We start from the raw sequence: 72089 nt of genomic DNA on the forward strand, positions 1-72089 counted from the left end.
CATTGTTGAATCTCCGAGCATGGCATAATTAGTTCATAATTCATTGTTTTCCCATCGCATTCCATATTAAGTTTTCCATTTTTATTTAAATCCTTCCCTTATTCTCAATTTTCATCTCATTTATCATCGAAATTATGTGGACTCAAACCCCTCCGATCATGGCTGCTTTCATTGCCACTTTCGTGTTCCTCCTCGCCCTAACCAACCTCAAAATGCCCCCCATGACTACCTCGTGCTTCACAACTGCGCTCGAGCCCAGGTCGGCGTTGGCCCCATGCAATGGAGCAACACCGTGGCCGCGTACGCTCAAGCCTATGCGGAAAAAAGAAAGGGTGACTGTGCCATGATTCACTCAATCGGGCCGTATGGAGAAAACATAGCCGCGGGCTACTACCTTGAGTTCACCGGGGCGGATGCAGTGAAGCTGTGGGCGAACAAGAAGAAAGAGGCAAGCTATGTAGAGACTTAAGAAGAGATGTTGTTGACGGCTTACGTGAATATGAATAAGGCCAATAGAGAAGATATGTGGTTCCTTGACTCGGGATGTAGCAATCATATGTGTGGGAAGAAGGAACATTTTTTCAGATTTTGATGGAAGTTTTAGAGATTGCTTGAAGTTGGACAACAACTCAAGCATGGTTGTAACAGGAAAGAGTAATGTACGGCTCCAAGTTAATGGAATCATACCTATATACCAGAGCTGAAGAACAATTTGTTGAGTATTGGGAAATTGCAATCAAAGGGGCTTACCATTTTGTTTCAAAATGAAACATGCGAGGTGTTTCATCCTGAGAGGCTTAATCATGGAGACAAAGATGCCTTTGAATCGAATGTTCGTACTGCATGCTATATCTCAGCCTGTAGTATCCATTTGTTTCAATACAATAAAAAAAATATATTGATCAACTTTGACCGTGTAGTTATGGAAGACTCTTGAGCAAAAGAAGATGGTGGATGGTTTACCACTGCTCAATTCTCCTCTCGGTGTAAAAATTGTGTGGTGGATAAACAATCATCAATTTTTTTTGTAAAAAAAAAAAAAAAAAAAGAAAGCATGTTTTGAAATTTAATTGAGAGGGGAGAAGTTCATTAATCCTCTAATTTTAGAAATGAAAACTTTATTTTATTTGAAAAAATTTATTGGGTTGAAATTTACAATACGTTGGAATTTGATTAGCTATAAAACAGTTTTTATAAATAATTTTTATTTTAACTAATTGCTCTAAGGTTATTATTATTATTATTATTTTATAATAATAGTAAAGTGAATATAACTCAATAGTAATTAAAATGTTAAATTAGGTAGGAGGTTCTGTTTCATCCACTGATCTATGTTTTATTTTACGTTTATTTTTTTTAAAAAAAAAAATACAAAAATGCATAACTCAATTAATCATAAATATGTTTAAGAAATTCTGGTTATATAATAAATCCAATCTAACTAGATCATAAAATTTATTGATAAGAATCTTAAGATGGGAGGATTGTTTGTCATTTATAGAATTTGCATAGAATAAGGTTGTTCATAGCACTACTAAATTCACACCTTTTGAAATTGTTTATGGCTTTAATCTTTTAACCCCCATTGACTTGTTACCTATGCCGTCAAAAGTGTTTGTGAATTTTGATGCAAATGTCAAGGTTGAGTTTGTTCATAAAATGCACAAGCAAGTAAAAGAACAAATTGAGAAGCAAAATTCCAAGGTTGCCACCCGAATTAATAAAGGATGCAAGATTGTCATCTTCAAGCCAGGAGATTGGGTTGGGTGCATTTCCGAAAAGAAAGATTTCCTACTCAAAGAAAATTTAAGCTTTTACCACGAGGAGATGGACCATTTCAAGTTCTTGAGCGTATCAACGACAATGCTTATAAAATTGATTTACTAGGTAAGTATGGTATTAGCGCAACTTTTAATGTTGTTGATTTGAGTCCTTTTGATGTAGGTGATGGCTGGGATTCGAGGACGAATCCTTCTCAAGAGGGGAGAATGATATGAACCACGACCAAGGAATTTCCATACCTCAAGGTCCAATTACAAGGACAAGAGCCAAGAAGCTACAACAAACCTTGTACATTTATATTCAAGCTATGGTAGACTCATCAAAAGAAATTCTAGAAGACGTTGGAGACCTCCATTATATGTTGTGCAAAGTTGAGCTTCAAGAAAGAGATGAATTTATGGAACTAGTCCAAAGATGACAAATAAGCACATTTCATTCATTGCACTACTTAATTATAATTTAAATATTTTTTTATATTTAATATAGGAGTTAGAGATTATATGGTAACCTACGTAGGTTACCCTATTCCACCATTAACTAGCCATTTTAATATGGACGTCATGGGTATTTCTAGCAAATTTAATTTTAATTTGGAAGTTATGTGTCATATACGATTTAGGGTTTAGTTTTAATACGGAGGTTATGGGTATTTCTCATTTACCAGCAAATTTAATTTTAATTTGGGAGTGATGTGTCGTATAGGTTAAGATTGTAAAGGCTATATAAACCCTCATTTTTCTTGATTAGAGACATCACATTTTTTAAATTAAAAAGTAATAGAATTTCTATTTTTTTAGGTTTGTTGAGAGTTAAGATCTTCTTTGCAAATTCTTGTGTTTAGAACTTGCATTGTAACGACCCTAAATTTCCACATACTCAGAGTCGCTACTAACGTCTCATGCTCATCTATAATGCGGAAATATAACTCTTACATGAACATAGTTGATAACGTAAACTTCAAAAAAACGTTTAAAACAACTTCTTCTCTGGAAAACACAGCCATGGTCTTACGTGTTTAAATATGAAATACTGAAATTTAGAGAAAACAAAAACAAATAAAAAATAATTTAAAACAATGAAATGCAAAACAACCTATTCTAACTTAAGACTAGAAATTTAAATATGAATCTACCCTATGCACGTGCCATAGTCTCTGCTCGCGATGCCGCCGTCCTCCGTACAAGTGCGCCTTGCCTTTACCTGAAAAATGATGTGGCACACGGCCTGAGTATTTCAAAGAATACTCAGTAAGTGGCCCCGCTATAGGGGCCATGCAAATGCAAACACATGCAATCATGATTTAGGGACCTATCTCTAATCATCTTAGGGGTGGCCTCCAGTCTCGGACAAATTGGATGTGTAGTACTTCCCTACACACGACTCACACGTGCGAGTGTGAGTCCCCAGGGCGCTCGCACACCCCCTGGACCCTCTGGTCAAGCAAATCTGTAGCGACGTCCGGAGGTCAGCGGAACCCCATAGTGTCATGCGCCTCATGAACACCCTCATCTGTGTGCTTTCGCACCTGTGCGCATTCGCGCTCATCATAAGGTGCGCGTCCGCACTCATCATCTCTAGGGGAAGTAGCCCTATGCTTATGAACATACAATATGCATGAGGTCCCTCTAAATCCTTCATAATGTCTCTTCTGACACAACCCTCTAGTCTCATCTCTTTGTTACTCTAGGTAACGCATACTCGTGGATATTTATATTAATATCATTTTCACGCTCTTAGGGTTGTGTCCTATGTTGATCTAACGACATGATGCAATATGGCACTCATCATCATATAGCATGCTCAATATGGAAAACATCATCATATTAACGTAAACGTCACGCAATCATCATACTCATCATATTGCCACAAAGTGCATCAAACATATCAAGTACGACATTCATCAAAATATATATATATATTGAGTACATCATCAGGTATCATAACCCGCACATCATCATAACTCATGTATTGCATCGTACGACATAGTTCATACAACATCGTAACTCATACAATTTTTAGCCTATCATATAGTAAGGCCACTTACCTGGTTAGCTTATACGGGTGTCACCAATTTATCCTTAATGAAAGTTCGATTTTTCCCTTTGCACCTAAGCCAACCTATATGAATCCATGGCATCAATTTCATGTTCAATTCTCTAACTCTTACCATGGTTCATGTGCTAAACTTCATGCGAGCATTAAAGACTTTGCATGGATAAAGTCTTGGAACGTTATAATCGATTCTTACTCCAACTCTTCCCTTCTATTTTTCTCTCTCTGTATTTTTTTTCTTTTGATTTTGTATTTTGGCTTCTCTGTATTTTCTCTGTATTTTCAGAGTATTTTCTCTTTTATTTCAATCCTGCTCTCCTTATTATTTTTTTTTTTCCTCTGTATGTCTTCTCTGTACTTTCTCTTTTAGTTCTGTCTTTGCATTTCTTCCTATCTCTCTTTCCTTTTGATTTTGTTTTTTTTTCTTGGTAGGTCTTCTATTTTCTTGGTAGGTCTTCTATGTACTTCTCTCTTTCCTTTTGATTTTGTTTTTTTTATCTGTAGGTCTTCTCTGTACTCTCTTCTAGTTCTGTCTCTGCATTTCTTCCTGTCTCTCTTTCCTTTTGATTTTGTTTACAGTATTTGGCCTCCTATCTATATATGTAATTTTTTTTTGTCTTTTCTTCCTGATTTTGTTAACAATATTCTCGCCTCTCTCCAGCTATCTGTATTTTTCCTATATTCTAATTAATTTTCTTTTCAAATCTTTCCTTTCTCTGGTTTTTCATTTTTTTTTTCTTCCTTTTAATTCTGTTATCATTCAAATTCACAGATATCACGTATAAATTCTTCTTCCCAATCTTTCCTTTCTTATTTACTTGTTAATTTTTTTTTTAAACCGAATCTTTTCTTTCCTCTCTGTTCTGTATTTACTTCTTATCTTCCATCTTTTTCTTTATTTTTTTTATTCTATTGACAGATATATTATCCTCAGTTATAGTTAATTTTCTAAATAGATGCACACAGAAAAGAGATCTGGTTCTGAATAATTAAACAAAGGAAAAGGAAATCGATAGGATAAATGAAAAAGAGATCTAAAATATGACTTACCAGAAAACAAGATCTCTCTCCAATAATTAAATGTCTGGCTTCCGTTGTAAATCTGGTTGTTGGTATTTTTTCTTTTTTTTTTTTTTTTTTTTTTTCATTTTAGGAACAACCGATGAATCCTGTATTCTGATTTGGGATTTTGACTGATGAGTTGGTTGAAGAGAGATAGTTGGGAGAGGAACGCGGTTAGTGGAGAGTAGTTTAGGGAAAATATTATTTTAATTATTTAATTATTATTATTATTATTATTATTATTATTATTATTATTATTATTATTATTATTATTATTTTATTTGGGTCGTTACATGCATAGTACAGTCATTCAAGTGGTAGTGATTAAACCTCTCGTGGAGTGATTGGAAGGTGTAGGATACTTTCATTTTTAAGTTAATTTGTCTTTTATTTGGAAAGTAGGCCAATTATGATAAGTTACAACTTTTTTCTGTCTTGGATGGAGTCATTAGGATTATTATGTCGATATCATTATTTGTTATATTAACACCTATTTTATATATTTACTATATGGATAACGATGTGAATTCGTTCAATAAAAAAGTTATTTAATAATTTAAAATATTTAATAATAATAATATAATAACTTTTTTTAATTAATAAATATGTTGCATATATTTGTGTTTTACGACTCTAATAGTGAAGTCACTTACTAAGTATTAAGAGTCGTGAAGTCACTTACTAAGTATTTCTTAAAGTACTTAAATCATGTGCTATGTCTATGTTTCAGATAAAAGCAAGACATCCTTCTACGGATAACGGAAGTGACGCATGAAGACCATGGAGCCGGTGTTAGGGTAGTTGGTTTTCATCTTATTTTATACACACTTTTTACTAGCAACCATAATGACAAATTGAATAACAGGAAAGTCACCGACCATTTTATTTAGGAAACGTGTAGACTTTTAGGGCATTACAATATGTGGATTAGTACAAGGAAAAGAAGAGCATCACATCAAAACTCAATTTTCTTCCCAAGGGAAGAAACAATGGCAAGCAAAGTTGGTGGGAAATTCAGGAGTTTCAACACATTGAGATGTTGAATTTGTGTAAACCTCTAGGCACTTTTGGTGACATCCAGTGGTGTCGCATGCATATTCGAACATCTTCACATCACATTGTTTTGCGTGGGTTGCTAGAGGCACCATCCAACCAGCTGCACAAATTTTCGAAGTTATACATGCTTTAATACCCATCGAGGCTTATAGAACAAAACTTAAAGACATTCAAACAACCATACGTCCCTGAGAGAACCAAGACAAGAACAAAGAGGGAGCAAGAGAAGTTTGCCATCTCCTAAAATATCAGTGTTATAATATACTAAATTTATGTGTTTGAATGTAGAGTTGGTTTGCTCCTTTGCCATTGTAGAGTCTGTATTTATATACACATTTTGTTTAACAAATATGGTGACTCTATAACTTTTATATCTTCATTGGAAAGTAGGCCAACTATGGTAGCTTCAAACCCCCGTGAAATTAACTAATCTTTTCATGGAATGACCTTACCTATCTCGACCAGAGTCGTATGTATCATTATATAAATTACAACTATTAAAGATTGTGACATCCGAGTAAATGAGTAAATGAATGAATCGAGTCTATGTCTGGATGAAAATAATCTTGTGGATAGGATGTTAAGAAAAGCTTAAAAAAATTAAAAGTTACTGTCCATTCTACTGGTAAGTGTGCTTTGCTTGTAACAATTCTATGTTGGGTGATCTCTTCAAATTTTTCTTAGAATGCATGTTAGTTGGGATAACACATGTTAGAATGACTCGTGTTATTTGTTTTCTTTGTAGAATTTGTTTCACTTCTTTGTCACTGACCTTTGGAGCTTAGGCTCTATTTCAATCTTTTGTGAGTTATACTTTAGTAGATCTTCCAATTTTGTGGGCATCGTTTTCCCTATGTTTGTTTTGATTTATCAACATATCATCCTTATGGGTCCAAGTTCCAAAGTTGTGCTTTTAACAAGTTTAAACACTTTTTTTCTCTTAATTGGTCAAATGTGTCATCTTTCTCGCTTTCTTTCTCCAAAGGATTTATGAGAATCAGATCAATACAATGTATAAATGATGGATGCACCATATCAATGAGTGTTGGTTTACAATTTATTTGCTGTAAAGCTTTATCCAATGTGTAAATGTTTGCTGAATCCACCTTAGGTGATGAGAGTTCTTTTATTTATAATCATTTATAGAGTACAGAAATATGGTAAATTACAAATAATATGAAAATAACAATAAAAGAAGAGAACAATAAATGAATACAATATATTTGCCTTTAATAAAAGGGCAAATATGGTAAGCCGTAATAGTTATTTATTTTTATTAATACTATGAATGATATTGGTTGCCAAAGATTTGGTTTAGCTATATTCAACTTTTACTTAGAGCAACATATTTCGTGTAACGGTAAGTGTAAGTGCATTATTTCTCATTGAAGTTGTTGTGATACTGTGCTGAGTTGCATGGTCGAACTTGTTTTCATTGGCTTTCTTGTTGTGTTATTATTCCTCAATGTTGGAAGGTAGAGTAGCACGAGGAATGTGAAGACTCCACATGAGATATCATGTTGACATACATCCTTATGATTTTTGCTTGTATTATTTTTTCTTCTCCCTGATATCATATTAGTCATATTAGTTTGATAAGAACATAAATATGTGGAAGATTCTTTTTCTGTTTTGTGGGACAGTGGGAATGGATTTGCAATGTAATACTAGTGAAAGACTTACCTAAGTGCCGACCATGAATAATAGGGGCGCAAAGTTATTCTATTTTTGTTATTTTTAACTAAAAAAATTTCATGTTGTGAGAGTTTGGTATAACTTGCCACTCTTAAGTAGATTTGAGGGTTTGATGTTGTTGTCAAGCTTCTCAAATTTTTCGATGGGTTGACTCTTATTTGAGCAATTTTTTAAAGAATGAGATCGATGGGGCTAAGTCTTCGTATAACATAGTAATAGTGTCTCATATCTTGTTATCTTTCAAATAATATTATGGTAACTTTTGTCTTAAATTTATTTAATTTTTCCTTTGGTTAATTGACTTTTAGCTTGGATGGAGATATCTAGTGAACCGTGTAGGAATTTCAATATATTGTCTTCTCTCTTCAATGATGGTTTATCATCGAGTTAAATATCACAGCAAAGTAGAAACAAAGGAATTATAAAGTATGAGAATACCACAGGGAGCCCATGACCTACACACATGGAGGTACAAATGCTGGGAGCCCATGACCTACACACGTGGAGGTACAAATGCTACACTCTCTTTATTCTCTTTTGTTAAACAAAGCAAATGCAATATAAAATTAAAGATCGTTGGTTATTTATAGGAAATGTAAGGTGATGGAAGATCTACCATTCACCGGAGACAATCCAACATCATTGTAAATAATAATTTTTTTATTCTATGAAATTATTGAATACTAATTTTATAATGTAAATAGATGATGAGGTTTCAATTGTGAATGAAAATTATAGTATTTACTGTGAAATGAAGTAATTCCGGTGTGGATTTAACTAAAAATGAATACTTAGAATAAATGTTTTATCGAAATATAAATATTCAAATGATATTTAATAAAATGATAAAATAATATTTTATAGCATAACATTAAAGTTATGAATACTATATTATAGTGTTAAAAAAATGTTATGACATATTTTAACCATATTAAATATGTTATAGTTTTAATAAAATGCTATCGGTTAGAAAAAAAATGCTATAAAAAGTTTTAGGCTTTTAATAACATGGGCTGTCACGATGTACGAAAAACGCTATAAAAAGTCTTTTATAGCGTTTTTCGTATGCTAATGTATCCATTATTTCTTGTAGTGATTTAAACATGATTTTCGTGTATGTCGACCACATATTATTCAAGATTATTTTAATTACCTCGGATTTTTTTATACCATGGATAACATTGAATTACAAATAAAATAATCAAAATTATTATTAAAAATAAATAATTAATTATGAAACATTTATGACATAAATCTCAACGGTACTATGATGTAAAATTATATGACCTCATGCATGTTGTATGTGTAACGACTCGAAATTTTCTACTTAATTTAAGGTCACCATTATATACATATTATGAACATTGAATGTGAAAATACTTCATTTAAACTTTCATAAAACGTCACATTCATCTTAAAATACAGTCATGAACTTACGTGTTTTGAAAACACTTTTAAAAACGACAATAACAAAAGACTAAATAAAATAAATAAATGTTTAAATTAAAAACATCATATTCTAGCCTAAGTCTAAGAAAATAATACGACTACTCTATGCATGTGTTGTGGTCTGGAGTTGCGATGTCGTCGTCAGCTGTACGGAATGCTTGCCTTAACCTGAAATAGAAGTAGCATGTGGCTTGAGTATTTAAAGAAATACTCAATAAGTGACCCTACTATTAGGAGTTAAGTGCAAGAGCATGTGAATGTAATGACGGGACATATCATATCACTCTCTTTTCCTACGGCACTATCCTAATGGACAGCTTTGATGTGTACCATATACTCTACACACAGTCCATACGTGCGAGTATGGGCTCACCAAACAGTTCGCGGCTGATGGGCTCCTTTTCTTGTCAGGTGAGCTCGCTCTCATAGCTCCTTATGCCGGACACCTATTAAAATTAGTAACCGCCACGACAACATTATATAAAACATAATGATACTTCACCTGCCTAGTGGTGTACGCGTCTGTACCTTCGTGATGGAATAGGGGTATTCCCCAATGCATAAGCACACATACATGAGATCCCAATATTTTTTTTCATTTTCATTATCATTTAATACAATTTCGCTAGCGTTTCGTACATATCAGATCGTTTTTCATATTATTTCACATATCGTCTATCATTCATATCATATCATTTCTCATTTTTCAGTTCTCATATGATACATAATTCTAACGAGGTTAGATTTCATGTCATTTATCATGATATCATGTCATTCATATCATGTTATATACATACAATTTAGGAGACATAACAAAACATTATATGCTTTTAACATAACATTTCATCATATACATATCATACCATAATATATCGCATCACAATATATCATAACATAAACATGTCAATTTATCACATATCTCGTACCATAACATTTCTCGTATCATTTTCATATCATATCACAGCATATATATATATATATATCCGTCATTGACATGTCGTATCATAATCCTATCATATCGTAAACATTTCGTGGTCATATCGTTCCCTAACTTATTATAGTTATAGTGTTCTTACACATATCACAGTCATATCGTTACAGGAACGTACCTTAGTCATACAGTCATAGGAACATTGTAACGACCCAAAATTTTCTACTTAATTTAAGGTCGCTACTGTATACATACAATAAACATTGAATGTGGAAGACTTCATTTAAATTTCATAAAACATAACCTTTATCTTAAAACACAGCCATGGACTTATGTGTTTAGCAAACATCTTTAAAACGACACAACAAAAGACTAAATAGAATGAATAAGAGTTTAAGTTAAAAACATCCTATTCTAGCCTAAGACTAAGAAAATAAATACCACTTTCCTATGCATGTGCCATGGTCTCGAGTTGCGATGCCGTCGTCAGCCGTACAGAAATGCCTTGTCTTAACCTGAAAAATGTAGTTGCACACGGCTTGAGTATTTAAAGAAATACTCAGTAAGTGACCCCACTATTGGGGTTAAATGCAACAATCACATGCAATGAAATGATAGGACCTATCTTTCGTTTCGTTTTCCCTACGGTGCTGTCCTAACGGGTAAACTTTGGACGTGTACCATATACTCTACACACAGCCCATACGTGGGAGTATGGGCTCACCAGCTAGTTCGCACATCGTTGGACCACTTTTCTTATCCGGTGGGCATACTCTGGGAGCCCCTTATGCCGGAACCCGTTAGAACTAGTAACCGTGACGGCAGCGCTATGCAAAGCATAACGATCATTGTGCTACCATTGGATGTACGCGTCCATACCCTCGTGATGGGATAGGGGTATCCTCCCAGATGCATGAACACACACATAATGCATGAGGTCCCGCTACTTCTACATTTATCATTAATGAACCTAACCCTCTTGTCACGTTCCATGTTCATGTCATTCTCATTTTCAATTTACGTTTCATACATATTCCTATCAGGGTTATGATTCCAGGCAGTTTACCGCATTTCATGTCATACAATTCATGCTGTATACACACAATTTAAGAGACCTAACATAACGATCTATGCTTTTAACATAACATTTCATCATATACACATCATACCATGACATATTGCATCACAATGTGTCACGACCCGACTTTCTTTGGCTTCGAAAGACCGAATCGTGACTAAAAAGACGAAATTGAAAACAAACAAAATTGAAAAGAAAGTAAAATAGAAGGTAAAAATCTGGCAAAATTTAAAACGAGAAAAGGAAATCAAGGACACCAAAATTAAATATAAAATCAAAGTCAAATGTTACAAATAGGAATTGCAAATATAAAATGAAATACAAAAGACTCCAAATATGAAAACGAATGAAGGACTCTAAAAGACCGACAAGGGACTGACGCTCCGGAACAACACCCCTCTGTGACAGTGCAGCTCTCGAACACCTCCCTGTATCGACTGGTACCTGAAAAAAAAAAAAAAAAAAAAGGAAGAAAGGGGTGAGTATAAAAATATACTCAGTAAGCAACCTACTTGTAGGCTCTTTTCGCATCCTTAACTTAGTAGGTATCCACGGTCTTATCTCTAGGTTCTAATGAGTACGAATCACGCTACAACTTTCTTTTCTGTATCTTAGGAGGCTTGCCCATCTTAAGCAGTGCAATGATCAATGTCCTGAGGTGAGGCGCGACCTCATAAGTAAATCTGAGGGGATCGTATGGCTGGATCTGAAAACGTGACTCTCTCGAACATCATCCGTAGAGGTTAGCTGACGACCCTCACACGGGACCATACATCCACTAAATTCGGGGTGCGCCCCCCTGTGTGCCGGTCAGCTACTGAGTCATCCTATGTGGCTCCACGTCCCCCGCTCATGGACAGGTTTCTACGACCCAAGAGTCCTGTTCAGAAGACCCCTTAGCTATCACCATTAGGTCGGGGCACTTGTCACACTTCCCTATCCGGATCTGCCAAGCTCAACAATCTCCATACCGGAGCTCTGTCTCGACGGTACGGTATAAGAGGAGAGAGGAAAGTGGAGGTTCTGATGACACTATCTACACTGTTGAACTCTAGTGGGCTACCTACAGTTACCGTGGTAACCTATTATTCTTTCTAGGGTGGAACTTGGTGGCTTAGACTTGGATTCATGTATCTCTAGGATTCTCGTGCCTGGTCTCACAAACCTATCGGGTTTGGAATTTTGGGTTCTGGATCCGCCGATAATCATTTTGCGGGTCTAATTGCACGGTATTCTAGAGGTCTCCCAATCTAGGGTCTCGTCTAGCCTACTTAGTCATAAGCACCCTAATCTAAGCTCATAATTTCTTCCTATTCATCAAGAAAGATAACACAAGCAATCATCATGCATAAGAGTTAACACGTAGCAGTTCATGCAATATTAACAAACATGCTCAACGGGAAGATAACGTCCATCTTTTCCCGGAGCGCAAATTTCACAAGTTTCCCATCCTCCTCATGCATACATACTTTATCAGAATCTTAATCAAACAGATTTAATAAACATTTCATATCTAGCTTTCCTTAATCATTTCATTTTCGCAAATTCCATACTAATATACTAGGTTCGGCTAGCTAAGTTAATGGGTGGTAGCATGCATGCTTGTTCCTAGTGGTTTCTACAAGTACTGCTCGTGGGAATCCAAATGGCTACTTACTTGGTTGATGCGTGCCTTCCCAAGCTCGATTTTATTTGCCGAAAAAGCTTCCAAAAATTATGGAATTTCCTTGATAGGTTCTAAATCACATAAAAATAGGATCAGAGTTGAAATCGGGGCGAAAAACCAAGCAAACGGAGGTCGAACGGAGGGACAAAGTTCACTCACTCGCCTACACGCACGACTAACGCGCTTTGGAGGGTGTACTACGCGTGCATACCCATGCGCTCCATTCTGTACAGTCGCCGGTCGAGACGGGTCGGAGCGGAGCGGTCTCGCGGCGGTTCTGTTCGCGTGCCGAGCGCCGGACCGAACTTGGGTTGACCCGAATCCGCGTCTGACGCGTGTCGCCTAGCCTGTGGGACACGCCTCTCCAATCGCAGTTCACCACATGTCGATCACGGTTCCGCCTCTCTCCTCCGTACGCCGACCGACGTTTTCTCTCTCCTGCGTGTGTTTCAATTTCCAGATTAGTTTTTCGATCTATTTTCTTCGAATTTTCTTATCTTTCAATCCGTAATCCATATCAACAAAGTTTCTTCACGAACATTGGAGGTCTCATATTCTACTTCTACAATATATTTTTCTTTTATTTTTTCCTTGAGCACAAGATGAGTTAAGGCCGTCCAAAGATGCTAAAAACTCACATTTTTTGTTTTCGATTGGTTTACCCAAAGTCCGACTAAACTCCGATTTTCATCCGATTCTCGTCCAGGAACTTCAAGAAACCTTTGTGAATCTTATTTTAGTTACAGACCTCAAGAACTCCAAATCTAACACTGAAGAAACTCCTCAGGTCTAGATAAAATCGAAACAAGAAGTTCGGAACCTTACTTTGTCCGTTCTCGGATTTTCTTGCCGAAATGAGTGAATCCACCACCCAAACTCCTTTCCCAGCACTGAGAGAAGTATTGCTTCGAAGTTTCTTGCCTTGGATTCGATCTTAAACGGCGATTTGTCATCTCTGCTCTTCCTCTCTCCCAAAACCCTAACTTCTTCTCCTTTCTCCTTACTCCTTTCTCCTTTCTCTCTCTCTCTTTCTTTTCTTTTCTTTTCTTTTCTTTTCTCTTTCTTCTTAGAGCCCAAACAACTACACCCCTTGGGTAAGAGTAGGGGCAAAATGACCATTTTGCCCATATGTTGTTATTTTTATTTTTTATTTATTTATCTAAAAATTCGGGTATTACAATTCTCCCCACCTTAGGAACTTTCATCCTCGAAAGTTTATCCTCCCCGGAAGAGTTTGGGATAAGACCTCCTCGTGTCATCCTCACAATCCTAGGTGGCTTCGTTGTCCTGATGGATTTCTCATAAGACCTTGGCTAATTAAATCTCCCTTTTCGTGGTTTTCTTACATCACGTGCCATTATCCATATGGATTGTTCTTCATACGTTAGATTCTCCCGAAGGGGAAGTGTCTCGTGATCGATGATGTGAGTGGGATCCAGAGTGTACTTCCTCAACATCGATACATGGAGTACGTTGTGCAGAGCGTGGGTAGTAATGCTAGTCTGTATGCCACAGGCCCTACCCTTTCTAGTATTTCAAAGGGACCCACGAATCTCAGGCTCAACTTGTCCTTCTTCCCAAACCTTAGCACTCCTCTCATTGGGCTACTTTCGGGAAGACATGATCACCCACTGCAAACTTGAGCTCTTTCCTACGAGAGTCTGCATAACTCTTTTGCTGACTTTGTGCAGAGAGTATCCTCTGTCTTACTACTGCGTTGGTAATCTATACCAACTCCGGCCCCAACAACTGTTTCTCGCCTACCTCCTCCTAGAATATAGGAGTTCTACACCTTCGCCCATATAGAGCTTCGAATGGTGTCATCTGAATATTTGCCTGGTAACTATTGTGGTAGGCAAATTCCATAAAGGGCCAGGTGCTCATCCCAGCAACCTGCAAAGTCTATAACACACAACATATCTTCTAGGGTTTGATTAAGTCTTTCGGCTTGTCTATTTGTCTGAGGATGGAATGCAGTACTGAACTTGAGTTGTATTCCCAACGCCTTCTGTAACCCGTTCCAAGAGTCAGAAGTAATCTCAGCATCCCTATCAGACATAATGGACACCGTACGCCGTGCAGACGGACTATCTCCTTGACGTGAAACTGGGCACATTGGTCTACTCGATAAGTGGCTTTATCTCGGATAGAGTGGGCTGCTTTGGTCAATTTATCTTCAATGGCCCAGATGACGTTGAAGTCTCGTCGGGCCTTCGGTAGGCCCAAGATGAAATCCATACTTATTTTCTCTAATTTCAACGCTGGAATATTCAGCGGTTGCAACAACCCTGCTGGTCATTGTCTCGGGGCCTTTACATGCTGACAGGTCAAACACCGACTCACATACTCAACTACGTCCTTCTTCATTCCTAGCCACCAATAACTACACTTTAAATCCTGATACGTTTTAGTACTACCAGGGTGAAATGTGTAGGACGTGTTGTGTGCCTCAATCATCATTTCCTGTAGAATCTTCTCATCTCGAGGTACGCATAATCGGTCCTATCACGTCAATCCCTCTTCAGAAGAAACTGAGTATCCCTCTAGTCTCTCAGTTTCCTACTGACCCCAGATCTTATTGAGGTGTGTATCAGCTATCTGAGCTTCAATGTTACGTCTCTTGAGGGTGGGTTGGACTGAAAGTTTGCACTAGTTGAGCGGTGACGCCTCTAACCAAGACCACTATTCCAGCCCTCTATATCTCCCTATAGATACCTCTGCCTCATGATCAAGGTGGATGTGTGGGCAGTCTTCCTGCTCAAGGCATCTACCACTACATTGGCTTCTCTTGGGTGGTAAAGTATTTCAATATCAGTCCTTGACTAGTTCTAACCACCTCCGCTATCTCATGTTCAGCCCTTTTGGTGTAAACATATGCTAAGGCTCTTGTGGTCAGCATACACCTGAACTCTCTTGCCAAACAAGTAGTGATGCCAGGTTCTCAATACATACACCACGACTGCTAGCTCCAGATCATGTAGGGTAGTTGCGCTCATACTCTTTCAACTGTCTATAGGCACAAGCTATCACCTTGCCTTTTTGCATGAGTACACAATCGAGCTCCTTTTCCTAAGGCGTCGCTGTAAACTATAAGTCCACCTGATCCATCAGGCACTGTAAGTACAAGTGCTGTGACCAACCTCTTCCTCAGTTCCAGAAAACTTTGTTCACGATCTGGTGCCCACATAAAAGGTTTCCCTTCTTGATTAACTGTGTCACGCTATTAAGGTCTTAGGAAATCTTGTACAAACCTTTTATAAAAGCCTGCTAGACCGAGAGCCCTCCTTACTTCAGTGACAGTGGTTGGTCTAGATCATTTCAAAATTACTTCAATCTTAACGGGATCCACCGTTATCCCCTGCTTGGATACTATGTGGCCAAGAAAGGCCACCTCCTACAGCCAGAATTCGCACTTCGTGAATTTAGCATACAACTGGTGGGTTCTCATTAGAGTTAAAACTTTCCTAAGGTGTTCCTCGTGCTCTACCTCAGACTCAGAACACACCAGAATGTCGTCAATGAATAAATCATGAAGGTTTCTAGGAATTCCTTAAACACTCTCTTCGTCAGTTCCATAAACACTGCATGAGCGTTAATTAGAGCAGAAGGCATGACTATGAACTCACATTCTCATAGTGGCTTCTAAAGGCTGTTCTAGGTATGTCTTCTCTTTGGTTCTAATCTGGTGATATCCCGACCTTGTCGAGACGGTCTTTACTACTTCTCCAAAATAGCCTTGTAATTTCATCTCATTTAGCCAACTTTCTTCTTAGCGAGACGCCCTGTTACGTGACTCACTTAAGTACTAATACTCGTCTGGGCTAAGTACGGGTTCTTTTGGAAGTAAAGATCCTTACATAAGTTCTCTACGTTCACCTAGGTTAACCCCTGTCGTAACTTTTATGACTGAGCTAGACACATTTTCTCTCATAGTGATATCTCATCATTGGCTCTTTTCGAGTACGTGAACCTTTCAAGTTCTTGTACAGGATCCTAGGGAACTCTCTGAAACCTCTTGTATGGTAGCTAGCCTCCTTTGAACTTCGAGGGTGCTACGTCTAGTGTCTTCTCTAAAACATATCATGTCTCTGCTAGTCTTACCTGTTTACAAGTCACCATCTCACTATCCTTCAGGTAATTTCCAAAATCACGTTGTTTGGAGGTTCTACCTCTACCTGAGAATGCTTCACAAGTTTGGCATTACACTCGTGTATGAAACTAGAGTTCTACTCTTTGTAGTCCGGATCACCTACACAAGGGTTGGTTCTTATTAACGTCCATCTGGACTTTCTTCCTTCAGACGGCGAAGGCATGACCATAGCTTGACCTCTTTTCTTGCTGTTCTCAACCCTGAGGTTCGCTGGACTACCTTGACAGTTCCACGTCCTTCACCTTGTGAGCATACATGCCTTGACCAAAGGATAGGTTAGAACACAGTTTCATGGTCTTGATAACCACGTACTGCTTTTGAACTTGGTCCTCTCCACCAAGGTCCAAAGCGACTTGTCATCCATTAGGTGATCCTTTAGTAGGAATATCCTACACCCCATGACTCATTAGTGGCATAAAAGCGCACATCTCACTTATAGAAATCCATAAACCTGAACTTATATCATGAAGACTCTAACCAACCTTGAAGCCATGGCCTCCATAGCTTCACTCTCTCTGTTGGTGAGTCTTATCTCTCGACTTCCAACTTAACCAAACTCACTCGTGAAAATGGTTTGCTTGAGGGGTGCTTAATTCCTACAATGGCCGCCCTTACTTGTAAGAACGATATTGTCTGGGTCTACTATGTGGTTTGCACCAAGGCAACTCTATATTGTCTAGGCCTACTACGTGGTCTCCACGGAGGCATGCTTGACATCTAGAATTATGGTCATGGGAGGCTGGGTCACAGGTATATCATCTCGTGCAGGGCCTTAAAAGTTTCATGTACATTTCTATGGATTGGACGTCACGCACTTTGCGGAGTCACCTTTCTGTCTTCCTAAGGCCAGCAAACTAAAACATGACCCCTCTCGCCTCCTCACAATAACTCTAATCTAACATCAATATATAGAAGGAATGTTCACTTTTAACACCCTAAGGCGTTAACCCAAAACATACATCAAGTTCTTAGTGGCGTTACATCATATCATAACCTACTAAATAAGGTTAGACAGCGTACCTAGTCGCGGCGAGGCATGTCGTCGAGCTGAGTCACAGAGGTGTATGACTCTCTATCCTAGGAAAAAGTCTACAGAATCAAAAACTCGACTGCTCTGATACCAATCTGTCACGACCCGACTTTCGAGGATTCGAAAGACCAAATCATGACTAAAAAGACAAAATCGAAAACAAACAAAATTGAAAAGAAAGTAAAATATAAGGTAAAAATCCAGCAAAATTTAAAACGAGAAAAGGAAATCAAGAACACCAAAATTAAATATAAAATAAAAGTCAAATGTTACAAATAGGAATTGCAAATATAAAATGAAATACAAAAGACTCCAAATATGAAAACGAACGAAGGACTCTAAAAGACCGACAAGGGACTGACGCTCCGGAATGACACCCCTCTTTGATAGTGCAGCTCTCGAACACCTCCCCGTATCGACTGGTACCTGAAAAAAAAAAGGGAGAAAGGGGTGAGTATAAAAATATACTTAGTAAGCAACCTACTTGTAGGCTCTTTTCACATCCTTATCTTAGTAGGTATCCACGGTCTTATCTCTGGGATCTAGTGAGTACGAATCACGCTACAACTCTCTTTTCTATATCTTAGGAGGCTTGCCCATCTTAAGCAGTGAAATGATCAATGTCCTGAGGTGAGTCGCGACCTCATAAGTAAATTTGAGGGGATCATATGGCTGGATTTGAAAACGTGACTCTCTCTGAACATCATCCATAGAGGTTAGCTGACGACCCTCACACGGGACCATACATCCACTAAATTCGGGGTGCGCCCCCCTGTGTGCCGGTCAGCTACTGAGTCGTCCTATGTGGCTCCTGATGGTGTTAATATAACACCTGCGGAAGCAATTTGGATCTTAAGCACTTTTAGAACATCAATTATAGTAAATAACTAGCATGTTCATAAGTATTAAAACTTAATGAGTTTGAATACTAACCTTTTGTAGTTCAAACTTCTTTTTCCTCACGAACCGGTTTCGAACCACCACTAGTGTCTTCTCCACTATCCTCCGGCCTTAGAACGGAATTGTGGAATCCGGTGAGTGACTAAACTTGGGAGAAATTTTGTATATGTGAAGAGAGTGTTTGTGAGAGTTTTTTCTCAAGATTTTTCACCAAGAAGAAGAAGACCTTCCATGTACCATGATCACTCTATTTAAAGAGTTATGTTGGCATGTTCATGCAAATTTGAGATCACTAAATTTTGACACTTAAAATTCCACTCAAATGTTTGGGATTATGTGGCAAGCATGCATGTTTGAGTTAACCAAATTTTGACACTCAAAATTCCACTCAAACTTGTGAGGTTTATTTGGCAAGCATGCAAGTTTGGTTAAATCAAATTTTGACACCTCAAAATTCCACTAACATGGATTTTTCTATTAAATGAAGACTTTCTTCATTTTAATTCAACAATTAATTTGAATAATGAATTTCAGATTAAAGACTTTCTACACAAGGTTGGTTCTTATTAACATTATTTATTTATTTTTATTTATTTTCAAACATTTAATTAATAAAACAATAAATATATACCGGCATGAACACCTAAATGGTGAGTAAGAATGTATCTTAAATTTTAAGATTAACCTCGGTGTGGATTAAGCTTCATTAATCCTAAAAAAAATTCATGCTAAATCTAGAAAATTTTCATTCATTTAAACCTAATAAAACCAAAAATCTAGCCTAACTAAACATGAAGCCGGAATGCATTGTTGAATTTCCGAGCATGGCATAATTAGTTCATAATTCATGGTTTTCCCCATCACATTCCATATTAAGTAAATATTCATGGCCGCTTTCATGGTTTTCCCTAACTAAACATTCATGGCCACTTTCATTTTCCTCCTCGCCCTAACCAATGCCCAAAATGCCCCCGGTGACTACCTCGTGCTTCACAATCGAGCTCGTGCCCAGGTCGGCGTCGGCCCCATGCAATGGAGCAACACCGTGGCCGCGTACGCTCAAGCCTATGCGGAAAAAAGAAAGGGTGACTGCGCCATGATTCACTCAACCGGGTCGTACGGGGAAAACATAGCTGCGGGCTACTACCCTGAGTTCACCGGGGCAGATGCGGTGAAGCTGTGGGCGAACGAGAAGCCACTGTATGATCATGCGTCGAATAAATGCGTGGGTGGCGAATGTGGGCACTACACTCAGATGGTGTGGCGGAGCTCGGTGCGGCTTGGATGTGCTAGAGTGCCCTGCAAGGCTAATTCTCAGTTTGTTGTTTGCAATTATGATCCTCCTGGTAACTATATTGGGGAAAAGCCTTATGGTTCTTCTTTGTAAACAGCTTTGGTTCGAGAATTTTATGAATTGTAATAAAGTTTGTGAGAGAATCATGAATTACTGGAAATCTTCCCCCAATAAAAACTAATGGTGAATTATCAAGTGAATTAGGAATCTCCACAATAATATGATATTGTATACTTTTCCCCCCTAGATGGAGAATGAATGCAATCATGAATTTCTACAATTTTATGATATTGTCTACTTTTCTATTGCAAAAATAAATGGAGAAAATTAATGATTTTTAGAAATCATATCTTCACAATGGTATGATATTGTCGGCTTTTCTATCCAAAATTGCATAAATAAATGGAGAATTACCGAGATTTAGAAATCACTCATCTCCACAATGGTATGATCTTTGTTGGATGAATGTCCCGCCTCGGCTAATTTAGGGAATGATCATGGGTTTATAATCAGAGAATACTATCTCCATTGGGGTGAGGCCTTTTGGGAAGCGCAAAGTAAAGCGATGAGAGCTTATGCTCAAAGTGGACAATATCATACCATTGTGGAGACTCGTGTTCGTCTAACATGGTATCAGAGTCATGCCCTAAACTTAGCCATGTCAATAGAATCCTCAAATGTCGAACAAAGGACTCCAAAAGAAAAAGGAAAAGAAAAGGAGTCGAGGGGAGGTGTTGGATGAAAGTCCCACTCGGCGAATTTAGGGAATGATCATGGGTCCATTGGGGTGAACTCAAAGTAGACTTGGATGAAAGTCCCACTCGTCGAATTTAGGGAACGATCATGGGTCCATTGAGGTAAACTCAAAGTGGACAATATCTTCGTAATGGTATGATATTATGTGCTTTCTTACCAATACTGCAAAAATAAATGGAGAATTACCAAGTTCTAGGAACCATCCATCTCTACACTGATATGATACTGTCTAGTTTGAGATTAAGTACTTTCAGCTTGTTGTCCTGTGAGATTATTCCTTACTTATAAATTCATGATCATTTCTTAAACACTCTCTCTTAACAATTTTACACACCGAGAATAGCTCCCAGAATAGCTGCCAAATGTTGTTTGAAGTCAATGGGAATAAATGCCCACGGCGGAGATGCAAAAAACCAGTCACGATGTTTCGGCCTCCAAATCGGGAGACCCACGACGGCGATTAGCTCATAACTCAATAGTAATTAAAATATACTATTAACTGAGAGGTAAAAGGTTTTATTTCATCCATGAATATATGTTTTAAGTTACGGTTACTTTTAAAAAAAGAAAAAAGAAATACAAAAATTCATAACTCAATTGGTAGTAAATATTTTTAATCTAAAATTCTTTTTATATAATAAACACAATTTAAATAGGTTATAAAAATTTTAGGTTAAATTAGTTCATTTCATTTACTAAAAATTTTAAGAAAATATTAACATTATTTATTTATTTTTTAATTAACCAATTCAATTTTAATATATATTTTAAAAAATTGGAGAAGAATAAATAAATAAAATTATGAAACTAAATAAAACAATAAATATATACCTACAAGTAAAAATGTATCTTTTAAGATTAACCATAATTAGGTGGATTAAGTTTTATTAATCCTAAAAAAAAATTCATAAACCAGCTAAATCTAGAAAATTTTCAAATTAAAGTAACATTAAACGATTAATTAAACTATTTAATTATTATTTAATATTAATTCAAATACCAATCCCAATCAATTCCAACACATAATTGATTAAGATATTTAAATCTTGTTTAAATATCTCAGATTCTCTGCTTTTGTTTAATTCGTAAATAAAACAAACATGTGGTTAAATATATCGTATATATGTAGCGCATATTCCCTAATTTGAATTCGAACACTTCGAACTCACTCGTCACACTGTTCTATGGTTTAGTCCGATATGAGCTAGTAGAGGGACCTAATGGACCTATAGATCATGGGCTCCAACGATCCAAGATTAACCGGTTAAACTCATTAACCTTGTTAACCAACATTCGTTAACTACTAGGACACTCCACTGTAGCCTAGTAGTTGCACTCCCCTCACTATAGATATATTTCTGTCCATTTGATATAACCATGATTAGTAAATCGATCCTTCACAGGTTGTTCGTAACTAGAGCTGGGTCAATTTACCGTTTTACCCCTAAAGTTACTTCTTGTTCCTTATGCTCACTGGTCCTCTAATGAACAATTGGTTTGTGGTCCAACCAGTAAACCGAATCCCTCTCAGGCTAATGAGAGGGTGGGGCCCCTTGTTCAAGACCTGGAGTCAGTGCTTAAGAGAACTACCTCTCTTCTATCCCTAAAAGTGGGTAGGAGTGAATTCCATCTTGCACCCCACGTTCCCAGCCATTCACCCAGTCTTAACCCTGAAATGGGAGGCCTATTGAGTCTGTGAACTAGAGCCACTCTCACCCATGCAAATCTAAGGATAATTCCGAATAAACAGGAGTTCATGGTTAGCTCAGGATTAAAACCGAGTTACCTAGGTTATCGAATAAAAAGAAAATCAGTCTCAACAGTAAACGACATTATAAAGTGAGAGTGGTTTTCTTCATGGTCTGATCTTATGCAATACTCATTGCATAGGACGCCCCCACTCACATGTCTCCACATGTACAATTTAGTGATCACATTGTTTATATCATATACAAAAGTGGGCCGCATCCATACTGTCCCCAGAATAAGGTACTCAACCTTATCCTTATACTATAGATCATTTTGACTATATATACTTGAACTTGATCCACTCTTATGCCTCTACATATAGTTCAAGTAATCATACTATAGCCAGAGTGTTCTTAATTAATTGGATTTAGATTAATGATCGTAAAGTTCACCTTATTCAATAACAATCTTTACTCAATAAACAGCAATAATAACTTTATTGAAAATAGAATATGTTTTTGTTTACAAACTATGAGTTTTAGGACATAAAACCCAACAGCTCCACGTCCCCTGCTCAGGGACGGGTTTCTACGTCCCAAGAGTCCTGTTCAGAACAACCTTAGCTATCACTGCAAAAATAATGGTATGATATTATGTGCTTTCTTACCAATACTGCAAAAATAAATGGAGAATTACCAAGTTTTAGGAACCATCCATCTCTACACTGATATGACACTGTCTAGTTTGAGATGAAGTACTTTCAACTTGTTGTCCGGTGAGATTATTCCTTACTTTTAAATTCATGATCATTTCTTAAACACTCTCTCTTAACAATTTTACACACGGAGAATAGCTCCCAGAATAGCTGCCAAATGTTGTTTGAAGTCAACGGGAATAAATGCCCACGGCTGAGATGCAAAAAACCAGTCACGATGTTTCGGCCTCCAAATCGGGAGACCCACGACGGCGATTAGCTCTCCTGCACATAACTCAATACTAATTAAAATATACTATTAATCGAGAGGTAAAAGGTTTTATTTCATCCATGAATATATGTTTTAAGTTACGGTTACTTTTAAAAAAAGAAAAAAGAAATACAAAAATTCATAACTCAATCGGTAGTAAATATTTTTAATCTAAAATTCTTTTTATATAATAAACACAATCTAAATAGGTTATAAAAATTTTAGGTTAAATTAGTTCATTTCATTTCTTAAAAATTTTAAGAAAATGATAACCTTATTTATTTATTTTTTAATTAATCAATTCAATTTTAATATATATTTTAAAAAATTGGAGAAGAATAAATAAATAAAATTATGAAACTAAATAAAACAATAAATATATACCTACAAGTAAAAATGTATCTTTTAAGATTAACCATAATCAGGTGGATTAAGTTTTATTAATCCTAAAAAAATTCATAAACTAGCTAAATCTAGAAAATTTTCATTTATTTGAACCTAATCCAAACAAAAATCTAGTCCGTAATTAAACATGGAAGCGAGAATGAATTTATTCTCTTTGAATTTCCAAGCACGGCATAATTAGTTCATAATTCATGGTTTTCCCCATCACATTCCATATTAAGTTTTCCATCTCTATATAAATCATTCCCTCATTCTCAATCTTCATCTCATCTCTCATCAGAATTATGTGGACTCAAACCCTTCCGATCATGGCCGCTTTCATGGCCACTTTCATTTTCCTCCTCGCCCTAACCAACGCCCAAAACGCCCCCGGTGACTACCTCGCGCTTCACAACCGAGCTCGTGCCCAGGTCGGCGTCGGCCCCATTCAATGGAGCAACACCGTGGCCGCGTACGCTCAAGCCTATGCGTTAGAAAGAAAGGGTGACTGCGCCATGATTCACTCAACCGGGCCGTACGGGGAAAACATAGCCGCGGGCTACTACCCTGAGTTCACCGGGGTGGATGCGGTGAAGCTGTGGGCGAACGAGAAGCCCCTGTATGATCATGCGTCGAATAAATGCGTGGGTGGTGAATGTGGGCACTACACTCAGATGGTGTGGCGGAGCTCGGTGCGGCTTGGATGTGCTAGAGTGCCCTGCAAGGCTAATTCTCAGTTTGTTGTTTGCAATTATGATCCTCCTGGCAACTATATTGGGGAAAAGCCTTATGATTCTTGGGTGGTTTGAAGAGATTTGGTTTTAAAAATTTTAGGAATTGTAATAAAGTTGGTGAGAGAATCATGAATTTATGAATTGAAATAAAGCTACGATATAGTCTATAATAGTATTATATTGTCCGGTTTGAGTTAACTCTTGTGACTTTGTTTTGACCTCCTTGAGTTAACTCGTGTGACTTTGTTTTGACGTCCTTGCTTATAAACCCATGATCATAGAGTCTCCCCTCTAATTAAGTACATCACAGAGCCACCCCCTGAAGCCCGTAGATTTCTAGAACAACCTTCTCTTAATCGAGGCTCGACTACTTTCTTTGGAGCCTTTGAACAAAATACACCCTTTGTTCGACACTTTTGACTACAATTTTGAGGCTAACAATTTCTTTGTTCGACATAGCTAAGTTAAGTTCATGGTCTGATAACCATGTTAAGAATCACGAATCTCTACAATGGTATATGATATTTGTCCACTTTGAACATGAGAAAATCTCATAGGTTTGCTTCGGGCTCTCAGAGATGTATGTTTTACTGTTAAATCTAGGATCATTTCCGAACAATCTTCAATACTAAGAACACCAGCCACCAGCCAATTATTGTTCCAAGTCACTCATAAGATATGCCCTCGGCAGAGATGCGAAAAACCAGTCCACGATGTTTTCGGCCTCCAAATCGAGAGATGCACGGCGGCGTTTAAGTCCGCTGCACTATGAGACCCACGCCGGAGACGAAGGCCCACTCCCGCAACCTAAATTTTGAAAAAGACATACATATTCCTAAACTTTGAAAAGAGTAGGATAAGAAAATGTTTAACAATTTGTTTTTCTAAAAGTGTAATAAGTCTCCAAATTTTAAAAAAATTAACTTTTTTAATATAAAAATTTAACCTATTCAACTACTATTTTAAAAATGATGAATTTATCGATTAGAATGGAAAGTTTAATGGATCAAGTCAGACTAACCGTAGTGCACCCAAGTGAGTCAATTGGGTTAGCCTCTAGCCGACTCTACCACACTCTACCACCAAGCGAGTCAATCGGACCACTAAGTGAGTCAATCGGCTAGAATTGAAAGTTGATTTTCTATTCTTCTTATGATTCTCTGTTATATAATAAACCCAACCTAAATAAATCATAAAATTTTTGGGTTAAATTAATTCATTTCATTTACTCAAAATCTTAAGTAAAATATTAACATTATTTATTTATTTTTATTTATTTTCAAACATTTAATTAATAAAACAATAAATATATACCTACATGAACACCTAAATGGTGAGTAAGAATGTATCTTAAATTTTAAGATTAACCTCGGTGTGGATTAAGCTTCATTAATCCTAAAAAAAATTCATGCTAAATCTAGAAAATTTTCATTCATTTAAACCTAATAAAACCAAAAATCTAGCCTAACTAAACATGAAGCCGGAATGCATTGTTGAATTTCCGAGCATGGCATAATTAGTTCATAATTCATGGTTTTCCCCATCACATTCCATATTAAGTAAATATTCATGGCCGCTTTCATGGTTTTCCCTAACTAAACATTCATGGCCACTTTCATTTTCCTCCTCGCCCTAACCAATGCCCAAAATGCCCCCGGTGACTACCTCGCGCTTCACAATCGAGCTCGTGCCCAGGTCGGCGTCGGCCCCATGCAATGGAGCAACACCGTGGCCGCGTACGCTCAAGCCTATGCGGAAAAAAGAAAGGGTGACTGCGCCATGATTCACTCAACCGGGCCGTACGGGGAAAACATAGCGGCGGGCTACTACCCTGAGTTCACCGGGGCAGATGCGGTGAAGCTGTGGGCGAACGAGAAGCCACTGTATGATCATGCGTCGAATAAATGCGTGGGTGGCGAATGTGGGCACTACACTCAGATGGTGTGGCGGAGCTCGGTGCGGCTTGGATGTGCTAGAGTGCCCTGTAAGGCTAATTCTCAGTTTGTTGTTTGCAATTATGATCCTCCTGGTAACTATATTGGGGAAAAGCCTTATGGTTCTTCTCTGTAAACAGCTTTGGTTCGAGAATTTTATGAATTGTAATAAAGTTTGTGAGAGAATCATGAATTACTGGAAATCTTCCCCCAGTAAAAACTAATGGTGAATTATCAAGTGAATTAGGAATCTCCACAATAATATGATATTGTATACTTTTCTCCCCTAGATGGAGAATGAATGCAATCATGAATTTCTACAATTTTATGATATTGTCTACTTTTCTATTGCAAAAATAAATGGAGAAAATTAATGATTTTTAGAAATCATATCTTCACAATGGTATGATATTGTCGGCTTTTCTATCCAAAATTGCATAAATAAATGGAGAATTACCGAGATTTAGAAATCACTCATCTCCACAATGGTATGATCTTTGTTGGATGAATGTCCCGCCTCGGCTAATTTAGGGAATGATCATGGGTTTATAATCAGAGAATACTATCTCCATTGGGGTGAGGCCTTTTGGGAAGCGCAAAGCAAAGCGATGAGAGCTTATGCTCAAAGTGGACAATATCATACCATTGTGGAGACTCGTGTTCGTCTAACATGGTATCAGAGTCATGCCCTAAACTTAGCCATGTCAATAGAATCCTCAAATGTCGAACAAAGGACTCCAAAAGAAAAAGGAAAAGAAAAGGAGTCGAGGGGAGGTGTTGGATGAAAGTCCCACTCGGCGAATTTAGGGAATGATCATGGGTCCATTGGGGTGAACTCAAAGTAGACTTGGATGAAAGTCCCACTCGTCGAATTTAGGGAACGATCATGGGTCCATTGAGGTAAACACAAAGTGGACAATATCTTCGTAATGGTATGATATTATGTGCTTTCTTACCAATACTGCAAAAATAAATGGAGAATTACCAAGTTTTAGGAACCATCCATCTCTACACTGATATGATACTGTCTAGTTTGAGATTAAGTACTTTCAGCTTGTTGTCCTGTGAGATTATTCCTTACTTATAAATTCATGATCATTTCTTAAACACTCTCTCTTAACAATTTTACACACCGAGAATAGCTCCCAGAATAGCTGCCAAATGTTGTTTGAAGTCAACGGGAATAAATGCCCACGGCGGAGATGCAAAAAACCAGACACGATGTTTCGGCCCCCAAATCGGGAGACCCACGACGGCGATTAGCTCATAACTCAATAGTAATTAAAATATACTATTAACCGAGAGGTAAAAGGTTTTATTTCATCCATGAATATATGTTTTAAGTTACGGTTACTTTTAAAAAAAGAAAAAAGAAATACAAAAATTCATAACTCAGTAAATATTTTTAATCTAAAATTCTTTTTATATAATAAACACAATTTAAATAGGTTATAAAAATTTTAGGTTAAATTAGTTCATTTCATTTACTAAAAATTTTAAGAAAATATTAACATTATTTATTTATTTTTTAATTAACCAATTCAATTTTAATATATATTTTTAAAAAAATGGAGAAGAATAAATAAATAAAATTATGAAACTAAATAAAACAATAAATATATACCTACAAATAAAAATGTATCTTTTAAGATTAACCATAATCAGGTGGATTAAGTTTTATTAATCCTAAAAAAAAATTCATAAACCAGCTAAATCTAGAAAATTTTCAAATTAGAGTAACATTAAACGATTAATTAAACTATTTAATTATTATTTAATATTAATTCAAATACCAATCCCAATCAATTCCGACACATAATTGATTAAGATATTTAAATCTTGTTTAAATATCTCAGATTCTCTGCTTTTGTTTAATTCGTAAATAAAACAAAAATGTGGTTAAATATATCGTATATATGTAGCGCATATTCCCTAATTTGAATTCGAACACTTCGAACTCACTCGTCACACTGTTCTATGGTTTAGTCCGATATGAGCTAGCAGAGGGACCTAATGGACCTATAGATCATGGGCTCCAACGATCCAAGATTAACCGGTTAAACTCATTAACCTTGTTAACCAACATTCGTTAACTACTAGGACACTCCACTGTAGCCTAGTAGTTGCACTCCCCTCACTATAGATATATTTCTGTCCATTTGATATAACCATGATTAGTAAATCGATCCTTCACAGGTTGTTCGTAACTAGAGCTGGGTCAATTTACCGTTTTACCCCTAAAGTTACTTCTTGTTCCTTATGCTCACTGGTCCTCTAATGAACAATTGGTTTGTGGTCCAACCAGTAAACCGAATCCCTCTCAGGCTAATGAGAGGGTGGGGCCCCTTGTTCAAGACCTGGAGTTAGTGCTTAAGACAACTACCTCTCTTCTATCCCTAAAAGTGGGTAGGAGTGAATTCCATCTTGCACCCCACGTCCCCAGCCATTCACCCAGTCTTAACCCTGAAATGGGAGGCCTATTGAGTCTGTGAACTAGAGCCACTCTCACCCATGCAAATCTAAGGATAATTCCGAATAAACAGGAGTTCATGGTTAGCTCAGGATTAAAACCGAGTTACCTAGGTTATCGAATAAAAAGAAAATCAGTCTCAACAGTAAACGACATTATAAAGTGAGAGTGGTTTTCTTCATGGTCTGATCTTATGCAATACTCATTGCATAGGACGCCCCCACTCACATGTCTCCACATGTACAATTTAGTGATCACATTGTTTATATCATATACAAAAGTGGGCCGCATCCATACTGTCCCCAGAATAAGGTACTCAACCTTATCCTTATACTATAGATCATTTTGACTATATATACTTGAACTTGATCCACTCTTATGTCTCTACATATAGTTCAAGTAATCATACTATAGCCAGAGTGTTCTTAATTAATTGGATTTAGATTAATGATCGTAAAGTTCACCTTATTCAATAACAATCTTTACTCAATAAACAACAATAATAACTTTATTGAAAATAGAATATGTTTTTGTTTACAAACTATGAGTTTTAGGACATAAAACCCAACAGCTCCACGTCCCCTGCTCAGGGATGGGTTTCTACGTCCCAAGAGTCCTGTTCAGAACAACCTTAGCTATCACTGCAAAAATAATGGTATGATATTATGTGCTTTCTTACCAATACTGCAAAAATAAATGGAGAATTACCAAGTTTTAGGAACCATCCATCTCTACACTGATATGACACTGTCTAGTTTGAGATGAAGTACTTTCAACTTGTTGTCCGGTGAGATTATTCCTTACTTTTAAATTCATGATCATTTCTTAAACACTCTCTCTTAACAATTTTACACACGGAGAATAGCTCCCAGAATAGCTGCCAAATGTTGTTTGAAGTCAACGGGAATAAATGCCCACGGCTGAGATGCAAAAAACCAGTCACGATGTTTCGGCCTCCAAATCGGGAGACCCACGACGGCGATTAGCTCTCCTGCACATAACTCAATACTAATTAAAATATACTATTAATCGAGAGGTAAAAGGTTTTATTTCATCCATGAATATATGTTTTAAGTTGTTACTTTTAAAAAAAGAAAAAAGAAATACAAAAATTCATAACTCAATCGGTAGTAAATATTTTTAATCTAAAATTCTTTTTATATAATAAACACAATCTAAATAGGTTATAAAAATTTTAGGTTAAATTAGTTCATTTCATTTACTAAAAATTTTAAGAAAATATTAACCTTATTTATTTATTTTTTAATTAATCAATTCAATTTTAATATATATTTTAAAAAATTGGAGAAGAATAAATAAATAAAATTATGAAACTAAATAAAACAATAAATATATACCTACAAGTAAAAATGTATCTTTTAAGATTAACCATAATCAGGTGGATTAAGTTTTATTAATCCTAAAAAAATTCATAAACTAGCTAAATCTAGAAAATTTTCATTTATTTGAACCTAATCCAAACAAAAATCTAGTCCGTAATTAAACATGGAAGCGAGAATGAATTTATTCTCTTTGAATTTCCAAGCACGGCATAATTAGTTCATAATTCATGGTTTTCCCCATCACATTCCATATTAAGTTTTCCATCTCTATATAAATCATTCCCTCATTCTCAATCTTCATCTCATCTCTCATCAGAATTATGTGGACTCAAACCCTTCCGATCATGGCCGCTTTCATGGCCACTTTCATTTTCCTCCTCGCCCTAACCAACGCCCAAAACGCCCCCGGTGACTACCTCGCGCTTCACAATCAAGCTCGTGCCCAGGTCGGCGTCGGCCCCATTCAATGGAGCAACACCGTGGCCGCGTACGCTCAAGCCTATGCGTTAGAAAGAAAGGGTGACTGCGCCATGATTCACTCAACCGGGCCGTACGGGGAAAACATAGCCGCGGGCTACTACCCTGAGTTCACCGGGGTGGATGCGGTGAAGCTGTGGGCGAACGAGAAGCCCCTGTATGATCATGCGTCGAATAAATGCGTGGGTGGTGAATGTGGGCACTACACTCAGATGGTGTGGCGGAGCTCGGTGCGGCTTGGATGTGCTAGAGTGCCCTGCAAGGCTAATTCTCAGTTTGTTGTTTGCAATTATGATCCTCCTGGCAACTATATTGGGGAAAAGCCTTATGATTCTTGGGTGGTATGAAGAGATTTGGTTTTAAAATTTTTAGGAATTGTAATAAAGTTTGTGAGAGAATCATGAATTTATTTATTGAAATAAAGCTACGATATTGTCTACAATAGTATTATATTATCTAGACCATAAACTCTTGTGACTTTGTTTTGACTTCCTTACTTATAAACTCATGATCATAGAGTCTCCCCTCTCATTAAGTACAGCACATAGAGCCACCTTTGAAGCCTATGGATTACCTATGATCATAGAACCTCCCCTCGAACAAAATACATCATAGAGCCTCCCTTGAAGCCTATGGATTTCAAAAAGAAACTCCCTTTAATCGAGACTCGACTTCTTTCTTCGGAGACCTTGAACAAAATACACAATTTGTTCGACACTTTTGACTACGATTTTTAGGCTTACAACTTTTTTGTTCGACATAGCTAAGTTAAGTTCATAGTCTGATACCATGTTACTAATCACGAATCTCTACAATGTTATATGATATTTGTCCACTTTGAACATAATATCATGGATTTGCTTCGAGCTCCCACAAGAAGTCATGTTAATGAAAATGTATTATTTAGTTATAAATCTATGATCATTTCCGAACAGTCTTCAACACTGAGAGCATCAGCCACCAGCCAATTGCTGTTCCCAGTCACCCGGAAGAAATGCCCTCGGCGGAGATGCGGAAAACCAGTCACGATGTTTTCGGCCTCCAAATCGGGAGACCCATGACGACAGCGATTAACTTCGCTGCAGTATGATACCCACACCGGAGACGAAGACCCACTGCCGCGACCTACCGGCGTTTACCGGCTCTGAATATGGAGACCAACGGGGCCGGAGTGACTGAAGGACACTCGACGCTCAAAAGGCGACCATTTTTTTTTCTTACTTTGCTTATTGGCCACTGCTTTCGTCTTTTTCTCGGCTTCATGGAAAAAAAGAACAATAATAATAATTAATAAATAATCAAAATGGTAAAATCAAAGAAATGCCCGTTTTTGTTGAATTACTGAAATGCCCTTTTATCGAAATACTGAAATACTGAAATTTGATGGGTACTATGATCATTGGGCAATGCTCATGGAAAACTTTTTTAGTACTGGGTTTGGTGGAGAATGGGATTCCTGCATCAATAGGACACATCGTTTTAACAGATATCGAGAAGAAGCACATTGAAGATCATAAATTGAAAGATTTGAAAGCAAAAAATTATCTATTTCAAGCATTAGATCGTTCAATCTTGGAGACAACCCTCAACAAGGATACAACAAAAAAAAAACATATGGGATTCTATGAAGTAGAAATATCAAGGTTCGACACGGGTAAAGCGTGCACATTTGCAAGCTCTTCGGAAGGAGTTTGAAATGCTGCACATGAAGGTAGGAGAATCTGTGAATGAGTATTTTGCTCGGACCCTTAGCATAGCCAACAAGATGAAACTAAATGGTGAGAACAAAGAAGATGTTGAAGTAGTCAGAAAGATTCTGAGATCAATGACCCCCAAGTTTGATTATATTGTGTGTTCCATTGAGGAGTCCAAGGATACAACCATCTTAACCATTAATGAGTTGTAAAGCAGCCTGCTTGTACATGAACAACGCATGAGTTCTCATGTTGAAGAAGAACACGCTTTGAATATCACTCATGGTGAACAATCTAGAGGAAGGGGTCAAGGTCGTGGAACTTTTAGAGGCAGAGGAAGGGGACGAGGCAAACAAACCTTCAACAGGGCCACAGTGGAGTGCTATAATTGTCACAAGGTAGGACATTTTGAATGGGAATCTCAAAGCATGGAGAAAGAGGAAAAATATGCAGAGACTCAAGAAGAGATGCTGTTGACGGCTTACGTGAATATGAATAAGGCCAATAGAGAAGATATGTGGTTCCTTGACTCGGGATGTAGCAATCATATGTGTGGGAAGAAGGAATATTTTTTCAGATTTTGATGGACCTTTTAGAGATTGCTTGAAGTTGGGCAACAACTCAATCATGGTTGTAACAGGAAAGAGTAATGCACAGCTGCAAGTTAATGGAATCATACCTATATACCAGAGCTGAAGAACAATTTGTTGAGTATTGGGAAATTGCAATCAAAGGGGCTTACCATTTTGTTTCAAAATGGAACATGCGAGGTGTTTCATCCTGAGAGGCTTAATCATGGAGACAAAGATGCCTTTGAAACGAATGTTCGTACTGCATGCTATATCTCAGCCTGTAGCATCCACTCGTTTCAATACAATCACAAAATATATTGAACAACTTTGACACGGTAGATATGGAAGACTCTTGAGCAAAAGAAGATGGTGGATGGTTTACCACAGCTCAATTCTCCTCTCGGTGTAAAAATTGTGTGGTGGGTAAACAATCATCAATTTGTTTTTGTCCAAAAAAAAAAAAAAAAAGAAAAGAAAAAGCATGTTTTGAAATTTAATTGAGAGGGGAGAAGTTCAAATCCTGCTCTTTCTCACTCCATGGTTCTCAATCATATGTTTTTCTACATTTTTTTTTAGGATCCATGGAAGTCAAAGACATAGAATTAATCCAAATTAGAGATGAAAACTTTATTTTATTTAAAAAAATTTATTGGTTTGGAATTTACAATATGAATTCGATTTGCTATAAAATGGTTTTTATTATTGTTATTATTATTATTATTGTTGTTTTATTATAATAGTAAAGTGAATATAACTCAATAGTAATTAAAATGTTAAATTAGGTCGGAGGTTCTATTTCATCGATCAATTTTTTAATTTACATTTAATTTTTTAAAACGAAAAAAAAAAAATACAAAAATTCATAACTCAATTAGTCATAAATATTTCTAAGAAATTCTCGTTATATAATAAACCCAATCTAACTCGATCATAAAATTTTTGGGTTAAATTAGTTCATTTCATTTACTCAAAACTTTAAGTAGAATATTAACCTTATTTATTTATTTTCAAATATTTAATTAAGCCGCTAAATTTTAATATATATTTAAAAAAGTTGTTGGAGAATAAATAAAATTAAATAAAGCAATAAATGTATACGGACTTGGCAAGTAAAAATGTATCTTTTAAAATTAACCAAATTAACCATAATCTGGGTAGATTAAGTTCCATTAATCCTAAAAAAATTTATAAACTAGCTAAATCTAGTAAATTTTCATTTATTTCAACTTAATCCAAACAAAAATCTCTTAATTAAACATGAAAAGCCGGAACGAATTCATTCCGGTCTGAATTTGCAAGCCTGATGCATGACATAATTAGTTCATAATTCATCGTTTTCCCCATCACATTCCATATTATGTTTTCCATCCCTATATAAATCCTTCCCATATTTTCAATCTTCATCTCATCTCTCATCGGAACTATGTGGACCCAAACCCTTCCGATCATGGCCGCTTTCATGTTCCTCCTCGCCCTAACCAACGCTCAAAACGCCCCCAGTGACTACCTCGCGCTTCACAACCGCGCTCGAGCCCAGGTCGGCGTCGGCCCCATGCAATGGAGCAATACCGTGGCCGCGTACGCTCAAGCCTATGCAGAAAAAAGAAAGGGTGACTGCGCCATGATTCACTCAACCGGACCGTACGGGGAAAACATAGCCGCTGGGTACTACCCTGAGTTCACCGGGGCGGATGCGGTGAAGCTGTGGGCGAACGAGAAGCCGTTGTATGATCATGCGTCGAATAAATGCGTGGGTGGTGAATGTGGGCACTACACTCAGATGGTGTGGCGAAGCTCGGTCCGGCTTGGATGTGCTAGAGTGCCCTGTAAGGCTAATTCTCAGTTTGTTGTTTGCAATTACGATCCTCCTGGCAACTATATTGGGGAAAAGCCTTATGATTCTTGGGTGGTTTGAAGAGATTTGGTTTTAAAAATTTTAGGAATTGTAATAAAGTTGGTGAGAGAATCATGAATTTATGAATTGAAATAAAGCTACGACATTGTCTATAATAGTATTATATTGTCCGGTTTGAGTTAACTCTTGTGACTTTGTTTTGACCTCCTTGAGTTAACTCGTGTGACTTTGTTTTGACGTCCTTGCTTATAAACCCATGATCATAGAGTCTCCCCTCTAATTAAGTACATCACAGAGCCACCCCTGAAGCCCGTAGATTTCTAGAACAACCTTCCCTTAATCGAGGCTCGACTACTTTCTTTGGAGCCTTTGAACAAAATACACCCTTTGTTCGACACTTTTGACTACAATTTTGAGGCTAACAATTTCTTTGTTCGACATAGCTAAGTTAAGTTCATGGTCTGATAACCATGTTAAGAATCACGAATCTCTACAATGGTATATGATATTTGTCCACTTTGAACATGAGAAAATCTCATAGGTTTGCTTCGGGCTCTCAGAGATGTATGTTTTACTTATAAATCTAGGATCATTTCCGAACAATCTTCAATACTAAGAACACCAGCCACCAGCCAATTCCTGTTCCAAGTCACTCGTAAGATATGCCCTCGGCAGAGATGCGAAAAACCAGTCCACGATGTTTTCGGCCTCCAAATCGAGAGATGCACGGCGGCGTTTAAGTCCGCTGCACTATGAGACCCACGCCGGAGACGAAGGCCCACTCCCGCAACCTAAACTTTGAAAAAGACATACATATTCCTAAACTTTGAAAAGAGTAGGATAAGAAAATGTTTAACAATTTGTTTTTCTAAAAGTGTCTAATAAGTCTCCAAATTTTAAAAAAATTAACTTTTTTAATATAAAAATTTAACCTATTCAACTACTATTTTAAAAATGATGAATTTATCGATTAGAATGGAAAGTTTAATGGATCAAGTCAGACTAACCGTAGTGCACCCAAGTGAGTCAATTGGGTTAGCCTCTAGCCGACTCTACCACACTCTACCACCAAGCGAGTCAATCGGACCACTAAGTGAGTCAATCGGCTAGAATTGAAAGTTGATTTTCTATTCTTCTTATGATTCTCTGTTATATAATAAACCCAACCTAAATAAATCATAAAATTTTTGGGTTAAATTAATTCATTTCATTTACTCAAAATCTTAAGTAAAATATTAACATTATTTATTTATTTTTATTTATTTTCAAACATTTAATTAATAAAACAATAAATATATACCTACATGAACACCTAAATGGTGAGTAAGAATGTATCTTAAATTTTAAGATTAACCTCGGTGTGGATTAAGCTTCATTAATCCTAAAAAAAATTCATGCTAAATCTAGAAAATTTTCATTCATTTAAACCTAATAAAACCAAAAGTCTAGCCTAACTGAACATGAAGCCGAAATGCATTGTTGAATTTCCGAGCATGGCATAATTAGTTCATAATTCATGGTTTTCCCCATCACATTCCATATTAAGTAAATATTCATGGCCGCTTTCATGGTTTTCCCTAACTAAACATTCATGGCCACTTTCATTTTCCTCCTCGCCCTAACCAATGCCCAAAATGCCCCCGGTGACTACCTCGTGCTTCACAATCGAGCTCGTGCCCAGGTCGGCGTCGGCCCCATGCAATGGAGCAACACCGTGGCCGCGTACGCTCAAGCCTATGCGGAAAAAAGAAAGGGTGACTGCGCCATGATTCACTCAACCGGGCCGTACGGGGAAAACATAGCGGCGGGCTACTACCCTGAGTTCACCGGGGCAGATGCGGTGAAGCTGTGGGCGAACGAGAAGCCACTGTATGATCATGCGTCGAATAAATGCGTGGGTGGCGAATGTGGGCACTACACTCAGATGGTGTGGCGGAGCTCGGTGCGGCTTGGATGTTCTAGAGTGCCCTGTAAGGCTAATTCTCAGTTTGTTGTTTGCAATTATGATCCTCCTGGTAACTATATTGGGGAAAAGCCTTATGGTTCTTCTCTGTAAACAGCTTTGGTTCGAGAATTTTATGAATTGTAATAAAGTTTGTGAGAGAATCATGAATTACTGGAAATCTTCCCCCAGTAAAAACTAATGGTGAATTATCAAGTGAATTAGGAATCTCCACAATAATATAATATTGTATACTTTTCTCCCCTAGATGGAGAATGAATGCAATCATGAATTTCTACAATTTTATGATATTGTCTACTTTTCTATTGCAAAAATAAATGGAGAAAATTAATGATTTTTAGAAATCATATCTTCACAATGGTATGATATTGTCGGCTTTTCTATCCAAAATTGCATAAATAAATGGAGAATTACCGAGATTTAGAAATCACTCATCTCCACAATGGTATGATCTTTGTTGGATGAATGTCCCGCCTCGGCTAATTTAGGGAATGATCATGGGTTTATAATCAGAGAATACTATCTCCATTGGGGTGAGGCCTTTTGGGAAGCGCAAAGCAAAGCGATGAGAGCTTATGCTCAAAGTGCACAATATCATACCATTGTGGAGACTCGTGTTCGTCTAACATGGTATCAGAGTCATGCCCTAAACTTAGCCATGTCAATAGAATCCTCAAATGTCGAACAAAGGACTCCAAAAGAAAAAGGAAAAGAAAAGGAGTCGAGGGGAGGTGTTGGATGAAAGTCCCACTCGGCGAATTTAGGGAATGATCATGGGTCCATTCGGGTGAACTCAAAGTAGACTTGGATGAAAGTCCCACTCGTCGAATTTAGGGAACGATCATGGGTCCATTGAGGTAAACACAAAGTGGACAATATCTTCGTAATGGTATGATATTATGTGCTTTCTTACCAATACTGCAAAAATAAATGGAGAATTACCAAGTTTTAGGAACCATCCATCTCTACACTGATATGATACTGTCTAGTTTGAGATTAAGTACTTTCAGCTTGTTGTCCTGTGAGATTATTCCTTACTTATAAATTCATGATCATTTCTTAAACACTCTCTCTTAACAATTTTACACACCGAGAATAGCTCCCAGAATAGCTGCCAAATGTTGTTTGAAGTCAACGGGAATAAATGCCCACGGCGGAGATGCAAAAAACCAGACACGATGTTTCGGCCCCCAAATCGGGAGACCCACGACGGCGATTAGCTCATAACTCAATAGTAATTAAAATATACTATTAACCGAGAGGTAAAAGGTTTTATTTCATCCATGAATATATGTTTTAAGTTACGGTTACTTTTAAAAAAAGAAAAAAGAAATACAAAAATTCATAACTCAATGTATAAATATTTTTAATCTAAAATTCTTTTTATATAATAAACACAATTTAAATAGGTTATAAAAATTTTAGGTTAAATTAGTTCATTTCATTTACTAAAAATTTTAAGAAAATATTAACATTATTTATTTATTTTTTAATTAACCAATTCAATTTTAATATATATTTTTAAAAAAATGGAGAAGAATAAATAAATAAAATTATGAAACTAAATAAAACAATAAATATATACCTACAAATAAAAATGTATCTTTTAAGATTAACCATAATCAGATGGATTAAGTTTTATTAATCCTAAAAAAAAATTCATAAACCAGCTAAATCTAGAAAATTTTCAAATTAGAGTAACATTAAACGATTAATTAAACTATTTAATTATTATTTAATATTAATTCAAATACCAATCCCAATCAATTCCGACACATAATTGATTAAGATATTTAAATCTTGTTTAAATATCTCAGATTCTCTGCTTTTGTTTAATTCGTAAATAAAACAAAAATGTGGTTAAATATATCGTATATATGTAGCGCATATTCCCTAATTTGAATTCGAACACTTCGAACTCACTCGTCACACTGTTCTATGGTTTAGTCCGATATGAGCTAGCAGAGGGACCTAATGGACCTATAGATCATGGGCTCCAACGATCCAAGATTAACCGGTTAAACTCATTAACCTTGTTAACCAACATTCGTTAACTACTAGGACACTCCACTGTAGCCTAGTAGTTGCACTCCCCTCACTATAGATATATTTCTGTCCATTTGATATAACCATGATTAGTAAATCGATCCTTCACAGGTTGTTCGTAACTAGAGCTGGGTCAATTTACCGTTTTACCCCTAAAGTTACTTCTTGTTCCTTATGCTCACTGGTCCTCTAATGAACAATTGGTTTGTGGTCCAACCAGTAAACCGAATCCCTCTCAGGCTAATGAGAGGGTGGGGCCCCTTGTTCAAGACCTGGAGTCAGTGCTTAAGACAACTACCTCTCTTCTATCCCTAAAAGTGGGTAGGAGTGAATTCCATCTTGCACCCCACGTCCCCAGCCATTCACCCAGTCTTAACCCTGAAATGGGAGGCCTATTGAGTCTGTGAACTAGAGCCACTCTCACCCATGCAAATCTAAGGATAATTCCGAATAAACAGGAGTTCATGGTTAGCTCAGGATTAAAACCGAGTTACCTAGGTTATCGAATAAAAAGAAAATCAGTCTCAACAGTAAACGACATTATAAAGTGAGAGTGGTTTTCTTCATGGTCTGATCTTATGCAATACTCATTGCATAGGACGCCCCCACTCACATGTCTCCACATGTACAATTTAGTGATCACATTGTTTATATCATATACAAAAGTGGGCCGCATCCATACTGTCCCCAGAATAAGGTACTCAACCTTATCCTTATACTATAGATCATTTTGACTATATATACTTGAACTTGATCCACTCTTATGTCTCTACATATAGTTCAAGTAATCATACTATAGCCAGAGTGTTCTTAATTAATTGGATTTAGATTAATGATCGTAAAGTTCACCTTATTCAATAACAATCTTTACTCAATAAACAACAATAATAACTTTATTGAAAATAGAATATGTTTTTGTTTACAAACTATGAGTTTTAGGACATAAAACCCAACAGCTCCACGTCCCCTGCTCAGGGACGGGTTTCTACGTCCCAAGAGTCCTGTTCAGAACAACCTTAGCTATCACTGCAAAAATAATGGTATGATATTATGTGCTTTCTTACCAATACTGCAAAAATAAATGGAGAATTACCAAGTTTTAGGAACCATCCATCTCTACACTGATATGACACTGTCTAGTTTGAGATGAAGTACTTTCAACTTGTTGTCCGGTGAGATTATTCCTTACTTTTAAATTCATGATCATTTCTTAAACACTCTCTCTTAACAATTTTACACACGGAGAATAGCTCCCAGAATAGCTGCCAAATGTTGTTTGAAGTCAACGGGAATAAATGCCCACGGCTGAGATGCAAAAAACCAGTCACGATGTTTCGGCCTCCAAATCGGGAGACCCACGACGGCGATTAGCTCTCCTGCACATAACTCAATACTAATTAAAATATACTATTAATCGAGAGGTAAAAGGTTTTATTTCATCCATGAATATATGTTTTAAGTTACGGTTACTTTTAAAAATAGAAAAAAGAAATACAAAAATTCATAACTCAATCGGTAGTAAATATTTTTAATCTAAAATTCTTTTTATATAATAAACACAATCTAAATAGGTTATAAAAATTTTAGGTTAAATTAGTTCATTTCATTTACTAAAAATTTTAAGAAAATATTAACCTTATTTATTTATTTTTTAATTAATCAATTCAATTTTAATATATATTTTAAAAAATTGGAGAAGAATAAATAAATAAAATTATGAAACTAAATAAAACAATAAATATATACCTACAAGTAAAAATGTATCTTTTAAGATTAACCATAATCAGGTGGATTAAGTTTTATTAATCCTAAAAAAATTCATAAACTAGCTAAATCTAGAAAATTTTCATTTATTTGAACCTAATCCAAACAAAAATCTAGTCCGTAATTAAACATGGAAGCGAGAATGAATTTATTCTCTTTGAATTTCCAAGCTAGTTCATAATTCATGGTTTTCCCCATCACATTCCATATTAAGTTTTCCATCTCTATATAAATCATTCCCTCATTCTCAATCTTCATCTCATCTCTCATCAGAATTATGTGGACTCAAACCCTTCCGATCATGGCCGCTTTCATGGCCACTTTCATTTTCCTCCTCGCCCTAACCAACGCCCAAAACGCCCCCGGTGACTACCTCGCGCTTCACAACCAAGCTCGTGCCCAGGTCGGCGTCGGCCCCATTCAATGGAGCAACACCGTGGCCGCGTACGCTCAAGCCTATGCGTTAGAAAGAAAGGGTGACTGCGCCATGATTCACTCAACCGGGCCGTACGGGGAAAACATAGCCGCGGGCTACTACCCTGAGTTCACCGGGGTGGATGCGGTGAAGCTGTGGGCGAACGAGAAGCCCCTGTATGATCATGCGTCGAATAAATGCGTGGGTGGTGAATGTGGGCACTACACTCAGATGGTGTGGCGGAGCTCGGTGCGGCTTGGATGTGCTAGAGTGCCCTGCAAGGCTAATTCTCAGTTTGTTGTTTGCAATTATGATCCTCCTGGCAACTATATTGGGGAAAAGCCTTATGATTCTTGGGTGGTATGAAGAGATTTGGTTTTAAAATTTTTAGGAATTGTAATAAAGTTTGTGAGAGAATCAGAGAATCATGAATTTATTTATTGAAATAAAGCTACGATATTGTCTACAATAGTATTATATTGTCTAGAGTATAAACTCTTGTGACTTTGTTTTGACTTCTTTACTTATAAACTCATGATCATAGAGTCTCCGATCATAGAGTCTCCCCTCTCATTAAGTACACCACATAGAGCAACCTTTGAAGCCTATAGATTACCTATGATCATAGAGCCTCCCCTCGAACAAAATACACCATAGAGCCTCCCCTGAAGCATATGGATATCTAAAAGAAACTCCCTTTAATCGGGACTCGACAATGTTACTAATACCATGTTACTAATCACGAATCTCTACAATGTTATATGATATTTGTCCACTTTGAACATAATATCATGGGTTTGCTTCGAGCTCCCACAAGAAGTCATGTTAATGAAAATGTATTCTTTAGTTATAAATCTATGATCATTTCCGAACAGTCTTCAACACTGAGAGCATCAGCCACCAGCCAATTGCTGTTCCAAGTCACCCGGAAGAAATGCCCTTGGCGGAGATGCGGAAAACCAGTCACGGTGTTTTCGGCCTCTAAATCAGGAGACCCACGACGATAGCGATTAACTCCGCTGCAGTATGATACCCACACCGGAGACGAAGACCCACTGCCGCAACCTATTATTATGATTATTATTATTATTTTATAATAATAGTAAAGTGAATATAACTTAATAGTAATTAAAATGTTAAATTAGGTCCCAGGTTCTATTTCATCCATTGATCTATGTTGTAAATTATGTTTGTTTTTTTAAAAAGAAAAAAAATACAAAAATCCATAACTCAATTAGTCATAAATATGTCTAAGAAATTCTCATTATATAATAAATCCAATCTAACTCGATCATAAAATTTATTGATAAGAATCTTAAGATGGGAGGATTGTTTGCCATTTATAGAATTTGCATATAATAAGGTTGTTCATACCACTACTAAATGCACACCTTTTGAAATTGTTTATGCCGTCAAAAGAGTTTGTGAATTTTGCTCCAAATGCCAAGGTTGAGTTTGTTCATGAAATGCACAAGCAAGTAAAAGAACAAATTGAGAAGCAAAATTCCAATGTTGCCACCCGAATTAATAAAGGACGCAAGATTGTCATCTTCAAGCCAGGAGATTGGGTTTCAGTGCATTTCTGAAAAGAAAGATTTCCTAGTCAAAGAAAATATAAGCTTTTACCACGAGGAGAACCATTTCAAGTTCTTGAGCGTATCAATGACAATGCTTATAAAATTGATTTACTAGGTAAGTATGGTGTTAGCGCAACTTTAATGTTGTTGATTTGAGTCCTTTTGATGTAGGTGATGGCTGGGATTCGAGGACGAATCCTTCTCAAGAGGGGAGAATGATATGAACCACGACCAAGGAATTTCCATACCTCAAGGTCCAATTACAAGGACAAGAGCCAAGAAGCTACAACAAACCTTGTACACTTATATTCAAGCTATGGTGGGCTCATCAAAGAAAATTTTAGAAGACGTTGGAGACCTCCATTATATGTTGGGCAAAGTTCAGCTTGAAGAAAGAGATGAATTTATGGAACTAGTCCAAGGATAACAAATAAGCACATTTCATTTATTGCACTACTTCATTATAATTTAAATATTATTTTGTATTTAATATAGGAGTTAGAGGTTATATGGTAACCTACGGTAGGTTACCCTATTCCACCGTTAACTAGTCATTTTAATATGGAGGTCATGGATATTTCTCATTTACCAGCAAATTTAATTTTAATTTGGAAGTTATGTGTCATATACGATTTAGGGTTTAGTTTTAATACGGAGGTTATGGGTATTTCTAACTAATTTAATTTTAATTTGAGAGTTATGTGTCATCTAGGTTAAGATTGTAAAGGCTATACAAAGACTTCTTTTCTTTATTAGAGACATCACATTTTAAAGACTCTTTTTCTTTTATTAGAGACATCACATTTTTGAATTAAAAAGTAATAGAATTTCTATTTTTTTAGGTTTGTTGAGAGCTAAGATCTTCTTTACAAATTCTTGTGTTTAGAATTTGCATGTTAGAGTCATTCAAGTGGTAGTGATCAAACCTCTTGTGGAGTGATTCAAATCACAAATTTAGAAACGAGTTTTTTTTGCTCTTGATCTTAATCATCAAGGTTCAGTTCCATACTTTTCATTAGGTTGATTCTATATCACAACCTTTCTTTCCTTATTCTAGATTATTAGTTGAGTTTAATCGGGATAAACCACGCAAAATCTCAAAACCTCGATATTTCTTCTCTATTTTCGGTTTTCTCTTCATTTTCTTCATTGTTTTCAAACCACACCCAACTCTCGAATCTCCTTCCACCAGGACCACATCCTCCTATAACCCCTTTCTACTCAAATACCCACAACCCTACAAGTAAATCTCTCCCTTCTTGCTTTTGAGATATAATATTGGGAGAATATATCTCTAGATATTATATCTTAATATTCTTTCCTTCATTTGTAAGATATTTTATTTTATTCTCAATATTTAATTAGTTTATATTTTTTTTATGGGTAGGTATTAGTTGATATCTTGTATCCTATTTAAAGCTTATGAATATGGATTCGAATATACACGGATTCCGATTCTATTTCTATTTCTATTTCTCATTCTTAACCCTTGTTTATTTATTTATTTATTTATTTATTATTATTATTTATAAATAAACACATAACTTTGGAATCATAATTGCATTTATACATTTTGTTTTTGAGATTATTACACCTAATTGGTCTTTTCCATAATTGGGCTATTGGATTTGACTCCATCTTAGTGATGTTCTTTTAACAAGTATTACTTTACTGGCCACCTTCTTTCTCCTAAAATAAATGTCACCGTTGTTGTCAACCGTGGTTAGTATTGCTGGTTGGAAAAAAAGGTTGGAATAATGTGCATTTCAAATTCAAAGGTGAGCAAGAATATGAAAAAATAAAAGTGAAATCAAGATGGAGAAGATTTAGACGAGGATTGTCACCTGCATTCTGAGAAGCTACACCTCTTCCACATGAGAGAAATATTTTGTGACTCTCAAGAAAAGAATGTCATGATAGACTAATAGTTTTATTTATTGGCTTTTAAAAGAAGTCTGTAGTATGTATTCATCTGTGATCCTCAACTAATTATACCACTAAAGCAAGTCTATCTGGAAAAATATCAAAGCTAGTCAAATAGAATATCAATTTTTGGTAAGGGTAATACAGGGACTTAATTCAACTTTCTATAGTCTATGCACATTCACATAGACCCATTCTCCTTCACGAACAGCACTAGAGCTCCTTCACTAGAGCTCTCTTAGGCAATACACTAAGTCATATGAAGCCCTTATCTAACAACTCTTATAGTTGTTTTTCCAACTCTTTCAATTTAGCTTGAGCTATCATGTAAGGTACCTTATAGATCAAGGTTGACCCTAACTAGAGTATTCCAAAACTAACTTTCCTAATTGGAGGCAATCCTTATAGCTCCACTGGAAACACATATCTGAACTCGTTTGTGGCATGGTCAAGGCATAAGCATCCATTTGAGATATAACCTCTACTAAGGTTCCTTTTGTACATTAGAATTGGTGAAGATGCACTCACTCTTTGCTAAAGGTGCGTTAGACATCAACAATATTTGTGTAAATGCATGTGATGGGCATGGTATGTGTTAAACACATTTTTTTATTAAAAATATTTCAAGTGTACAATATATTTTTCTTTTTTTTTTTTAACATTTTAACAAATGTTTGCATCAAGAGAAAATAGATCAAAGCAATAAAAAAAAAAAAAAAAAAAAGACAACACATTGAAAGGTAGAAGAATTGAAAATAAAGCGTTATGTTTTGGTAAAGAAGCAAAGTGAAGCAGCCAGGAGAGGGAATCGAGTTTTGTTCTCAAACCGCAAATTTTGGCAACATGTTTTAGGACTGCATTATTTTCATTTCATTGCAATATATCCAAACTAGTTTTTGTTGGCCATCGCCTTTTATGCTGTACTACCATTTCATCACCTCCTTCTTTTGCAAATGCATCTATCACATCATCATTATTTTCACGAAGGCCTGATCCCCGAAAACATGTGGCATAATTTTTAAATTTCTCCCTTAAATTGAATGCTTGTTGCATTAGTTTATATTTCACTCTGAACAAACCCCAACTTATCACACATCTTCAGAAAAATATCAAGTTTTTAAATTTTGATTTTGTGTACTAATATGAATCATCCTCATGATGTCTGCAACTTGATTTTGTGTACTAATATGAATCATCCTCATGATGTATGCAACTTGATTTTGTGTACGAATGTGAACCATCCTCACAACTCCTCCATCTAGAGCTTTTGACAGCTTTTATGTAATGAATAGGATCACCTCCGGCAGATAAGGCTAGATATGTAATATTTTCGTCCTCAAAAAAACATTCACCACTCTCATAATCATCCATCCATCTTTGTGGCCTTCTAATTCTTCTTTCCGCATTAGCAAATGAGTGTTCTTGTGCTGACTCACATGAATCATCATTGTCTACTTCATCCTCCGAGCTTTCAACTTCATTGCAGGAACCATTACTCAATTCTAGATCAACTGTAACTTCTTCTTGATAGGTTTTATGTCAATCTCAGTCATTTTCTTCCTCAAGCTTCACTTCTTTTGAGGGAGCTTTAAGGACCAACAATCCTTGCACCATGTCTTTCTCTTGGAGTGTCTTCAGTCCTCCATAACTTAGATGCTCATTTCCACAATGCCATCTTCTTGCGAGATCTTCTGTAATAGCATTGAAGCAAGATTGTTTCTTTGGTAGAAATTGAACTAATAGAAAAAAAAAAAAAAAAACATTCTATTTGATGTGATTGAAGTATCTACAATCATTCTCTGATGATAGATCCTACATCATCCTTTTTTTTATAAGAAATGCAAGATCTTTTTCTTGCAGGTGTCTGATACTCAGCAAGTTGTTCTATGGTACATAAAATACTTCGGTGATTACTTGCAAAATCTCTTTTACTTTAAACTTTACATTTTCTTTACCTATCACAGTCATGCTTGAGTTGTCACTCAGCTTCACAGTTTGTCGAAACTTCTCATCAATATGATAGAAAAGTTCTTTCTTTTCACAATTGTGGTTGCTACATCCGTAGTCAAGAAACCAATGTACTTCTTTTAAGCTTTCTTCTCATCTACATAGGCCACTAATAGCATCTCTTCATTGGTTTTTGCATAATTTGCTCTGACATTCTCCCTTTCAAGATACTCATATTGGTAATGTCCTAATCCATGGAAATTGTAACATTCCATAGTTGATCTGTCAAAGCTTTGTTGACCTCTTCCTCTAACTCATCCTCAAAAGCCACCACGTCCTCTTCTTCGGCTGCCAAAACTTCCATCATGTGTGACTTTTAGAGCTTGTTCTTCCTCACAAACATGGTTATTCATGCATTGCTCATGCACTAAGAGACTACTTTGTAACTCATCAATGGATAAGGAATCCAAATCATTAGACTCCCCAATCAAGCAAACGACATATTCGAACTTAGAAGTCATAGATTGTAAGGACCGAGCTAACTCGATGACTCTAAAAGATGGGTAAATTTTTCATGAAATAAAACAAAAGAATTTAAAACATTATATTTACATTATATCAAAATAAAATTTGTACATAAGTATTTAAAACACAACATACTAGTTAAAACACAAAATAAGGAACGGACACAAAACATTTTAAGACAACAGGGTTGAGGACAACGGTTGAGGTTAGTCTATGGCACCTGCTCCAGAGTCCGCTCCCGACCTCTACCAGCTTCTTATTACCAAAAAAAAAAAAATGAATAATAAGGAATGAGTACAAAGACTCAGTAATTAGCCCACTTGTAGGCTCTTAATCATGTCCTTGATATGGTAGGGTGCCACATTCTTTGTTCTTGTCTTGTTCTTGTTCTTATTCTTGTTGTAAGTACATAGGCCTCTAGTTCTTGTTCTTAACTTGGGGTTCATATCATGATCTATCATGAGACCTTGGTCCCTGGATTCTAAAACCTTGATTATCCTTCAAGGGCCTTAGTATCATGGTTCTTGGTTCTTGTCCTTAGAACTAGGATCTTGATCCATGTTCTAGACCTTGATCTTTCTCTTATTCTTGGTACTTTCTTGGTGTTAGATAAAAGTCTGAGGTTTCCTTATTTAGGTTTCACACGTTTTTACTCCGCTGAAATATTTTCTTTTGACCTTTGTCGAATGGATTACCATTTTTTAGGTTTGGAGGGGAGTGGCACATATTTAGTTGGCCACTTGGGCCATTTTTAGGATAAGATAATTTTTTAAGTAACTGAATCTGATGAGAAACAAAAAAAAAAAAAACAGCTTTTCTCAGCAAATCAAATCCCAAGATTTATCTTTTTCTTTTTATTTTCTGTTTTCATTTTCTTCCGACAAATTTCCTTCGGCCATTTTCTTATCTGTCGACGATTTCCTCTCGATTGTCAAAAGTCGGTATCAGAGACTGGTTTAATCCACCGATAGTATAACATTGCAAAGAAGCCAACTTTATCAAAAGCCAATTTGAATAGCTCAAGTGGTTAGAATGTCGACTTATAACAATACACAAGTCTCTGCAAAAATACACACATTTGTGGGGTCCATCCTGAGCAGGCTCGTTGACTCCTCCACGTCGCCGTCGGGTGTCGGCTTCTCCATTAACGGTACATCATCTCTAAGTGTTCGGTTGCGTTGCATACATGAAAGGGGAGGCTGAAGCAGAATGGGGTAGTAGGTGAAACGTCGAAATCAGACAATCGTCGAGACAGCAAGGCCAGTGTTGATGACACGGTCGAGATGCCTAGCAGGTTCTAGGGAGAAGCAATAATGACCACCTTCGTCGAAGCTTCTTGGACAACAACCCTGACAAGGTATTGCGCGAAACATATGGCCCATCTGGTGGGCCACCACATCGACGTGAAATCTGCGTTCCTCAACGGAGAGCTGAAGAAGATCGTCTTCTACGTCCAAAAGCAAGGAAGTGGTCTTCGAGGAGGTATTCGTAACGAAGAGGGAGAAGTTGTGAAACAAATGGCTCGTCTGGTGGGGGCCACCACATGGACGTGAAATCTGCCTTCCTCAACGGAGAGTTGAAGGAGACCGTCTTCTACGTCCAGAAGCAAGGAAGTGGACTTCAAGGAGGTATTCGTAACGAAGAGGGAGAAGTTGTGAAACACATGGCCCGTCTGGTGGGCCACAACATGGATGTGAAATCTACGTTCCTCAACGGAGAGCTGAAGGAGGTCTATGTCTGACAACCACCGGGTGTCTAGATTCTCCGAATACCTAAAATAGAGATGATCATAGAAAATGTGAAATATTTGATAGGATCCGTTTCGGGAACGTAGAATGTCAGAGAAATTCAAATGTTATAACTCCAGTACGTCAGGAACCCTATGTCATTGGCAACCCCTGATAGAGGGTAGATCCAGCAAATTGAGGAGCTCCTCGCATCCCCAATCTATGGTTTTTGGCTTCTCACTTGACTTGAAAATGAACCAACATTCCCATTGTTCTTGTTTCCTTTGTTCAAAATCGAATATGTAGAAACTTAGGGTTCCCCTATTTGAAATAAGCACACACCACCTCACTACACCTAAGCATTGCACGCAGTTGCATCTTGCATATAATCCTGAAATAGGAAAATCCGGTGGAAAGTATTGGTTGCTACGGGCCAGGGAGCCGAGTCATTCCATCCCAAAAACCCACCACCAGCTCCATGAAGTTGTGAAACACATGGCCCGTCTGGTGGGCCACCACCTGGACGTGAAATCTGCGTTTCTCAACGGAGAGCTGAAGGAGACTATCTATGTCCGACAACCACCGGGCTTCCTGGACAACGACAACCCTGACAAGATATTGCGTCTGCACAAGACACTCTATGGGCTTCGACAAGCACCACAAGGTGGAGTTCCTCAATAGAGAGTTGAAGGAGACCGTCTACTACGTCTAGAAGCAAGGAAGTGGACTTGAAGAGGTATTCGTAACGAAGAGGGAGAAGTTGTGAAACATGGCCCGTCTGGTGGCGAAGGGCTACGTCCAGAAGCAAGGAACTGGACTTCGAGGAGGTATTTGCGCCAGTGGCAAGGCTGGAATCTGTCCGCCTATTGCTGGCAATCATGGCACATCATTTCTGGGAGGTCCACCACATGGACGTGAAATCTGCGTTCCTCGACGGAGAGCTGAAGGAGACCATCTATGTCCACCAACCACCGAGCTTCCTGGACAACGACAACAAAGAAGTTGTTGGACACAATTGGGCTACTGGACAGTAACCCTACAAGGACGCCAATGGAAGCCCCACTATAATGGCAATCGACTCCACCAATTACCGCAGCATTGTCGGGAGCCTGCGCTAGTAAACACATGTCGTGACCTTGCTTATTCCATTGGATACGTGAGTAGATTTATGGAAGCACCTAGGGAGAAACATCTTGTGGCTGTCAAGCGCATCCTGCGCTATGTGGCCGAAACAAGAGGCTGGGGTGTGAGATACTACGCAGGGAGAGGAAAGGTGAAGCTTGAGCTTGTCGGCTACAGTGATAGTGACATGGGCGATGACGTTGATGATTATAAGAGCACCAGCGGGATGATTTACTTCCTCTCAGGCGGCGCGATCTACTGGCAATCAACTAAGCAAAAGGTACATCCTGCGCTATGTGGCCAGAACCAGAGGCTGGGGTGTGAGATACTGCGCAGGGAGAGGAAAGGAGAAGTTTGAGCTGGTCGGCTACAGTGATAGTGACATGGCCGGTGACGTTGATGATCGTAAGAGCACCAGCAGGAAGATTTACTTCCTCTCAGGCGGCACAATCTACTGGCAATCAACTAAGCAAAAGGTAGTTGCTTTATCTTCTTTTGAAGTAGAGTACATTGCCGCTTCAACGGCAGCAACACAGGGGGTCTGGCTTGCGCGACTAATGGAAGAACTCATCGAAAAAAAAGGCGATACACCAATGCTTTATATGGACAACAAAGCTACGATCTCCCTCATCAAAAATTCAGTTTTGCACAATCGGAGCAAGCACATAGAGATCAGGTTCCATTACATTCGAGAGTGTGCAGATTGGGGGCTTATCAAGATTGACTTCATCCAAATAGAGGAACAATTTGGAGACATCTTCACCAAGTCTCTAGCACGGGTAAAATTTTGAGGAACTTCATTCAAAGATCGGAGTTCAAACAATAAGGTAGATATACGATAAGTTTTAGGAGAAGATTGTTAGATAAAAGCCTGATATTCCCTTATTTAGGTTTTACACATTTTGACTCAGTTGGAATATTTTCTTTTGACCATTTGATAAACATGTGTATTACCATTTTTGTAGGTGCCCATTTGAGGGAAGTGACACAGATTTAGTTGGCCACTTCGGGTCATTTTTAGATTAAGATAATTATTTAAATAATTGAATCCGACTGTAAACAAAACAACCGCTTTTTTCAGCAAATCAAATCCCAGACTTTCTCTCTCTCTTCTTTTCTGTTTCATTTTTTTGGCCATTTTTTACTCGTTCCAGGATTTTCTCTCAATTGTCAAAAGTCATCATTGTTGAAATAAAATTCGCTCTGATACCAACTTGTAGAAAATAGACGCTCGCTCTGAAACCAACTTGTTTAAATAACTCTCACGAAGCTGTGAAGGAGTATAGAGAGGAGAGAGCAAGGCAACAAAAGAAATTCTGAAAAAAAAAAACTCTTTTCTATTATGCTCTCTGCCTCCTACCATGGAAAACATATTAATTAATAGGTTTTCTAATATCTAAAATTGGCTATCCATAACCCACTCTCTCCTAAGATAATGATTGACCCTTCATTTTTTTTTTCTTTTTTTTCTTAGACTCAAATTTCAAAAAACCTTACTAAAATTAAGAAAATTAAAAATACTTTTGTTTTTATTGAAGTTTATTCCCAACAAAACTCATCCCTAAACTTAAATTCTCTATTCAATGATTCCATCTGCACCGCTTTCGTTTTCTCGACCTCAGTCATGGTTTCTTCAATTTCCTCTCCTTGTCCTCTAGCGGCAAACTGAGCTTGTCCTTTTCTGATGAGACTTCATTTGGAGCTTCTTGAGAATGGCCAATTTGAGATACTCCTCATTTCTTCCGTTCTCAGCCACGCTTGATTCAGACATCATAGCTCAGTTCAGTTTACTTAATTCCCTTCGCAAGTCCACAACGACATTTTTAACTTCCATTTTTGCTTCCTCTATTTCGGCTTTATCATGAGTGAATGTCTCAATCGTGTGTCGTAAATTCACTGCCTCCTGTTGGACTTGATTCAGGTTCACGTCGAGTGAGTCTCTCTGTTGAATCAGCATCTCTATATCTTTCTCCTCCCTCGCTAGCTCTTCCACTAGAGCATCAATTTCCATTAACAGGCCATTCTCTTTCTTCACACCTTCTTCAACTTTCTTCACAAGTTCAGAGATTACCTGCCCATTCTCTTCCTTCTCCAATTTGAGATAGGAGGAACTCTCACTCGGCTCAGCAATTTCCTTCTCTAACCTTTCGATCTCCTTTTCTAAAACTTTATTTTCTTTTTCAATCAATACTTTCTCCTTCGAAAGGTGCTCGTTAAGGGATTTCAACGTCTGCAACTAAGACTTCTCCACAGATTTATCCACGACAGTTTTGGGTTGTTGCTTAGAATCTCTGTTCTCCTCCTCATGATCTGGCAATTTCATTGGCTCGTTCGCTGATCGCATGGGCTTCTTCGTCATTCTTTTGGGATTTTCAAGGAATTTGAAGGGATTGCAGCTTGCATTTGCACCATATGTTTCTCATGTTGAATCTGCATTTCGGCCATCCTTTTTCACCATTCCATCTTTTCTTCTTCCATTCTCTCTTCCATTCTCATCCTCTTTCTTCTTTCTTCCTCGAATTGCTTTTCCGGCTAGTGGAGCTCTCTCTCTTCGAGCTCGGGCTCTCTGTTATTCGGTTGTTCATCTTTATTCAATTTTCTCATCTCCGCTATGAGGATTTCGCCACATCCCCTGTGCATCGCCTCATTTTTAACAGTTTCCATCGCCTCACGACTGTCGCTATCGTCTTTCACGCCACCGTCTCCTTTTGTGTTCAACTCTTCGTTTTGGACCATCAAGAGAATGCCTCAATTTGTTCCGTCATCCAAGGCTAGTTTGATGGTTTCTTCCACCTTTTCCTCGGCTCGACAATCTCTTGCATAATGACCCATTTTGCCACACTTGTAACATTTGTCGGAGTTACAATTATTTGCATAGTGGTCATATTTTGACATTTGTAACACTGGACGTTGGAATTATATCCTTGACTGCGTCCTTGATTGCGTCCTCTTCCACGCCAATTTGCTTGGCTCGATAGTCTCTTCTCCTTGTAGTTTTCTTCGTAACTGTTGCCTTGAATACCTCGACCATTCCCGCGGCTTCCACGACCTCTACCTTGATCATTTTGAGTGTAGAGTACCTTTTCATCTTTTATTGATGCTTTCGTCTGAAGCGCTTGGTCGAGTGTCTCCTCCTTTTTCTTACATTGCTCGTGTGCCTTGAGAGAACCGGCGAGCTCATCAACTATAAACTTTGCTAGATCCTTCGACTCTTCTACGACATACAACATTCTCGAAGTTGTCTGTTAACGACCTCAAGATTTTCTCCACAACCCTGTCTCGGGTAACATTTCTCCATTTCGATTTAGCTGATTCGCCACGGTCTGTACACGTGTAATGTAGTCAAATACATTTTCTGACTCCTTCATCTTCATGCTCTCCAACTTGCCACGCAAAGTCTGGAGACGCACCTGCTTGACTCGGTCGGTTCCTTTGAATACTTTTTCTAAAGTGTCCCACGCTTCTTTTGAAGTGGTTGCCCTTGCAATCTTCTCAAAGCCCGACTTGTCAACAGCCCGGAACAACATGTATAATGCTGCCTTATCCTTTGATCGTGCTTCCTTTAGCGCCTTGTTTTGTGCTGCCGTATAACCCATGGTATTATTCGGTTCTTCGAAACCTTCTTCGACCACCTCCCATACGTCTTGAGAACCGAGAAAAGCTTTCATTTGGATGCTCCAATTCTCTGTCTTCGTCAATCGTGGTAGTGGCATTTGTCCCATCATGTTCGCCACCGGCTCTGATACCAATTTGTTGAAATAAAATTCGCTTTGTTGAAAATAACAATCCACTCTGATACCAACTTGTAGAAAATAGACACTCGCTCTGAAACCAACTTGTTTAAATAACTCTCACGAAGCTGTGAAGGAGGTGTCGAGAGGGGAGAGACAAGGGGACAAAAGAATTTCTGGAAAAAAAAATCTATTTTCTCTGTACACTTTGCTTTCTGTCTCTTGCTCTTGCTCTCTGCCTCTTACAATGAAAAACCTATTAATTTATAGGTTTTCTAAAATCTAAAATTATCTATCCATAACCCTCTCTCCTAAAATGATGATTGGCTCTTGATTTTTTTTCCTTCCCATTTTCCTTCTTACGACTCAAATTTCAAAAAACCTTCCTTTATTAGTAAAATTAAAAACTACCTTTTTTTTCATTTAAGTTTATTCCCAACAATCACTTGGTTCTTGTTCTGTTGTTGATTCATTCTCCAAGACACTCCCCCTAGGATTTACGGCACTAGCAATGAACCTGACAATCCTATGCCCAAGGCTTCATGCGTTCCAAGCGACACAGTCTTAACCCGCATCTTAGGGCTTGCCCTTCGATACAATCTGCTAACCTATGCCCAAGCCTTCATGCGTTCTATGCAGCATAGTCTGAAAACCTACATCTAAGGCTTCCTTCGTTCTAAGCGATGTAATCTAATCCTGCATCGAGGGTTGGCCCTATAATACAGTTTGAATACCTACGCTCTGATGGTGTTAATATAACACATGTGGAAGCAATTTGGATCTTAGGCACTTTTAGAACATCAATTATAGTAAATAACTAGCATGTTCATAAGAATTAAAACTTAATGAGTTTGAAAACTAACCTTTTATAGTTCAAATTCCTTTTTCCTCACGAACCGGTTTCGAACAACCATTAGTGCCTTATCCACAATCCTCCAGCCTTAGAACGGGATTGTGGAATTCGGTGAGTGACTAAACTTTGGACGGATTTTGTATATATGAAGAGAGTGTTTGTGAGAGGTTTTTCTCAAGGTTTTTCACCAAGGAAGACCTTCCATGTACCATGATCACTCTATTTATAGAGTTATGTTTGCATGTTCATGCAAATTTGAGATCACCCAATTTTGACACTCAAAATTCCACTCAAATATTTGGGATTATGTGGCAAGCATGCAAGTTTGAGTTCATCAAATTTTGACACTCAAAATTCCACTAAAATTTGTGGAGTTTATTTGGCAAGCATGCAAGTTTGGTCAAACCAAATTTTGACACCTCAAAATTCCACTAACATGGATTTTTCCATTAAATTAAGTCAACATTTTGACTTTCTTAATTCAACAATTAATTTGAATAATTAATTTCAAATTAAAGTATTATTAAATGATTAATTAAACTATTTAATTAATATTTAATATTAATTCAAATGCGAATCCCAATCAATTCCGACACATATTTGATTAAGATATTTAAATCGTATTTAAATATCTTAGATTCTCTCTTTTTGTTTAATTCGTAAATAAAACAAAAATGCGGTTAAATATATCGTATGTATGTAGCGCATATTCCCTAATTTGAATTCGAACACTTTGAACTCACTCGTCACACTGTTCTATGGTTTAGTCCGATATGAGCTAGCAGAGGAACCTAATGGACCTATAGATCATGGGCTCCAACGATCCAAGATTAACCGGTTAAACTCATTAACCTTGTTAACCAACATTCGTTAACTACTAGGACACTCCACTATAGCCTAGTAGTTGCACTCCCCTCACTATAGATATATTTCTATCCATTTGATATAACCATGATTAGTAAGTCGATCCTTCACAGGTTGTTCGTAACTAGAGCTGGGTCAATTTACCGTTTTACCCCTGAAGTTACTTCTTGTTCCTTATGTCTCACTGGTCCTCTCATGAACAATTGGTTTATGGTCCAACCAGTAAATCGAATCCCTCTCATGCCAATGAGAGGGTGGGGCCCTTTGTTCAAGACATGGAGTCAGTACTTAAGGGAACTACCTCTCTTCTATCCCTAAAAGTGGGTAGGAGCGAATTCCATCTTGCACCCCACGTCCCCAGCCATTCACCAAGTCTTACCCCTGAAATGGGAGGCCTATTGAGTCGGCAAACTCGAGCCACTCTCACCCATGCAAACCTAAGGATAATTCCGAATAAACAAGAGTTCATGGTTAGCTCAGGATTAAAACCGAGTTACCTAGGTTATCGAATGAAAAGAAAATCAGTCTCAATAGTAAACGACATTATAAAGTGAGAGTGGTTTTCTTCATGGTCCGATCTTATGCAATACTCATTGCATAGGACACCCCAATTCACATGTCTCCGCATGTACAATTTAGTGATCACATTGTTTATATCATATACAAAAGTGGGCCGCATCCATAGTGTCCCCAGAATAAGGTACTCAACCTTATCCTTATACTATAGATCATTTTGACTATATATACTTGAACTTGATCCACTCTTATGTCTCTACATATAGTTCAAGTAATCATACTATAGCAGAAGTGTTCTTAGTTTATTGGATTTAGATTAATGATCGTAAAGTTCACATTATTCAATAACAATTTTTACTGAATAAACAACAATAATAACTTTATTGAAAATAGAATATGTTTTTGTTTACAAACTATGAGTTTTAGGATATAAAACCCAACAAACCCCCACTTGGACTAAAACTCTAGCGGGGTTTTATAACGTTGAGTAGAGACAAAAACATAAATACAATAAACTAGGGCATCACATACTCATGCCTTTTCTCCCACTTGCCCTAGATTACATAACTCGTAGTCCTAGACTCACTAGGTGCCCTTCAAACACTTTGGCCGTGAGGGGATTTGTAAATGGATCAGCAATGTTGTGCTCAGAAGCTATCTATGTGACGATCACATCTCCTCGTTGCACAATCTCCCTTATGAGATGATATTTGCGCTCAATATGTTTTCCTCGCTTATGGCTTCTTGGTTCTTTAGTATTTGCAACTGCTCCACTGTTATCACAATAAAGAGTGACGGGAAGATGCATATTTGGAACGACTTCCAAATCAGTTAAGAACTTCCTAAGCCATACAGATTCTTTTGGTGCTTCACAAGCAGCAACATACTCAGCCTCCATGGTGGAATCAACAATGCAACCTTGCTTTATGCTTCTCCATATTATTACTCATCCGTTCAGAGTGAAGACAGATCCTGATGTCGATTTCCTCGAATCTACATCGGTCTGAAAATCTGAGTCAGTGTACCCGGTAAGGATCAGATCCTTAGCACCGTACACAAGCATATAGTCCCTCGTTCTCCTAAGATACTTGAGGATATTCTTAACGGTATTCCAATGAACACGTCCCAGATTGGACTCATATATGCTGACAATTCCCACAGCATAGCATACGTCAGGTCGGGTACATAGCATGGCATAAATCAGACTACGAACTGCTGATGCATAGGGAATGTGTCTCACATCCTCAACTTCTTAAGGTGTCTTAGAACTTTGTTCCTTCGACAAATGAACTCCATGCCTAAAAGGTAATAATCATTTCTTGGAGTCCTGCATCTTATATCGAATCAACATTTTGTCGATGTACGATGCCTGAGACAATGCTAGAGTTTTGTTCTTGCGATTCCGAACAATTTGGATTCCAAGAACAAACTGAGACTCTCCCAAATATTTCATTTGGAATTGTGTCGCTGGCCAATGCTTAATGTTAGTCACAAATCCCACATCATTTCCAATGAGTAAGATATCGTCAACGTACAACACTAGGAAAGCTACTGTAGAGTTGACTATTCTTTTATAAACACAAGGCTCGTCAACATTCTGTTTAAAGCCATAAGATTTTATCGCAGTATCAAACTTTATATTCCAGGATCGAGATGCTTGCTTCAACCCATAAATGGATCTTTTAAGCTTTCAAACCCTTTGCTCGTGATCCTGTTCAATGAACCCATCTGGTTGAGCCATATAGATACTCTCTTCAAGATTGCCGTTTCGAAAGGCTGTCTTAACATCCATTTGCCAAATTTCATAATCATAAAATGTGGCAATAGACAAGAGTATTCTAATCGATTTAAGCATAGCAACAGGAGAGAAGGTTTCTTCATAGTCCACCCCCTCTCTGTGGGTATAACCCTTTGCTACTAGTCGAGCTTTAAAGGTCTGTACCTTACCGGTTCGGTCTCGTTTCCTCTTATAGATCCATTTGCAACCAATAAGTTTTACCCCATCTAGTTGATCTACAAGTTCCCAGACTGAATTGAAGTACATTGACTCCATTTCAAGATTCATGGTTTTAATCCACTGATCTCTATCTTCATCATTCATTGCCTGTTTATAGGTCAATGGATCCTCAACGCCATCATCAGGTATGATGACTTGAGTTTCTGCCAAACCCAAGTACCGATTGAGTTGAGTTATAACCCTCCCACTACGTCGAGGCATTCTCAACTCTTGAGAAGGATGTGATTGACCAGAAGTGTCAGCTCCATCAACAACTCTTGTTGAAGGACAAGCTTGATCAACAACTCTTGTTGTTTTATCAGTAGCTTCGTTAGAAATCTCACTTAATACTAGTTTGCTGCGAGGTGATGGTTTCTTACGTGGTCTTCCTCTAAGAATGTAGCGTTTGTTGATACAAACACTCTATTTTCTTGAGGATCATAAAACAAACAACCTTTCGTCTCTTTGGGGTATCCTACGAATAGACATAATTTTGAACGATGTTCTAATTTCTTGGGGTTTTGCAACAACACATGTGCTGGACATCCCCAAATTCTGAAGTGACGTAAACTACCTTTACGCCCTTTCCATAACTCATAAGGTGTTTCTGAAACACTCTTAGTAGCAACCATGTTCAAAATGTATGTAGCAGTCTCCACTACATATCCCCAAAACAGATCGGGTAATTGAGCGAAACTCATCATAGACCGAACCATGTCTAACAGAGTTCTATTTCTCCTTTCTGATACACCATTTTGTTGAGGCATACCAAGAGCTGAGAGTTAAGACCTTATTCCATGTTCTATCATATAGTCCTGAAATCTTAAGTCCATGTACTCTCCTCCTCGATCTGATTGAAAGATTTTAATAGTTTTACCTAATAGATTCTCAACCTCAGTCTTATACTCTCTGAATTTTTCAAGAGCTTCGAATTTGTGACGCATTAGGTAAAGATAGCCATACCTTGAATAATCATCAATAAAACTGATGAAATATTCATACTCTCCTCGTGCTTTAACATTCATTGGACCACAGAGATCTGTATGCACGAGTTCTAAGGTTTCTTTGGCTCTATAACCTTTTTCGAAAAACGATCGTTTAGTCATTTTACCCTCAAGACAAGACTCACATGGAGGTAAAGAGTTGTCTTCTAACTCATTTAGAAGTTCTCTTTTAACCAATTTCTCAATCCTATTGAGATTAATGTGGCCTAGTCTTAAGTGCCAAAGATAGATATTAGAAGAAATCTTTTGTCGTTTATTTTAAGTTTCAGCTGTTTTAAATATCTCGGTATTTAAAATAGCTTTTGTTTCGCTCGATTTCAAAATATATAAGTTGTTTTCTAGTTTTGCAGAACAAATATGAACACCTCTTTTGCAAATGAACACTTCATTGATTTCAAAAGATACTTTATACAATTGTTCTAATAAACAAGAGATAGATATTAGATTTCTTTTCATTTCAGGAACAAAAAGTACATTATCTAATATAATGAATCTATCTCCAAAAAACAACTTTAAATTTCCTACTGATCTTGCTGAGACAACCTCTCCTGTTCCAACCCTGAGTGTTATCTCGCCATCCGCAAGCATTCTCTAGGAGCTAGTTTCCTGGTAAAAAGAACAAATATGATTAGTCGCCCCTGAATCTAGTATCCAAGTTGAGTTGTCATACTCAACTAAACATATTTCCACAACGAGTAAATCATATTTACCTTGTTGTGTCTTTTCGGCTTTCTTCTCTGCAAGGTATTTTGGGTAGTTTCTCTTCCAGTGCCCGTTTTCGTTGCAGTGGAAACATTTTCCTTTATCTGCTTTTTGAACCTTGTGTTTGCGGTTAGTAGGAATCTTATTTTTCCCTTTACCCTTCTTCTTCATCAAAACACTTTTAGAAGTTGAAGGTCCAGACTTATTTTTGGAGGACGATCCTCGTAGTAATTTCTTGGAGATAGCAACATTTGCTTCTCCTGTTTGTCCCTTGTTCGTTAAGAGGGACTGATAAGTCTGTAGCTCATTGAGAAGAACAGTCAAGTTATATTCTATTTTGTTCATTATCACATTTGTGCGGAACTGGAAGAAGCTCTTCGGAAGAGACATCATGATAAAACTGACTTGACTATTCTCATCAATGACAACTTCATTTTCTTCTGCCACATTGAAATGGACCATCATGTCCAGGATGTGTTCTCTAACTGAGGTTCCTTCTTTCATACGGGAGTTGTAAATGTATTTTATGGCTTCATGTCTAAGGGAGAAGGACGGTTGTCCAAACATCCCTTTTAGAGATTCCATAATCTCTTTAGCAGTACCCATAACATCGTGTTTCTTAGCCAAAACATCAGATATGCTGGCTAGAATGTACACTCGGGATTTGTCATTTTCCTTTATCCATCTGTCATACGCATCCCGAACTGTTCGGTTTGCATTTGAGCTGGGGTTTGGAGGACACTCCTCAGTTAAAACAAACCTTAAATCATCAATTACCAGTATTGTGTTTAGGTTTGATTTCCAAGTTCCGTAATTGTCGCCGTTTAATTTCTCAGAAGCGAGTAATTGTACTATTGTGTTTAGGAACAAAAAGTACATTATCTAATATAATGAATCTATCTCCAAAAAACAACTTTAAATTTCCTACTGATCTTGCTGAGACAACCTCTCCTGTTCCAACCCTGAGTGTTATCTCGCCATCCGCAAGCATTCTCTAGGAGCTAGTTTCCTGGTAAAAAGAACAAATATGATTAGTCGCCCCTGAATCTAGTATCCAAGTTGAGTTGTCATACTCAACTAAACATATTTCCACAACGAGTAAATCATATTTACCTTGTTGTGTCTTTTCGGCTTTCTTCTCTGCAAGGTATTTTGGGTAGTTTCTCTTCCAGTGCCCGTTTTCGTTGCAGTGGAAACATTTTCCTTTATCTGCTTTTTGAACCTTGTGTTTGCGGTTAGTAGGAATCTTATTTTTCCCTTTACCCTTCTTCTTCATCAAAACACTTTTAGAAGTTGAAGGTCCAGACTTATTTTTGGAGGACGATCCTCGTAGTAATTTCTTGGAGATAGCAACATTTGCTTCTCCTGTTTGTCCCTTGTTCGTTAAGAGGGACTGATAAGTCTGTAGCTCATTGAGAAGAACAGTCAAGTTATATTCTATTTTGTTCATTATCACATTTGTGCGGAACTGGAAGAAGCTCTTCGGAAGAGACATCATGATAAAACTGACTTGACTATTCTCATCAATGACAACTTCATTTTCTTCTGCCACATTGAAATGGACCATCATGTCCAGGATGTGTTCTCTAACTGAGGTTCCTTCTTTCATACGGGAGTTGTAAATGTATTTTATGGCTTCATGTCTAAGGGAGAAGGACGGTTGTCCAAACATCCCTTTTAGAGATTCCATAATCTCTTTAGCAGTACCCATAACATCGTGTTTCTTAGCCAAAACATCAGATATGCTGGCTAGAATGTACACTCGGGATTTGTCATTTTCCTTTATCCATCTGTCATACGCATCCCGAACTGTTCGGTTTGCATTTGAGCTGGGGTTTGGAGGACACTCCTCAGTTAAAACAAACCTTAAATCATCAATTACCAGTATTGTGTTTAGGTTTGATTTCCAAGTTCCGTAATTGTCGCCGTTTAATTTCTCAGAAGCGAGTAATTGTACTATTGTGTTTAGGAACAAAAAGTACATTATCTAATATAATGAATCTATCTCCAAAAAACAACTTTAAATTTCCTACTGATCTTGCTGAGACAACCTCTCCTGTTCCAACCCTGAGTGTTATCTCGCCATCCGCAAGCATTCTCTAGGAGCTAGTTTCCTGGTAAAAAGAACAAATATGATTAGTCGCCCCTGAATCTAGTATCCAAGTTGAGTTGTCATACTCAACTAAACATATTTCCACAACGAGTAAATCATATTTACCTTGTTGTGTCTTTTCGGCTTTCTTCTCTGCAAGGTATTTTGGGTAGTTTCTCTTCCAGTGCCCGTTTTCGTTGCAGTGGAAACATTTTCCTTTATCTGCTTTTTGAACCTTGTGTTTGCGGTTAGTAGGAATCTTATTTTTCCCTTTACCCTTCTTCTTCATCAAAACACTTTTAGAAGTTGAAGGTCCAGACTTATTTTTGGAGGACGATCCTCGTAGTAATTTCTTGGAGATAGCAACATTTGCTTCTCCTGTTTGTCCCTTGTTCGTTAAGAGGGACTGATAAGTCTGTAGCTCATTGAGAAGAACAGTCAAGTTATATTCTATTTTGTTCATTATCACATTTGTGCGGAACTGGAAGAAGCTCTTCGGAAGAGACATCATGATAAAACTGACTTGACTATTCTCATCAATGACAACTTCATTTTCTTCTGCCACATTGAAATGGACCATCATGTCCAGGATGTGTTCTCTAACTGAGGTTCCTTCTTTCATACGGGAGTTGTAAATGTATTTTATGGCTTCATGTCTAAGGGAGAAGGACGGTTGTCCAAACATCCCTTTTAGAGATTCCATAATCTCTTTAGCAGTACCCATAACATCGTGTTTCTTAGCCAAAACATCAGATATGCTGGCTAGAATGTACACTCGGGATTTGTCATTTTCCTTTATCCATCTGTCATACGCATCCCGAACTGTTCGGTTTGCATTTGAGCTGGGGTTTGGAGGACACTCCTCAGTTAAAACAAACCTTAAATCATCAATTACCAGTATTGTGTTTAGGTTTGATTTCCAAGTTCCGTAATTGTCGCCGTTTAATTTCTCAGAAGCGAGTAATTGTACTATTGAGTTTGTCATGCTGTGATATAAAGAAAATTCTATTAGTGATTTGACTTAATCCTGTTTAATCCAATCAGTTTTAGCAAATGTAATAATGTACCCAAAAATTATTAATTTGCAACGATACTTTAGTGAGTTAGAGCAACTGCTACCGAGGGGCAGTCAATCACTCATTCACTAAACCAAGACATTCTTGACTTAAACACTAATCCCAGAATAACTCTTGTTTCTATAGTGTTTTTAGGTACCGCTATTTTGGTCAGGAATATACTAACTCTTAGTAATTTTTCGTAAGTGTGACTAGCCATTTTTAGATCTTAGAGATCGGTCCCAACAATGCTATCGAATGAAAAGGCCAAAGTTAGGAACGGACCTAAGAAATCCTATCCATTTCTGGAGTTTGCGTTGTTTCGACTCCCATGTTACGACCCTCCGAATGGGTAGTTTCTCTAGGGCAACATGCAGGCGGAACATGAGAATCTCACGGCGCAACCTAGTGGTGGAGACCATAAGACGTGTTGATATACTTCCTTCTCCCACTTACTATAAATACTTTCTCTATTCACCTTGTTATTGACTCATGCAAATACCTTCCGAATGGAGGACGCTCCCAGGGCGACACGAGGCCGAGCATGAATCTCACGGTGTGAATTTTTCAGAGAGCGTGAAGAGGAAAACGATGTATCTTATATACCTTTTTCCTCCCACTGAGTATTTTAGACGATTGGGTATAATCATTACTTAGGTATATTCCGGCTAATTAAATATAACCTAAGTCTAGGTGATTTTTCCAAAACTTACATCACTCAAGCATGCTCATAAAACTGGGCTAGCTCAAGTACTGGTCTGATCTCCAGGTAGTAGGTGTTCCGTAAACTGTCAACTTAAGTGCCTCCAGCCTTAGACAAGATCGTGCCAGGTGAGCTTTCTTGTGAGCACAATTTTACAAGACATCGACCTATTTTATCTATTAAAATTGATCGTGCTTGGTTCTTAACCCTAAGTGAGCATGTACTTATCTTTATTATAGATTTTAACATCTATCTCGTTTTTATGACGTTAAAAATAACCTATAACATGCATCTAACATGCTTTATATAACAATTATATAATCATCCATTCCATGCAATAATATAACAATTTATATCTATCACTCATGGAACCGTAAACATGCATACTATACATTATAACACTTATAACATACTAGGAATGCATGAAACATGCTTAGCCTATAGTGGGATTTTAAATCTATATGACATACTTTATGCATATGCATTTTCTATTTAATTAAAACATACATTCATAATGCATAATTAATTAAACACGCTAAAATGAATTGGTTTTGGCATTTTAAAGCAATTAACTAAATTATTACATTAATAATTAAAAATAACTTGAACCGCTCCCGAGGATCACGAACTGGGCAAACCAACCCTTAAAAACGTTGAACCGGACCCCAAAGGCAGAAAAAAAAAACACCCGAACCGCTTCTTCCATCTTCTTCTTCATTTAAGCTTGCTATCTCTTCCATTTTCGATCAATTACAACCTAAAATGGACTCTAATGACTCCATAAAAATTACAGACCTTTCTTCATTCATTAAAGCCCATACACATTAGGCTTATTACAATAATTGTATCAAATGGAAGCATAAAAAAAAATGCCAAAACCAAAACCATCCACTTTAGAACTCACAAATTTTCATTCATGAAATGGTACCCACAATGATCAAATTAATGTAAATAAAGTGCCTAAAACTTGCTTTGATACCAATTGATGGTGTTAATATAACACATGCTGAAGCAATTTGGATTTTAGGCACTTTTAGAACATCAATTATAGTAAATAACTAGCATGTTCATAAGTTTTAAAACTTAATGAGTTTGAATACTAACCTTTTGTAGTTCAAACTCCTTTTTCCTCACGACCCGGTTTCGAACCATCACTAGTGTCTTCTCCACTATCCTCCGGCCTTAGAACGGGATTGTGGAATCCGGTGAGTGACTAAACTTGGGAGGGATTTTGTATATATGAAGAGAGTGTTTGTGAGAGGTTTTTCTCAAGGTTTTTCACCAAGAAGAACAAGACCTTCTATGTACCATGATCACTCTCTTTAAAGAGTCATGTTTGCATGTTCATGCAAATTTAAGATCACCAAATTTTGACACTCAAAATTCCACTCAAACTTGTGGGGTTTATTTGGCAAGCATGCAAGTTTGGTTAAACCAAATTTTGATACCTCAAAATTCCACTAACATGGAATTTTCCATTAAATGAAGTCAACATTTTGACTTTCTTCATTTTAATTCAACCATTAATTTGAATAATTAATTTCAAATTAAAGTAACATTAAATGATTAATTAAATTATTTAATTAATATTTAATATTAATTCAAATGCCAATCCCAATCAATTCCAACACATAATTGATTAAGATATTTAAATCTTATTTAAATATCTCAGATTCTCTCTTTTTGTTTAATTCGTAAATAAAACAAAAATGCGGTTAAATATATCGTATATATGTAGCGCATATTCCCTAATTTGAATTCGAACACTTCGAACTCACTCGTCACACTGTTCTATGGTTTAGTCCGATATGAGCTAGCAGAGGGACCTAATGGACCTATAGATCATGGGCTTCAACGATCCAAGATTAACCGGTTAAACTCATTAACCTTGTTAACCAACATTCGTTAACTACTAGGACACTCCACTATAGCCTAGTAGTTGCACTCCCCTCACTATAGATATATTTCTGTCCATTTGATATAACCATGATTAGTAAGTCGATCCTTCACAAGTTGTTCGTAACCAGAGCTGGGTCAATTTACCGTTTTACCCCTGAAGTTACTTCTTGTTCCTTATGTCTCACTGATCCTCTAATGAACAATTGATTTGTGGTCCAACCAGTAAATCGAATCCCTCTCAGGCCAATGAGAGGGTGGGGCCCCTTGTTCAAGACTTGGAGTCAGTGCTTAAGGGAACTACCTCTCTTCTATCCCTAAAAGTGGGTAGGAGTGAATTCCATCTTGCACCCCACGTCCCCAGCCATTCACCCAGTCTTACCCATGAAATGAGAGGCCTATTGAGTCGGCGAACTAGAGCCACTCTCACCCATGCAAATCTAAGGATAATTCCGAATAAACAGGAGTTCATGGTTAGCTCAGGATTAAAATCGAGTTACCTAGGTTATTGAATGAAAAGAAAATCAGTCTCAACAGTAAACGACATTATAAAGTGAGAGTGGTTTTCTTCATGGTCCGATCTTATGCAATACTCATTGCATAGGACGCCCCCACTCATATGTCTCCACATGTACAATTTAGTGATCACATTGTTTATATCATATACAAAAGTGGGCCGCATCCATAGTGTCCCCAGAATAAGGTACTCAGCCTTATCCTTATACTATAGATCATTTTGACTATATACTTGAACTTGATCCACTCTTATGTCTCTACATATAGTTCAAGTAATCATACTATAGCCAGAGTGTTCTTAGTTTATTGGATGTAAATTAATGATCGTAAAGCTCACTTTATTCAATAACAATCTTTACTGAATAAACAACAATAATAACTTTATTGAAAATAGAATATGTTTTTGTTTACAAACTATGAGTTTTAGGACATAAAACCCAACAAACATGACGTTGAAAATAACCTATAACTTGGTTTTAGGTTCCAAACTTGCTCCAATCAACTTAACCTCAAACATATCTTCATGTTCTTCATAATAGACCTTATAAGAAGTAGCAAATCATTTGGAGCACGTTTAGAGCTTGAATTTTCATAAGTAATCCTAGGGGCATTTGGGTCATTTTACCCCTAATTCTTTGTTTTACTACTTAACATATTCCAAAGGCTTTCAAACTTTATCACATTATCAAACATCATAAAATAAGATCTACTACAGAGTTTCATAGCATTTGGAGGTCATCTAGGTCATGAAGCGTAGGTAGATATCCTTTGGGGCATTATGGTCATCTTGCACCTTTTCTTGGTTTACCTACTTATCCTTATTCAATGACCACCAAATTTCATATATAACCTCAACATGCTATAATATGCTTAGCATTAAAATTTCATAGGCAGCGAATTTCATCTACTGGGTTCTTTTAATGTTATTTTATTTCGAGCAATTTGATTGGTTTAAGTCCTTAACTCATGGTTCTTTGAGTTTTTCTTTCATATATCCTTAATTCATACTTGGTTTAGTGTTCATATGGAAATCCAAGTGATTCCTACAAGTATTTCTTAACAAAAAGTCTAAGGTGGCTACTTACCTCGTCGTCGACGTTCGGGACCTCCGTTCTTCAGCTTTCGGTATCCGAATTACCTCAAATTTCCTTCCACATACTCCTTATTGCATCTAGTTTTTGGAATTATAAATTTTTTCATGACAATCCGTCTAGAAGGTTGTTAAAATTGAGAAAAACTGAGAGGAGATCGAGTTTTTGGTTGACATGGTCGGTTCAACTGAACCAGCCACATCATCGTCTTCTTCCTCCAGTGGGAAGAAAATGTGCACGTCATATAGTGCTGCCGTCTAAAACTCGTCCTCCATAGCTCCGATCATGTTGTTTCTCCCCTCAATTTCTTCATGAAACTTAAAGATGGTGTTACAAGGAAGAGATATGGATTGATTTCATACCTTCTTGTGGATCGTAGCCTAAGATATTAGCCTCCAAAGTTCGTGTAACTCCCCTAATTTTCTAAATCTAATTAGTGACGTCACCCATGCATACATAACTTATTACACAGAAGCTCATCATAAATAACCTTGAAAAACACAACAAAGTCTTTCATAAAAGTCCAAAAATCCAAAACAAACCTATCTCTAGAAATAAAACCTTGAGTAACTAAATTCAAAACAAATCTAAATAAAACAATGTTCAATGCTTTAACTCAAATAAACATAAGCTACTAAAAATGCCCCTCGTCCACTTCCATGGTGTCCTCAGCTACACCGTCAACTGTACATTGGCACCTTGCCTTTACCTGAAAAATGTAAGTAGCACGTGGCTTGAGTATTTTATGAAATATTCAGTAAGTCACCCCACTGTTGGGGTTAGAAATACAAACACATGCAACATATGAGCGGGATCTAACTTTTCATAAACTTTACATGGCCTTGGGTTCTTTTTCTATCCTGGGTAGGGTTGGATGTGTGGTACTTCTTCACACATGGTCTATGTACACGCACATGGACCCACCAGGCGGGTTCGTATATGTAGCCCCTTGGCCTGGCTTGGTCGAGCAAACATATTACACGTCACCGGATACCACAGAACAGAAAAGGGCCCGCATGATATCATGGTGAACATAAATATCGTATTTCATTGTTTCGTAACATAAAGGGGAAGTATCCCAATGCAAGTGGCATACATATATGCATGAGGTCCCTTAACATACCTAACATAACATTACATAAGCATTGCTAACATCACATATACGTTCCTTGCATTACATAGCATGTCACATAACTTACATTACATGACATATTACATAACATGAAAATACATTCCAGTTCCATAAGCATTTATTGCTAACATCACATATACGTTCCTTGCATTACATGGCATGTCACATAACTTACATTACATGACATATTACATAACATGAAAATACATTCCAGTTCCATAAGCATTTCATGACATGACTCGATAATACTACGTGTCTACATGGCATCGATCAACATTTTCATGACATAATACTAGCAGCTCAACCATACTTTTCATAGCTTAAACAATCAACAGTCAACATAATTCATAACTTTTCATAGCTTAAACAATCAATATAATTCATACATCACATAATCATATCACATAAGATATGGTGCATGCAGGGGCTACTGGGCACGCACCATCATACATCACACGATAAGCTAACTCCAACAATAAGGTCACTTACCTTGATAGTTTTGGCCGAAGTCACTCACAACAAGCTAATTCCAACAGTTAATTACGTCCTATAAGAACCACGTAACATATTTAGGAACCTTTCATAACATATTATAGCTAAACCTCGTGTTAGTTAACAAAGGAAAACTCTAACACAATCTATTTTGACTATTAAGGACCATACTGACTTCAGAATGTAAAAATAAGGGCAGAAACAACTTCAAAAGGGCCAAAAACCTAGGAATCGATATATTATAGCGGTACTGAGCTGATAATTCGAGCCGCCGAGTTGACCAACTAAGCTGCCAAGCCAAGCTGCAGGAATTGACAGATCTGAGCCGATGAAAACATCAAGCCGAGCCAATAGGAGCTGTGGCTAACGCCTCATTTGGGTGGTGTGAGCCCGCGGGTACACAGACGCCGAAACCCAACCCCATCCAATCCCTCTCCTTCCTTACCTGGAAGACACAAAAACCCTAGATGCGATTTTCCCTTTTTGATTATGACAAGACTTCGACGCTTACACTCATCCCTGCTGTCGTTTCGCCTACCACTCCTCATTGTGCAACGCCCACAACGTTACTCTGTTTCTACCCAAAAACTCTCACTGAAAACTCGAAGCCTTGCGTACGTCTCACGATTTCCCTCTTCAAAACCCGTATGTTTTCTCTCATAGACGCAAGAATCTAATTTTGAGGGAAGGGAACAACTGATTAGGTATTATAGGGTTTTAGAATAAGGAAACTTAGAGAAATAGGAATATTTCTATTAGACAATAAATGTTACGCCGGAAATCCCGCGATTTTCGGGGGATTTCTTGGGAGATTTCATGGGACCATTTAATCATTATTAATTTTTTTTTTCAAAAACTCAAATCATTACAGTTCATCCAAAATATCATTTCTCGTCGGAGCAAAAACAGAGGAGACCTTATTGGGCAGCCAATTCTAGGGCTTTTTAAGGCCCAAAATGCTGGATTTTCGTTCTCTTGGGCAGCCTGTTCTATAACGTTTCAGTTCTCGATTCCTTCATCAAAGTTACTCAACTTGATCCTCTGAAGCTTAAGGAATTCTCAATTTGAAGGAAAAGGAACGGTAGATAGGAATTCGAAACTTACCCTCAATTTAAGCTCCAAACGGATTTTCTTCAATTGGGCACGTTCCCAAGGTTATTTCTCTTTGTGGTCTTCTATGGAAACATTTTTTGAAGGTGCAGAAACTTATTGGGATCGTCCTTGCTCGAAGAGTTTTCGTGTATCCTCGAATTAAAATTTTGAGTTTTCCTTGAAGCTCTTTCATGGCGGGTCGAATTGGAGAAATGGTTTCTAGGCATTTTAAGCACTCGATTTCTTCATAGAACTTGTGAGTAATCTTGTTTAGAAACTATAGGAACAAGTTTGAAGAGAAATAGTTGAGAATTGCTCTCGAATTTTAGGAGACCAAAAATCTTAACGCTTATTACCTACGATTGGGAGCTCGACCTTGCTCGATTCTTGTTCCAAACTATTGTCCGAACTTCAGACTTTATAGGGGAAGCTTAAACAGACATTGAGAGCTCCAAAACCGTCATGATTTAGAGATTGAACTTTCTAGATAATCCATCGAAAATATCTACTCCGATTAGAGCCTAACCGACCTTAGTTTTGAATCGTACCCGTTGGATGTGATGATCTGTGAGTGTTTTAGAATATATCCAATTTTGGAGATCCAATGGCTGTAATTTGACATTTTAGAATATTTTATTATTATTTTTTCTCAAAAAATCCAAAATTCTTCCTCCCTCATTTTTCCCTCCTTGACCACTTTGAAATTCCCTCTAGATAAAGAACTAAAAATTTGGTAAGTTCCTTAGAAATTGAAAAAACTACCAAAGTCCTTAAAATTATTTGTCCTTGCTTAATCCTCTTAATTTCTTTCTTTGGATCCTTTGGTCTTAAAATTACTTCTTAGGATATGAAAATGACTTGTTTAAGACGTCCTTGCTTAATCCTCTTAATTTCTTTCCTTAGATCCTTTGGGTCTTACATAGGTAACTTTCCTTCATGTTTTGGGTGTTACATAGATCTTATGATCTTTTCTATGATATCAATGTCTATCATGTTCTCTACATGAATTTTCTTTCTATTAGCAATTATGAGTGTTCAAGCAAAGTAGTTTAACACTAATTCCCCCGTCTTCATGTGAAGAACCTCCCACTCTTTGTGAATAGCTTGTAATTGTGCACATTTGACTCGAGGTGTTCCCTGGTACTTCTGTTTCAAGGAGTCCCAAATATCCTTCGCCATGTCTTACTTTAGGATGGTTTCTAGAGTTGGATGATCTATGGCTTATAAGATATAGTTTTTACCTTTTAAATCCTTCAACTTAGATCTTCAATTGCTTTCTTTTATCCTTACTTCTCCTCCTAAGGTCACCTACTGTTGCATAAATTCCTTGCTCCACCACACTCCAATATTGTTTTGATCTAAGAAGTTTCTATCATCATGGTCCAATCATTAGTGTCCATCCAACAATATTGTTTTGATTTGAGAAGTTTCCATCATTATGGTCTAGTGATCATAATGTCCATCCAACTTTGGAGATGGTCCGGTGATCATAATGTTCATCCAACAATATTGTTTTGATGTGAGAAGTTTCCATCATTATGGTCCAGTGATCATAATGTCCATCCAACTTTGGTGATGGTCCAATGATCACAACTTCGAAAATCAAATCACAAATGGAATCTTTTAACACACCCAAATAAGTTAGAGTCTAATCACCTCCTTTGAATTGTTAATCTAAACTAATACAATAGTTAATTTGGGATCAAGAATTTAAATTATTAAAAATATAAAGTCCCAAATGAAATAAAGGTAATCAATCAAGGAATTAAAAATAAATAAAACATGAGGTATAACGACTAATACAACAAAAGAATCTAGCCAACCATTTTCACTATAATATGACTGAATTCTTTAACACCACCACATTGAAACTATAAAATAAAAGGGAAGAAGATAGAAACTAGGGCCGCCTGCTGGATCTCTGTTATGTTCTAGAACTAGAGCTTTAAAATCTCTATTCTTTGCTCCCAAAGTCTATCCAAGGAAGAGAAATGTTTATCTAGAATGGGTCAATCAATATCTTAATTTGATTGGAATCTAAAATTCTAATCAAATTAAGAGTCCATAAATTAGGAATATTTTTTACTCCAAAATCATCCCCAAATTTGATTTTTTTTTTTTTTTTTTTTCACAATATTTCTTCTAAAATCTCAAATTTTCTCCAAATATTCGAATTAAAAATTAAAGCATACATTTAATCCTCCAAACTAGCATAAAATAGAACTTAAAGATAGTAGATTTTGTGTACTGTCATGGACCTTATTCATTTTCTCAACAACGGTGTTCAGGTCCGCCTCATGCTGTTCTATGGAAATAAAGATATGTTC

The 72089-nt window shown here is 37.2% G+C and overlaps 7 protein-coding genes and 1 pseudogene across 7 annotated transcripts; 7 read left to right on the forward strand and 1 right to left on the reverse strand.

The window, feature by feature from the left end:
• The first annotated feature begins 19773 nt into the window (after nt 1-19773).
• Nucleotides 19774-20238, forward strand: LOC147794812 (basic form of pathogenesis-related protein 1-like). Its single transcript, XM_087118564.1, has one exon. The coding sequence runs from the start codon at nt 19774-19776 to the stop codon at nt 20236-20238; it is 465 nt and encodes a 154-aa protein (XP_086974690.1).
• A 4006-nt stretch (nt 20239-24244) lies between these two features.
• On the forward strand, nt 24245-24748 carry LOC147794813 (basic form of pathogenesis-related protein 1-like). Its single transcript, XM_087125087.1, has one exon. It carries the CDS (start codon nt 24245-24247, stop codon nt 24746-24748), a length of 504 nt encoding a protein of 167 aa, XP_086981213.1.
• A 1530-nt stretch (nt 24749-26278) lies between these two features.
• Nucleotides 26279-26743, forward strand: LOC111785252 (basic form of pathogenesis-related protein 1-like). Its single transcript, XM_023665659.2, has one exon. It carries the CDS (start codon nt 26279-26281, stop codon nt 26741-26743), a length of 465 nt encoding a protein of 154 aa, XP_023521427.2.
• Nucleotides 26744-30740: 3997 nt separating this feature from the next.
• LOC147794814 (basic form of pathogenesis-related protein 1-like) lies at nt 30741-31244 on the forward strand. Its single transcript, XM_087125141.1, has one exon. The coding sequence runs from the start codon at nt 30741-30743 to the stop codon at nt 31242-31244; it is 504 nt and encodes a 167-aa protein (XP_086981267.1).
• Nucleotides 31245-34578: 3334 nt separating this feature from the next.
• Nucleotides 34579-35078, forward strand: LOC147794815 (basic form of pathogenesis-related protein 1-like). Its single transcript, XM_087125181.1, has one exon. The coding sequence runs from the start codon at nt 34587-34589 to the stop codon at nt 35076-35078; it is 492 nt and encodes a 163-aa protein (XP_086981307.1). The 5' UTR covers nt 34579-34586.
• Nucleotides 35079-36609: 1531 nt separating this feature from the next.
• LOC147794816 (basic form of pathogenesis-related protein 1-like) lies at nt 36610-37074 on the forward strand. Its single transcript, XM_087125241.1, has one exon. It carries the CDS (start codon nt 36610-36612, stop codon nt 37072-37074), a length of 465 nt encoding a protein of 154 aa, XP_086981367.1.
• A 3994-nt stretch (nt 37075-41068) lies between these two features.
• Nucleotides 41069-41572, forward strand: LOC147794817 (basic form of pathogenesis-related protein 1-like). The gene has a single exon (XM_087125263.1). It carries the CDS (start codon nt 41069-41071, stop codon nt 41570-41572), a length of 504 nt encoding a protein of 167 aa, XP_086981389.1.
• Nucleotides 41573-56550: 14978 nt separating this feature from the next.
• LOC147794818 (secreted RxLR effector protein 161 pseudogene) lies at nt 56551-57294 on the reverse strand (annotated as a pseudogene).
• Between the last annotated feature and the right edge of the window lie 14795 nt (nt 57295-72089).

This window comes from Cucurbita pepo, chromosome 1 (assembly GCF_057944985.1).
Source record: "Cucurbita pepo subsp. pepo isolate OVF chromosome 1, ASM5794498v1, whole genome shotgun sequence".
In the NCBI taxonomy this organism is placed as follows: domain Eukaryota; kingdom Viridiplantae; phylum Streptophyta; class Magnoliopsida; order Cucurbitales; family Cucurbitaceae; genus Cucurbita; species Cucurbita pepo.

Bases quoted from the DNA above. Each gene is read 5' to 3' on its own strand.
- LOC147794812 (XM_087118564.1), top strand. From the start codon at position 19,774: ATGGCCACTTTCATTTTCCTCCTCGCCCTAACCAATGCCCAAAATGCC.
- LOC147794813 (XM_087125087.1), top strand. From the start codon at position 24,245: ATGTGGACTCAAACCCTTCCGATCATGGCCGCTTTCATGGCCACTTTC.
- LOC111785252 (XM_023665659.2), top strand. From the start codon at position 26,279: ATGGCCACTTTCATTTTCCTCCTCGCCCTAACCAATGCCCAAAATGCC.
- LOC147794814 (XM_087125141.1), top strand. From the start codon at position 30,741: ATGTGGACTCAAACCCTTCCGATCATGGCCGCTTTCATGGCCACTTTC.
- LOC147794815 (XM_087125181.1), top strand. From the start codon at position 34,587: ATGTGGACCCAAACCCTTCCGATCATGGCCGCTTTCATGTTCCTCCTC.
- LOC147794816 (XM_087125241.1), top strand. From the start codon at position 36,610: ATGGCCACTTTCATTTTCCTCCTCGCCCTAACCAATGCCCAAAATGCC.
- LOC147794817 (XM_087125263.1), top strand. From the start codon at position 41,069: ATGTGGACTCAAACCCTTCCGATCATGGCCGCTTTCATGGCCACTTTC.